The sequence below is a fragment of the Peromyscus leucopus genome, chromosome 2 (assembly GCF_004664715.2).
Source record: "Peromyscus leucopus breed LL Stock chromosome 2, UCI_PerLeu_2.1, whole genome shotgun sequence".
Taxonomy (NCBI): domain Eukaryota; kingdom Metazoa; phylum Chordata; class Mammalia; order Rodentia; family Cricetidae; genus Peromyscus; species Peromyscus leucopus.
Window position 1 is genome coordinate 25,485,044 of NC_051064.1, and position 72,089 is coordinate 25,557,132.

Here is a 72,089-nt window from a genome sequence, read left to right on the forward strand (position 1 = left end):
AAAAGTCCTTTTTGAAACCCTTAGTATTGACATGTTGTTTTTGATGAAATTCTGAAGCCTCCAGCACATTTCCTAACACTAGTTTATCAATCTTGTAATTACCTTGTGCTAGATAGCCTGGCACACCCATATAGGATCGAATATGAGTTATATATAAAAGATGATTCCTATTCCTGGTTATTTCTTGTAACTGAATAAATACCAAAGTTAATATGACTCAAAAGGAATAAATTCAGCAGTTTCAATGTGTAACACCACTCTCGGCATAATAAGAATCAGGAACTACAATGAGAGTTTGCAAAAAAAAAAAAAAAAAAAAATCCCTTAATACCACCAGAATGGCATATAATTCTGATTTTTGGACAAAATTATAAAGACTTTGAACTACTTTATTTAAATTTTAATTTAATTGTAATTTAATGAATTGTAGCCTGCCTTTGGTTGTTTGTACAAAATATAGGGGTTTCAGATATTGGTGTTTCACATACAATATGAGGCACGATCCAATCCACTCTCTTTATAAGTTGAATTCTATCACTTTTGAGATATTTGCTGTTAATCTCTCCAAAAAAAATTACCACAAGCTCTTTGGCCCATAATTTGTCAATTTCATCATTAGTTAAAGGTACTACAATTTCTTCTGTGTCTATGCCTACTAATTGATGAAGTCACAATTTTCCTTTTAAAATCAACTCAGAGATGTTTTCCACATAAGTTTTCAAATTTTCACTGTTTATTTGGTAGAAATATTCATTCCAATATAATATCTTCCCTCTGTGTTGAAATTAACCAAAATGCAATCAAGCTTTGGCTCCAAATGATCCACATGTGCATCTGTTTTTGTCTTTTTTGCATCTGTTTTGTCTTTTCCATCGAAGCTAATTTTTCCTTAGCTTCAGCTCATAATGCTCTTTGACTATTTAAATCCTTGTCACCCTCTAAGATTTTGTACAAAATACTTAGTTCATCATTTTTTACCCCAATCACTATATATATATTGGTCCATATATTGGAAATGTCTTCTAATAATCTTTGAAAATCATTAATAGTCCATAATTGATCTCTCCTAATTTGCACCTTTGGAGGTCTAATTTTTTGTAGACCTATTTTATATCCTAAATAATTAACAGAATCTCTTCTTTGTATCTTTTCAGGAGTAATTTGTAATCCCCAACAAGGCAAAATTTTATTTACATCTTCAAATATTCTTCCTAAAGTATCTACATTTGAATCATCTAGTAAAATGTCATCCATGTAATAGTAAACTATAGATTGAGGAAATTGTTTATGTATTACTTCCAATGGTTGTTGTAGAAAATATTGGTGCAGGGTTGGGCTATTTAATATTCCCTGTGGGAGAACGTCCCATTGATATCTCTTAGCAGGCTGAGAATTATTATAAATAGGCACCATGAAGGCAAATCTTTCTGTCTTTTTTTTTTGTAAGGGTATTGAGAGGAAACAATTTTTTTTGAGCTGAGGGCTCAAAAAACCCAGGGCCTTGCGCTTGCTAGGCAAGCGCTCTACCACTGAGCTAAATCCCCAATCCGAGAAGAAATAATTTTTTAGGTAACAGAGAATGCAAAGGAATTTCAGATTGTAGAGAGCCCATTGGGTGAATTACCTTGTTAACAGCTATTAGGTCTGCTACCATTCTCCACTTACCAGATATTTTTAATAACAAATACAGGAGAATTCCAAGGGCTGGTTGATTCTTCAATATTCTAAGCATTTAACTGCTCTTGTAGCAGCTATTCTAAAGCCTGTAGTTTCTCTGTTGTTAAAGACTATTGCTGAACCCATACAGGATTGTCTGTTAACTGTTTTAAAGGTAGGGCTATTAGTGTCTTTGAAAGATTAGCAGCTGTTGTGCCCTATTCTTGTACAATCTGGATGGTTGGTGACTATTCTTTATAATACCTTCTAATGGTTTTTCCAGAAACTTATGTTAGTTTATGATTTGTTTCTGGGATTGGAGGAATGTTAATCTGGGTATTCCATTGTTGTAATAAATCACATCGCAATAAATTCATAGCTATGTTAGTCACATATGGTTTTAATTTTCTTCTCTGTCCTTCTGGCCCTATACATTTGACCCATCTCATGCTCTGTTTCACTTGGGATAATGTTCCAGTCCCTAAAAGCTGAATATTTACTTCCTGAATTTGGATGCCTAGATTCTGGTGCAAATAGTTTTTACATCCACACCTGTGTCTATAAGACCTTAAATGAGAATATTATTTATTCATATTTTTAATTTTGGTCTTTGTTCATTTATGGAAGTTTGCCAAAAAATTCACTTTATGGTTTCTCCCAAATTTTTTCTTATTTCTTCTATAGCTGTTCTATCACCTGGAGCGATGTGTTTTTTTACAATAGGCATTAGGTTCTTTAATTGCTCTGGGAAGGAGTTTCTTCCATGGTGACAGGAAAGGACTGAACTGAATTTGACATGGAGGCCTACATTAAGCCCCTCAGGGAGTTTCCCAATGGCAAAGGCAAATGATTACCTTGTCTGTCCCTTCTTGATCTACATCCATTAGTCTAACTTCTGCCTTCACCGCACCTTCTGCATAATCCAGATGGGAGGGACATTCTGTTGGGATTATTCCTTGAAAAAACATTGTTTTGAGGAATGCCCTGATTATGGTCCCTTTTTAGGTGACCTTGTGTATCATAATTGAAACATGACTGTACATGAAATGCTAAATAGTGTTTAATTAAAAAAACTATAGCCAGAAATTGAGGCAAATATTGAAAGATCAGAGAGACAAAGGAACAAGCTACCTATTACCTCTAGGATTCCTCAGCCTGAAAAGCTTTCTTCAGCTGAAATATTTTTATTTCTGTCTCCTCATGCCTTATATAGCTTTCTCTGCCAACCCATATCATTTCCTGTCCAACTTTCCTAGTGCTAGGCATAAAGTCACATGACTCTCAAATATTGCGATTAAATGTGTGTGCTACCACTGCCTGGTTCTGTTTCTCTCCTAGACTGAGTCACTCTAATATAGTCAAGGGTGGCTTTGAACTCACAGAAATCCAGATGATCTCTGCCTCCCAAGTGCATGACTATTCTCTGGCATCTATGTTCAATTTTGTGGCATGTTCTGTTCTCTGATATTCAGGCAAATTTATTAGGGCACACAATATATCACCACATTTTCCCTTTTTTTTTGCCTAAAATAATAAAATAAGGTTATAACTAATATAAGAAAAAGTATATAAAGTACAATAAGCATATATAATAATTACATTAGCAATGTCCAGTACATAAACATTTGAAAAATTCAGAGAAAATACTCCATTATCTATCCTATTTTGGTGAGTCCAAAATGTTGTACCTAATTCACTTTCTGTCCTTACTTGTATTACCAACCCAAAGCTATCTTTTGATGTCTTTCAAACTTTTATACTTTACACCTCTTTAGTGAGTTTCTTTTCTGAATTTGTTAACAAGGAAAACTATAACTATCTTGTCTTCCACTCCCTCAGAGACCCAAAAAGGAAATAATATTAACTGAGTAAGCAGGAAGTACAAGCAAGTGACTTCCAAAAAAAAAAAAATGTGAGAAATGACAAAAACAGCTGGCTGCCTGGTCAGTTACCCAAGGTTCCTCTGCACTGTTGGGGCATTCCTTAGCAGTCAGATGCATAAATGACAGACTTATCTGTGAAGCAGGATTTTCTGAAGGGCTGTCCTACGTTGTCTTAGCAATGTTCAGCAGTCCTTTCTTTTGTGTCCTGTGTGTTCATTTTGGACCACATACTGTTAGCAGTCGAGGCAAGGGCATTTCATGCCCAGTTGCTAACTTTTGCTACAAAGAAAGTAAACTCCATATGGAGTTTCTTCAATGCCCATCATCTTCTCTGAATTATAATGATGCTGCCACGAGCACACATGCCTCATCATCATAAAAAAAAAATTTATATTATTAAAATATTTAACTTTGAAAACATACATAACCTGACAAATTCCATTGTAATAGGTGACTATCATCTAGACTACATTTCTTTATTAGGCTAAATAGTTGGAAATAATAACTTTCAAGGACTAGAAATTTGTATTACATTGTTAAATGAACTGTACAGGTACAATACCTTGAACAAGATTTGAAATATATATACAGTACTTTCTAACAAAATCAATCTCAAATTTGTATCAATATACATAATTTATATACAATATACAAAAATCCAATCCAATGTAAAATATTTAAAACTAGTAGTTGCTTTTTAAAAGTAGATTCAATAATCTACATTTTTATCTTATCATATACATATTCTCCCCTTTTTTTCTTTTCAGAGTAAATTCAATAATCTACCTTTTATTCTATTATTTCTATATCTCTTTTTTCATAGTAGATTTCAAAATCTACCCTTTTATTTTCTGTTTAATACATTCCTATATTATATCCCCCTTTTGCCTTTTAGAAAGAGATTGACTATGATCAATAACAATTTTTAACCAAATCCTAAACAAAGAAAAACATCCATAATCCATTTTGGGGGAATGTGGGTGGAGTTTTCTTGGATACTTCCTGCTTATTGAAGGCAGTGGTAGTCTTATGGGGATACAAAGAAAGTTTTGGATTATGGTCAAGTCTTGAATGGAGTACTCTGTGAGGCTGTATCATCTCAGCTAGCCATCTCCATATTGTCCTGAGCAGTTTGTAGTCTAAGGCCCATCTTTGGGTGGAGTTTGTCAGCTTTGTGGTGTTATTATACTCCTGATGGAATCATCATTGTGGGGTCCCATCATCTTGTTGGAGACTTCATAGTCTCTGTTTGGTGTGGTTATGGTTCACTGCAGAAAATTTTTTCCATGGGACACTTTTTCTGGATAATTTATCCCTTTTCTTCAGGTGTCTCATTTGTCCAGTGTTCTTCAGATTACTTAGCTGGATGCCTACATTCTCCTCAAAGACAAAAACAAAACCCTTCCCCAACCCTCACTTTGGGGAGTTTCCAAATACAATCTTTATCAATTATGATTTATGGTTTTTTCTCTCTTGTATAGCTGTTCTATCATCTAGAGCAGTATGTTTTTTTTTTACAATATGCATTAGGTTCTTTAATTGCTCTGAGAAGGAATTCCCTCCATGATGGCAGGAAAGGACTGAACAGAATTTGACATGGGTACCTGTGAGAGACCACTCAGTGTTTCTGGACACAAAAAGTAAGGGATTACCTTGTCTGTCCCTTGTTGATCTACATTCATTAGTCCAATGTCTGCCTTTGCCATCCCTTCTGCACAATCCAGAAGGGAGGGGCATTCTATTGGGATTATTCCTTGAGTAAACATTATTTCAAGGAATGCTTCTTGCAGTCGTTCTTTTGGTGACCTTGTTTACTGTAATTGAAAGATCTGACATTACTATATTTCTTAAAACTTATGGAAACCATCTTTCCTATCCAAACATCATAATGGTCATGAGATTCAATATTTATTGTATCTCAGATATATTCTTCCAAGGGTTCTGACCTTGCCTTTAACAGCCTAATTACCCTTTTGCATTGTGCATTAGCATTTCAAAAGCCAGAGATTCAATTATTATCTGTCTAGCTTCTGAATTTGGTTGCATTCTATTTAGTGCTGAAGTCAGTCTTTGTAAGAAATCAGTGAAGACTTCATTTGGGTCCTTTATAATTCTTGTAAATGACTCAATTTTCTTTCCTACTTCTTCAATTCTATCCCAAGAATTCAAGGCTGCCATGTGACATAAAGCCAGAGTGTGGTCATCATATAAAGATTGTCTTTGTGTATCAGCATAATCACCTTCTCTTAATGGTCTTAGCTTCATCTTTCTACCAGGTACTCCATTGTAATTGGAGACCAGCTTCTAAGATTGTCGTAAACAAATCTCTCCAGTCTTGAGGGATAATTCTATTACTAGTTGACCACTAGTTTAACATCTGCTTCAGAAAAGATGAATAGATGACATATGAGATTATTGCTTCTTTGAATCTCCTCAAACCTAACATTTTCACAAGGGTCTAGTTAGCACTTTCATAGCCTTGAGGATATCTATTAGTGGGTCATTTCTGTAAGGTTACTAGATAGATTAAGGCTGGCAATTTTCAAGCCTTAAGCTATTTCTCTGTAACCTTATACTGCAATGTTGTCATTGGTTCTCCTTTAAATTCTTCTGTCTGGGTCTGAATCCCTCTCTGATCTGTTTTAACAAGTTTTTCTAAACTTTTATCTCGACATTCATATTAACCAACATTTTAAATGATAAAACAAAAATGATCAATTAAATAATATTTAATATTGACATTGCATCTATCCTATGAACACTAATTATCCTCTCATTTAATTGCTCATTTTTAGACTATTTAATGTATAGTCAAACAGAGACCAAATGCCTTCCATTGTAAAAATGTTTCCCTTTTTTTAATGTGGGAAAAAAAACCTTTCTTTTAACTAATTCCTCCCTTTAGGAATTCCCAATTGACTCACCAAATCTGCTGACAGTGATGATCCAGATGATGGTGTGGCAGCAGCTGGAGGAGGGGGCCAAGAGAAAGCTAAAAGGAAGAAACTAATGAACCAATTGTCTGTACAGGGGAACATGTGTAAGTGTCTAATTCTGGCATTTTTGGAGTACAAAAACATATGGAGCTTGCTGCAGAGAGGCTGCAACAAAACATTAGCCAGCACATTAGGGACTCTGGCCTATGTGGGGTGGAGATTTCTGCTGTGTGTATCTCATGGGGAATTTTAGGGGAATTGCAAGGCCACGGGCAAGTGGCCTTTTTGTGAATTCATGCTCCAGAAGTTGGACACTAGATATAACATGAATTGCTAAGTGGTCTTATAATAAAAGCCCAGAACCAGATATCAGCATGAAAGCTGAAGGATCAGAGAAACGAAGGAATAAGACACTCTCTTCTCACCAACTCCATGAATCCTCTGACAGAATGTCTGAGTACTCAGCTGAAAAAGTATTAGTCCTGTCTCCTCACATCTCATATATCTTTCTCCACCCAGTGATATCATTTCCTTCCTTGTGATATATATTCCTGGTGAATCATAAACCAATAACTTGTATATACTTCATACAACTACCTTGAACTTCATAGAAAGAACTACTTTGCATTTTTAACAGAAGCAAAGTTTGGCCAATTTATAATCACACATCTCTGACTCAACTGCCTGCTGTTATTTATTGAAAGGTCTCTCAAAAGCACATCTGTTCACTCCAGTACCATGTGTTATTTGGCTCTCAGATTCCTGTCTCTTTTATGCTCACACAAATGCTGGTATTATGACAATTTATAAGATACTGTTAGGCAATAATAAATCTAAAGTGTTATACAAAACCTGCTTCACTCCATTGAAACAAATATTAAACATTTGCCCTATACTAATAAATATAGAGAGACATGTATGTATAACAAAATAAATAAACATTAGTGTAAACCTACTGTATATGCTCAATATGTGACATAGTTTGAAATCAGATAGAAAGCTGATGCAATCTCTTTGAGTAGGCAAAAAGTTGTTAGATATTAAGAATCTTCACCTCCTATAGTGAAATAAATTTATTGAATTTAGAACTGATTACTACAAAGCAGGAAATCCTATAAAGAAATAACACTCTTACTCTTTGCACTTCCTAACAGAAACCAAGTTACTTTTGTCTAAATTAAGCATAACTGCTAATTAACTAGTCACTTTGAGCTGCAGTTTGACATACACAAAGCTTGAAACCATCCCATAAACACAAATGCCCTTCTCCTTGATGTAACAGAGTTGAATAGTCTTGCTTGTCTTTCCCAAGGAACATAAAAGAAGTGCAATGGACTGAAAACAGGCTATCCATTTATCTTCTCGGTGGAAAATTTGTCTGTTTCCAAAGTTTAGAGGCGTGAAAAATAGCTAAGATTCAACTAAAAGTGATATTTGTCTTCAATGTGTGGGTCAATATTGTCAATAAGCTTCTAGTAATTCTCCAAAATTGCTTTTCCTTTAGATCCATCAGTAGTCTGCAATCAGGCTATCCTGTCACTTATAGATGTTAATAGGCATACTCTGATGGTCACTAGTGTTCCCTCAAAAATGAAAAGAGTCTTCTATAAGCATGAGATATTGGAATAATTGAGAGACTCTGTGGATGAAGCATCCCCCATGTATAATGACAGATGAACTTTTTCTTCTCTTCATGCTAATCAATATTCCCATCTAGACAGGAACAGGAGCACATGCCCATAATACCAGCACCATGAGTTAACAGCCAGGCTGTGCCCTGGTCTAACTGTGGCTACAGATATAGATCAGATACATACACTGTCACCAACAGAATAGATATTTGCTCTCTCTCAACTCATTAGGTATGAATTAAATCTTTCACAAAATCACTTGCCACTTAGTGTCATAGGAGCATAGTGCAGCTAGGCAATCATGAGAAAAGAATTTGAGCTCAAATGGAGTCACCATAAAACCATTTAGAATTACAAGTGGAGAACAGGAATGCAAAACTAAGTCAGGCAGTGAGCAACTTAGTTAAATGCACTCAAATATCAAAAGCATCTACAGAGGGTACCAAGACCTAGTGAGGAAAACAGGAGATATAATTTGACTTCAGCACCACCTTTCTCATCTCTGTTCCATTCTTATGAACACTGCATATTTTAAAACTTCACCCCATTGATTTGCCCCTCTTTGTGTTCAGACCCTCTGCAAATTATCATTTCTATCATTACCAACATTTAAATTCTAAACTGGATCTCAATTTTCCTTCTTGCAATCTACAGTGGTTTCTAGCTGCAATATTCTTCACAGAAATTCAGAGCCCTTCACTGGTCTCAAGCAATTGCAATGTCTCTGCTCATTTCAGCTTCTACTATCTCTGTTCAGGAAAGGATTTCTGCTGGAGTTTCCTGAAGGAAACCTTAGTGAGTGTTACCTGAGATGCTGTCTGCAGTAGCCATGCAGCCACACTGGCTGTAGTTCCCAGAGAAGAGTCCCTATGATCTACATTTATCAAACATTCTAGGTAAATTTTAGAGATGAACATGACAGTTACATTGGGTAATTCACTGGCAGCCACCCCAATCTCTGTTCTTTGGTTCTTCTGGATTGTGCTATTGTAATATGGGTGCTCTAAAAAATTGTAAAGTGGATGATTTCCCAATAAAGAATGCTTCTCCCATAGTACTGAAGATAATACTATCTCTCATAGTACTGCAGAGAATACTATCTTTCATAGTACTGGAGGTAGAGAAGTCATAGAACCTAACAGAATTATAATGTCCTAATTATCTCCTAAAGGTCCTTTGATATTTTTGTACTAAGATATGAAGTCTAGCACATGAGTTTTGAGGAGCTGCAAACAGACACTCCTTGCCTCCTTCCTGGAATGCCTTCTCATATCCCTATCTCACAATTAGTACATTTGTTCATTCGGCCCTTTCCTTGACTTTCACTTACAATTTCCACCTAGCTTGTTCATTGTTTTTGAACATTCCTTAAAGATAGGACTCATATCTTACTTGTATATGTATTCTCAAACCCCATCATGCTTTGTTTCAATGAACAGATCCTTGATCGCTGCTTGTACAATTGAATTCTTAAAGGCAGTACATTCATGAGTCACAGAAGAGCCTGGGAATAATTTCCTGCCAGGGTTTGTGGCTGGGTTTCACTGGCTGATGTTTACAGCACTTGTGCTACACGATGACAAAATGCCTCCAGCTGTGATGAACAGCATCCTTTCTTCAGGGTGAGAACAAGGAGTGGGTAGACTTTAAGACCCCAGAGAATGGAAAGCCTTAATTGGACATATTTTTTCATATTTTCTGTTTTATATATTTTGTATGTGGGTGTGCACATATATATACATATATACATACATACACACATATATATATGTATATATGTATATATATATATATATATGTATATATATTGCCTGGGCTTGTTCATGGTGATCAAAATCTAGTCAGATGTTCCATGTTGATGGTATCTTATCCAAAATACTGAAAATTAGGGCTTGCAGAGACTTGCAAAAGAAGCAAGGTAATTTTATTTAAAGTGAAGCAACAGTACAGATTAGAGATGGATAAACTCTAAAGGATGGCAGCAGATCACCTAAGTTTTGGGGGGCTGTGGTGATATTATATTTGTATGTAAAGAAATAAAGTTTGCCTGGAGATCAGAGGTAATAGCAAGCCATTAACACAAAAGTCAGGCAGTGGTAGCACATGCCCTTACTCCGATCACTTGGCAGTCAGGGTCTCTGTTTGTTCAAGGACACACTAGGGAACAGCCAAGCATGGTGACTCATGCCTTTAATCCCAGGACCAACCATAGAGACCTGGAGGTCTGTACAGACAGACAGTGACAAGGAAGTGAGGTAGCTGGGCTAAGAGCCAATGAGAGGGCAGAACAGCAAGGCAATAAAGGCCTGGGTGGACAGGAAGTAGCTCTCTTGGGAAGCTACAGCAGCATTGGTGAGTTAAGGTTAGTTGGTGGCTTTCACTATTTCCCTGATTTCTAAGGCTTTCACCCCTATTTGGCTCCGTGTTTCTTATTTAATAAGACCATTTTGAAATTCATCTACAGGGGGCTTCCTTTTATGAGGTTCAAGAGAAGGAAGACTTTGGTTACTTTCTTAGTCAGTGTTCTATTGTTGTGAAGAGACACCATGACCACAGCAACTTTTACAAAAGAAAGTACTTAATTGGAGCTTGCTTGCATTCAGAGCTTTAGTTCATTATTGTCATGACATGATGCATGATGGAAAGCACGGTATCATGAAGACAGACACGGTATTGTTCTACCTCTTGATCAACAGGCAGCAGGAGAAGAGAGACACTGGGCCTGGCTTGATCATTTGAAACCCAAAGCCCATCCCCAGTGACATATTTGCTTCAATAAGGCCACAACTACTCCAACAAGGCTACACTTCTTAATTCCTGCCAAGTTAGCAACACTCTCAAATGACTAAACATTCAAATAATTGAGCCTATGGGGAGTGCTATTCTTATTCAAACCACCACAATTATTTAGGGGGCATAGCATGAGCAGTTCTCTATTTTGATTGCTAGATAGCTCATATAGTCATTTTTTTTCTACTGCATGTTTCTTCCCATAATGCATCTAATTTTAATCAGATACATGCCTAATTATACATAGGCATAAGATGGTAAGTAGGGGTTTCTCTTTAGAAATTTACTTGTGAGCACATTTTTACCTTACTGTAAATGCTTCTAAACTTAGACCATTCTTTTTCATCCTCCTACACCAGGGTATATTGGGAATATAAATATAACAGGGATACTATATTAATTTGATTGTTGTTAGAAGTAGAGAAATTTACACTGTTGTTCAGAGAGTAGTGCTCCTATAGCCTGACACAGGTGAGGGGTCCAAGACTAGAGGAGTGGACACAAAACGTGTCTAGGTGTCTTACTTAGGGCTCCTGATGTGTGAAGAGACACCATGATGATGGCAACTCTTATAAAGGAAAACATCTAGTTGGGGCTGGCTTACAGCTTCAGAGTTTTAGTCCTAGAGAAGGAGCCCAGAGTTCTACATTTGGATTGATAGGAAGCAGGAAGAGAAAGCCACTGGGCATGGCTTGGGCATTTGAAACTGCAAAGCAAGCCCCCAGTGACACACTTCCTCCAACACAGCCACACCTCCTAATGCCACACCAAAGGCATTCAGATATGAGTCTATGGGGTCCACTCTTATTCAAACCACCACAGCAGGTGAAAGAGTTGGGCTGCCTGCCACATACTTTCTTAGAAGAGGGAAATGTACATCACCCAAATCCAACAGAGTCCCAGCTTACCAAACTATTTCCTATGCTTGCTAGACTCAGACTGGCTTGTTGGCAAATTCCAAGGCTCCTCCTATCTCTGTCCACAGCATCACTGAAGCCATGCCCAGATCTAGATTAAATTCCTGATTCTTGAGCAGAAGGCATTTGCTGACTCAGACATCTCCTCTGCCCCAATATCTTGATTTGCAATCCACATATTCTTTGATTAAAATTGTGTGTGTATGCAGATATATACTTTATAAACTTTCTAAAGATTATTCTTCTATAAATTTGTAGTAAATTGTCCTTTGAAGAAGGACCTTAAAAGACAGAAAACATAATTTTGCAGCCTAAATAAAGGAAACAATGCATAGAAACGATGGAGGAGGTAGCTCATGCATAAGGGAACAGGCTGATGGCCACTGTTTGTTAGCATGGGAGTTTGTGGCTTCTGTGGGCTTTGCCAGTGAGAGTAAAACTGTGATGTCTTAGAGATGAGACCTTCCTCAACCACACAGAGAACCAAGGTGGCCAGCATTCCAATTGGCCAGTTGTGGTCACACTTGGGGCTGCCTTTTTTGCTGGAATTGATTATAGATTTGGAAGAAACATCAAATCCCATCTCCAATTTAATCACATCCACAAGAGAAAAGAGAGGTTTTCCCCTTACAATTTCTGACATAGTTTTAAGAAGTCATTTTAGAAACTCTTATGGGGGAAAATGTTACCCCCACCCCCACAAAGATGCCTTCTCCTGAATTCCCTCTAATCACAACCATGACAACACAGCCTGGGCCTAGGTAGACTAAGCTGTCCGTGTTTATCTTTATTGTATAAGAAAGGAAAAAGCTAAAGTATGTGCTCCTAAGTGAGAGCTGAATGAACATTGTAGTGATGGTACCACCCCTTCAGTGAGTGTGCTTATAAGTCTTGGTCCATCAGCTGTCCTCCACACTCAGGGTGAATGCTTTCCTGGAATAGGTGAAATGTTTCTTTGAATTTATTTCACTATAATCAGATGTACTAAATGCAAGAGTGTGTATGTTGTCCCCAAATATGAGAAGTTTACTGGGGAAAAGGGCAATGTGCTTTTGCATGCTCCTCAGGGAGTGCTCCATGAGAGCCAGCCCAGGCCTGCCAAGACTGGCTTTTTTTTTTCTCTCAGAGCTCCATCTTCCTTCTTATCTTGTTAGGTGGGGTATCTCATACCTCAGCTTAACTCAAGTCCTCTTATTTACCCTCCCAATGTCCCCAACCACTCCATTTCAAACCTAGGAGCATTTGCCTTAATCCTAGCTAACTTGGCACATTCATTTTAAGGTGCAGTTTTCAAACATCTGTACTAGGAAAAATAAATCATGTTATAGTATAAAGAAACAGAATGAAAACAGTTATTCTTAAATGCTTCATTTTATTACTTAAGCTAGATTCATCTTGAAATGCAACCTATGAGGGCTTTCAGATGAAGAGCATATGCCTTTAATTCCCTTCAATTAAAATAGCCATGGTTTCTATGACAACTGTGTGCAAAAACATTCTCATTAAACACATGCCATATTTGTTTTCTAACAAAATACAGGTGCTATAAAAAGAAAGTAGGTACTAATTACCATCATATTTGAAATTGGTAAATGTTATAAAGAAAATTTCTACAGGCATAAATAAAATAATAATTGCTTTTAAGGATGTGTCTCCCTATGTATCTCAAGGTGGTCTAGAACTCACAATTCCCCTGCCGCTGCAACTTAGGTGTGAGATTACAGGCCTGTGGCCACATTCAGCTACTGAAAACTTCTATTGGTTGTTCCTCTAGGTCTGAGATGATCTCTCATTTTTATCCAACTTTTACAAACTCATGAACAATTAATGATAAAAAAATGATAAGATTAATTCATTTTAAAATTAGTTTGTTGTCACTGGCCACCTGCCAATGCTTTTGTGGTTGGTTGGTTCATTTTGAGAAGGGTCTAGTATGTATGCCTCACTGGTCTTTAATTTGTAGAAATCGTCCTGCATCAGTCTCCCAAGTTCTGGAATTACAGGTATGCGTTATTCCATCTAACTTACATGACTGATACAAAAGAACTAAAAGATATTTCTGAAAAAATATTGTTTTTTAAATAATTCTGTTTTGTTATGAATACCTAAAACCTTCTCCAACAACTACTTGATAGTTTTTGCCTATATCTTTCTCCTAAAAACTGTATCACTGCCTAAATTAAGCATTAATATATTTTGTTATTAAAAAAAACACTTAAAGAAACTTAGGACCAGGATGGATTCAGTTGGAATAATTTTGTTTCTTCAATGAAAGATGAGTTTGTTCAATTTTCTTTAAATTCTAAGTATTTGCTATAATTTCTTTAATGAATTGGTTAAAGTATAATTTGAATTTTCTAAGCATATATCTATGTTTTTGGAATACTCTCTTTTGTAATAGATATACACTGTTATATTTATAATACTGATTATGCTCAACATTTGTAAATTTATCATGTACATGAAGTCTCATCAACATGACTGCCTAGACATCAGCTAAACAAAATCAGGAACAATAGACATGCTAGAATGGATGCAGGAAAACCCATGAGGCCTCAGCCCTACACAAAGAACTCCAGGCAACTAAGAAAAGATGCGAGCAGGAGAAATAGTCTTCTCCAATGAAAATGTTTTCTAGCTCTTATTTTGTGCACAGTCATAATAGCAAACAGCACTGTGTCCACAGTCTATGTGTGTACGTTTCTGCTTGCTGCCTTCTTTTTGTGAAATCTTGTTATCTATTAGTTCTTATCTTGTCTAATTATGTAGCTTCATTTGTAGATTACTGATGATAAATTCTCTTGACTTTTGCCTACATAAAATTTTCAACAAATGGTGCTCTCATAACTGGATGTCAACATGTAAAAGACTACAAATAGATCCATATATGTCATCGTGCACAAAACTCAAGTCCAAGTAGATCAAAGACTTCAACATAAATCCAGTTACACTGAACTTGATAGAAGAGAAAGTAGGAAGTAGTCTTGAACGCATGGGAACAGGAGATCACTTCCTAAATATAGCACCAGTAGCACAGACACTGAGAGCAACAATTAATAAGTGGGACCTCTTGAAACTCAGAAGCTTTTGTAGGGCAAAAGACAAGGTCAATAAGACAAAAAGACAGCCTACAGAATGGGAAAAGATCCTCACCAACCCCACATCTGACAGAGGACTGATTTCCAAAGTATATAAAGAATTCAATAAACTAGACATCAAAATACTGAACAATCCAATTTAAAAAATGGGCTATAGAGCTAAACAGAGAATCATCCAAAATCTCAAAAGGCTGAAAGACATTTCAGGAAATGCTCAACATCCTTAGTCATCAGAGAAATGCAAATCAAAACAACTCTGAGATACCATCTTACTACACCTGTCAGAATGTCTAAGATCAAAAACACTAATGACAGTCTATGCTGGAGAGGATGTGCAAAGGGAACACTCCTACACTGTTGGTGGGAGTGCAAACTTGTATATCCACTGTGAAAATCAGTATGATGGTTTCTCAGAAAATTGGGAATCGATCTCCCTCAAGACCCAGCCATACCACCTTTGGGCATATACCCAAGGAATGCTCAATCATACCACAAGGACACATGCTCTACTATGTTCATAGCAGCATTATTTGTAATAGCCAGAACCTGGAAACAACCTAGATGCCATTCAACTGAAGAATGGATAAAGAAAATGTGGTACATATACACAATGGAGTATTACTCAGCAGAGAAAAACAATGACATCATGAAGTTTGCAGGCAAATGGGTGGAACTAGAAAATATCATCCTGAGTGAGGTAACCCAGACTCAGAAGGACAGACATGGTATGTACTCACCCATAAGTAGATACTAGATATAAAGCAAAGGACAATCAGACTGCAACCCACAGATCCAGGGAGGCTTCCTAGCATGGGGAACCCTAGGATGACTGTGGCTTATAATAAGTTTTGGTTCTACCCAATCACTGGGCAAGCTTTGGTAAAACATTTCACTATTAGGATAAGAATTTGTACTGTATCAAGCTGATGAAAGAAAATGCTGGCTGTACTTTCAGGAGGAGAGGCTAAGATCTTCTTAGAGTATGAATTAGCCTATAGAAAAATGCCTACCATAAATCAAACAGTGAAGGGGAAGATTATTAGGAATCTCACTTATACAACTTAAGTAAAGCATAGCTCTCTGAGCAGATGAAGACAGGTCTCTTCTGTATTCCAAAATCTAATCAATATTTATATGTATAATTCAGCTATCATTTGGCTTAAGGGGGCTTATTGGGAAATGTTATCATTTATACTATTTCTACAGAGAAAATATTTTACTCTTTAAAATAACCCTGGACTTGGGCTGGAGAGATGGCTCAGAGGTTAAGAGCACTGGCTGTTCTTCCAGAGGTTCTGAGTTCAATTCCCAGCAACCACATGGTGGCTCACAACCATCTGTAATGAGATCTGGCGCCCTCTTCTGACCATGCAGATATAGCACGGTATACATAGTAAATAAATAAATCTTTAAAAAAAAATAACCCTGGACTTTTACATTATAACCTGTTTTTATGTGAAAAAAAAAAACAAAATAAATTAAAAAAATTTTGAATTTCAAATTTTTATCTATGGGTTTTAGCTGTAGTTTTCTTTAAATTTATTAATTATTTAAGTTAGTTTGCAATGTAATGATTTCACCATGATGTGTGTGTATGTGTGTGTGTGTGTGTGTGTATATGTGTGTGTATAATACCTTTATGCTTGTTCCCATCCCCTATATAGTCTCTTCCCATAGAAATCACACCCTTCTGGATTTCTGCTTTTTTCCCATGTTTTAAACCATGACCATATATTTCATATCAGATAATAAGATAACAAAGAATACAATAATTGAATTATTATTTAAAGTATATTAGATAACTTCTTAGGGTTTCTCTAAGGACCAAAGATAGACTCAAAAGCTCCATTTTAAGTATTAACTTTATCCTGTGTGAACAGATATTTAAAGGAAATGATTGATGTTTTTCCTTCCAGGCAAAAAGTAGAATTATGTGTATTTGATTACTCTCTCTATTCCCCACTCCTGTTAAAATATGTTCCTCTATTCTTATTAGCCACTTTCTAGCTCATAACTTATAAACACACATATAAACAAGCACACACACATACAGAGGGAGAAGGAGAGACAGAGAGACAAAGAGTTTTAAATCTGGTTCCACATTTGCTAAAGAGCATGTAGTCCTTGTATAGATGTGGCTAATTTTAATACAATGACTATCAGTTGTATCAGTTTTCCCACAATTTTTATGATTTAACTTTCCTTCAGAGATACATGATGTTTCATTGCCTGCATGTTCCAGATTTTCTCTATCCATTCTGTTATTGATATACATCTATTATGAATAGTGAAGAAATGAACATGGGTGTTCATATATCTCTGTCATATGTTGATATAGGATCCTTTGGGTATAAACAAGCATGGTACATTTGGGACATGTGATATGTGGTTAATTTTGATTGTTAACTTGATGGAATTTAGAGTGACAATACTCCACCATCTGATCTGTTCAATAGCCTCAGGCTTGGTGTTATCAAGCTCCTAATGTTCAGGTGATTAGCCCATGAAGTAGGTCTATTATTCACTTTGCACATTCTGCCCTGATTCAACCAAAATGAAAATGGGGAAGTCTGAAGAAGACACCTAAGAGTGACTTCTCACTTCCACACACATGCACACCCAAGTGCACATGAACACACATACACTTGTGTACATATGAACAAGCAAAAAATAAAATAAAATAAAAATGAAATGATGTGATATTTCCACATAACTTATGCCTGCCCCTCTTACCTGTTCCATATATTCCAAGTACATGGCTCTCTGAGACTGTGTCTCTGTGCCTTTCTTACCCAAGAACTATGGCAAGACAAGCTATAGCTTCCTGCCTGTGGATGTTTCCTGATCCCAGGCCTCTAGGGCAGCTGTTTTATACACTAGGTCCTCTCTCAAAATGGTGCCTGGTATCTGGCCTTCAACCATGTAGAGAAACAAAAACAGGATTTCTGTCCACTGTTGATATGTCCACTGGATGAATCATCACCTCATCAAAACCTCAACTGGAATTTTTAATGCTCTGGATTTGAGGTTGCTGCTCAGCTCAGCAGGGACACTCACTCTGCACAACTTCCTTTTGTTGTACTATAGTCAAGAATTTCCAGAGAGACTTCCCATCTGGACAAGAGGTAAGTGCCTGGGCTCAGCATAGATCCCATCCCTGGGCACCAGCCATTCCAGGGAAGACCTGCCCAACTTGGCCCCAGGTTCTGGCCATCAGGCAGGATCCCATCCACCCCCACCCGGGAGGCTCCCCTTTTCCAAGACCCCCGGCAGACCCTGCAATCTCACCACCCCGCCCCCACGCACATCCACCCGAGATCCCAACCACTTCCTGAGACCTAGAGACCAGCCCGCAGCTTTCATCCTGCCCTGGACCTCCCATCTGGACAAGACAGAGAGACTTCCTGAATCTGTCAGGTCTGTCTGGACCAAGTTCGCTGATAAGACTAAGAACGAACCACAAGGAGATGGGCAGACATCAAGGCAGAAGTACATACAACAAAATGAAGAGCAGAACCTAGCCCTCCTCCAACATCTAGACCTGAACATCAAAAAATGGAAGAAGCAGAAGAAAACAGCCTTATGAATAACATCATGAAGAAGGTAGAGGCTTATATAGAAGGAATCACAAATGAAATTGAGGAAAAGACAAACAAAAAATGTGAAGAACGCTATAAAAAACTAGAGGAAAGGACAAATAAAGCAGAAGAAAACAATAAATGACTGAAAGAAAATCACGAAAAGCAATGAAACAGATGAAGGAAACAGTCCAAGACATGAAAAGGGAAATAGGAAAAAAATGAAGAAGACACAAACAGAGGGAATGCTGGAAATAGAAAATCTGAGTAAACAAACAGGAACTTCAGATGCAAGTATAACCAATAGTATGCAAGAGATGGAAGAGAGGATCTCTGGTGTTGAAGATACAGTAGAAGAAATAGATTCATCATAGAAAACACTAAAGCCAACAAAGTTATGACCCAAAATGTCCAAGAAATTTGGGACACCATGAATAGACCAAACCTACGAATAATAGGGATAGAGGAAGGAGAAGAATATCAACTCAAAGGCACAGAAAATATATTCAACAAGATCATAGAAGCAAACTTTCCCAACTTAAAGAAGGAAATGCCTATGAAGATACAAGAAGGCTATAGAACACCAAACAGACTAGACTCCCCAAAAAAGTACCCTCGGCACATAATAATTAAACAACTAAACATACAGAATAAAGAAAGAATATTAAGAGCAGCAAAGAAAAAGGCCAAGTGACTTATAAAGGTAAACCCATCAGAATAACACCCAATTTCTCAAAGGAGACTTTGAAAGCCAGAAGGACCTGGATAGATGTAATGCAAACACTAAGAGACCATGGATGCCAGCCTAGACTAATATACCCAGCAAAACTTTCAATCATCATAGACGGAGTGAACAAGACATTCCAAGACAAAGCCAGATTTAAACAATACTTATCCACAAACCCAGCCCTATAGAAAGCACTAGAAAGAAAATTTTACCTAAGGAAGTAAACCTAAGGAAGTCAACCTAGGAAATCAACCTAAGGAAGTCAGATACACCCTCGAAAACACAGGTAATAGATAGAGCTACAGCAGTAAACCACAAAGAAGAGAAGTACACACACACTACCACCAAAAAATAACAGGAATGAACAATCACTGGTCATTAATATCCCTTAATATCAAGGGACTTAATTCACCTATAAAAAGACATAGGCTTACAGAATGAATACAAAAGCAGGACCCATCATTCTGTGGCATACTAGAAACACAACTCAAATTCAAAGATAGACACTACCTAAGAATAAAAGGCTGGGAAAAGACTTTCCAATCAAATGGTCTTAAGAAACAAGCGGATGTAGTCATCCTGATATCCAGAAAACAGACTTCAAACTGAAATCAATCAAAAAAGATCAAGAAGGGTATTGCATACTCATCACAGGAAAGATCCACCAAGATGAAGTTTCAATTCTGAACATTTATGCCCCAAACACAAGGGCACCAACATATGTAAAAGAAATATTACTAAAGCTTAAACCACATATAAAACCTCACACATTAATAGTGAGAAGACTTCATCACCCCACTTTCACCACTGGACAGATCTCTCAAATCGAAACTTAACAGAGAAATAAAGGACTTAACTGATGTCATGACTCAAATGGACTTAATCCATATTTACAGAAAATTCCATCCTAACAAAAAAGAATACACCTTCTTCTCAGCACACCATGGAACCTTCTCTAAAATAAAGACCACACACTTGGCCACAAAGCAAATCTCAACAGATACAAAACAATTGGAATAACCTCCTGTGTTCTGTCACACCACCATGGTTTAAAGTTAGATTTCAACAACAAGAACTACAGAAAACCTACAATCTCATGGAAACTGAATAATGCTCAACTGAATCACCAATGGGTTAAGGAAGAAATAAAGAAATAAATTAAAAACTTCCTAGAGATCAACAAAAATGAAGACACCACATACCCAAACTTATGGGACACTATGAAAGCAGTGCTAAGAGGGAAATTCATAGCACTAAATGCCCACATAAAGAAGTTGGAGAAATCTCACACTAGTGATTTAACAGCACACCTGAAAGCTCTAGAACAAGAAGAAACAAAGTCTCCCAGGAAGAATAGACACCAGGAAATTATCAAATTGAGATCTGAAATCAATAAAATAGAAACAAAGAGAACAATACAAAAAATTAATGAAACAAAGAGTTGGTTCTTTGTGAAAATCAACAAGATAAACAAGCCCTTATTCAAACTAACCAAAAGTCAGAGAGAGAACATCCAAATTAGCAAAATCAGAAATGAAAAGGGGAACATAACAACAGATATTGAGGAAATCCAGAGAATCATCGGGTCATACTTCAAAAACTTCTACTCCACAAAACTAGAAAATCTAAAAGAAATGGATAGTTTTCTGGATAGGTACCACACATCTAAGTTAAATCAAGACCACATAAACTATTTAAATAGTCCAATAACCCCTAAGGAAATAGAAATAGTCACTAAAAGTTTCCCAACCAAAAAAAGCCCAGGACCAGATGGTTTCAGCACAGAATTCTACCAGATTTTCAAAGAAGAATTAATACCAATACTCTTTAAATTGTTACACACAATAGAAACAGAAGGAACATTACCAAATTCCTTCTACGAGGCTACAATTACCGATTCCTAAACCAAACAAGGATACAACAATGAAAGAGAACTACAGATCGATCTCCCTCATGAACATTGATTCAAAAATACTCAATAAAATATTGACAAACAGACTCCAAGAACACATCAAAACAATTATCTACCATGATCCAGTAGGCTTCACCCCAGGGATACAAGGGTGGTTCAATATACGAAAGTCCATCAATGTAATACACCATATAAACAAACTCAAAGAAAAAAAAACACATGATCATCTCACTAGATGCAGAAAAGGCATTTGACAAAATCCAACACCTCTTCATGATAAAGGTCTTGGAGTGACCAGGAATACAGGGAACATACCTAAACATAATAAAGGCAATTTACAACAAGCAAACAGCCAACATCAAATTAAATGGAGAGAAACTCAAAGTGATTCGACTAAAATCAGGAACGAGGCAAGGCTGTTTGCTCTCCCCATACTTACTCAATATAGTACTTGAAGTTCTGGCCAGAGCAATAAGACAACATAAGGAGATTAAGGGGGTACAAATTGGAAAGGAAGAAGTCAAGCTTTCCCTATTTGCAGTTGACATGATAGTATACTTGAGTGACCCCAAAGATTCAACCAAGGAACTCATACAGCTTATAAACACTTTCAGCAACATAGCATGATACAAGATCAACTAAAAAAAATCAGTAGCCCTCCTATATACAATTCACAAAGACGCTGAGAAGGAAATCAGAGATATATCACCCTTTACAATAGCCACAAATGATATAAAATACCTTGGGGTAACACTAACCAAGCAAGTGAAGGACCTATATGATAAGAACTTTAAGTCCCTGGAAAAAAAATTGAAGAAGATGTCAGCTATGTTCCTATCAGCATTGTTTGTAATAGCCAGAACCTGGAAACAACCTAGATGCCATTCAACTGAAGAATGGATAAATAAAATGTGGTACATATACACAATGGAATACTACTCAGCAGAGAAAAACAATCACATCATGAGGTTTGCAGGCAAATGGATGGATCTAGAAAAAATCATCCTGAGTGAGGTAACCCAGACTCAGAAAGACAAACATGGTATGTACTCACTCATAGGAGGATCCTCGATATAAAACAAAGATGACTAGACTGCTACTCACAATTCCGGGGAGGCTACCTAGAAAACAGGACCCTAAGAAAGACACAAGGATTGCCCAATGACAGAGAAATGGATGAGATCTTCATGAACAACATGGATGTGAGTGGGTAATGAAGGGCAAGGTTCAAGATAAAGAGAGCTTAGGGGAGCGGGAGATCCCAGCTGGATCAGGAACAGAGAGGGAGAACAAGGAATAAAAGACTATGATAAATGAATACCACATGAGAATAGGAAGAAGAAAAATACTACAGAGGCCCACAGAAATCCACACAGATACCCCCACAATAGACTACCGGCAATGGTTGAGAGATAGCCTGAACTGACCTACTCTGGCGATAGGATGGTCAAACACCCTAATTGTTGTGCTAGAAACCCTCTCCAATGACTGAGGGAACTGGATGCAGAGATCCACAGCCAGGCCCCAGCTGGAGCTCCATGAGTCCAGTTGGTGAGAAAGAGGAGGATTGAGAATTGTTGAGACTAAGGTTGGATTAAGCACAGGGACAAATAGCCAAACGAATGGAAACACATGAACTATGAACCAATAGCTGAGGAGCCCCAAACTGGATCAGTGGATAAGTGAGAGAGTTGATTAGCTTGATCTGTTTGGGAGACATCCAGACAGTGGGACTGGGTCCTGTCCTCAGTGCATGAGCTGGCTGTTTGGAACCTGGGACACTTGGCTCAGCCTGGGAGGAGGGGACTGGACCTTCCTGGACTGAACCTACTGCGTTGAACTCATTCCTCAGGGAATCTTTGCCCTGGAGGAGATGGGAATAGGGGTGCACTGGGGAGGTAGGGGGGCGGGAGGGGGAAAAATAAGGGAATCCGTGGCTGATATGTAAAATTAAATTAAATTATAAAATAAAAAAAAGAATTTCCAGAGATATTGCGGTGTCCCTGCCACTTGTATAGTAAGAAGATAGGTCTAGCATCAATCATAGTCATAGTGCCAACCATGCTTGAACTTTAACATCCTTAGGAGTGGGGATAATTTCTTTTGTAATATGCAGTTTTGCTCTGAAAATACTTTAGGCTAAGAAGAAAGAACTAAGAACTAAGAAATTTCTTTCAAGGATTTTTTTTTTTTTTGGCTATCCCTCTGAACCTTGTGTTGCAATACCACCCTCAATATAAACATACATTATTTACAAAAAAGTAGAGACAATGAGAGGAAGGAATAGAAGACAGGAATCAATCAATCTATCTATCTATCTATTACCTATCTATCTACACACACACACACACACACACACACACACACACACACGAGAATAAAGATGTTCTCAGGTGATATGGAATGGGGAATTTGAGGACTCAGTGGCCAATCATTAGGTGTCTCTGTGGGATTACAAGATGGAAGACTTTGAAAAGGCCAGTGAGAGTATGTTGATAGTATTCTTCTTATTCGACACCACCTGAGGAAAAGATGGACAGACATTCATTCATTTTTCTGAGAGTCTTTTTGCCTTACAGGCTTATACTCTAGGCCTACTGTATTGAAAAATTTTTTATATTTTAACTAAAATCCTTCCTTGTCATCTTCCTTGACACTTTGTAACACAGACGCAATGTTTGCTTGTTATTTAGTAGTTTTCAGTCCATGCTCTGTCATATTTCTGCAAACAGTAGGTTAAAACAGCACAAATACCATTATCCCTTAATAGCTATGGGGAATTGGTTCCAGAACCACACTGACATCAGTTCTTGTGGATTTGCAAACCCCTTATATGACACAGTGTCAGGACTGAGAAGATGGTTCAGTTGCCACACGTAAGGACACACATTCAATTATCAGCACTCACAGAGAAGGCCAACTATGGCAGCATGCACCTGTCATCCCAGCACTGGGGTTGCAGGTAAAGGATGATCCCTAGGTGTTTCTATTAGTCAGTCCATCTGAACTGATGTGATTCAGATAAAGGAGAGACCTGGCATGTCCTGTGTTAATGAGATCTTACCACACCTCTCGAATGGGCACCATACTGTTTGGTTGCTGATGGAACTGGTAGGCTCTACATCTTGAAGCTACACTTTTCTGAGAAGAGTTAACTGTTTCTGTGTGTATGTGTTCATCCCAGCCTTGGTGAAGGAGTCATGGGAGCCCATTAGATTTCTGGGCTCCCCCTATGTAAACACTGCTATCCATGTTTCCTCTTTGCAAACTCAGTATCACACATCCTTGTTCTGATCTCTGTAAAAAATAAAAATGGAAAGGGTGTGATATTTTTACATAACCTACGCATTGGTTCATCTGTAGGTGCCATGGCTAGTTTCATTTGTCAACTTGACATAAACCTAGAGTCACCTAGAAGGAGCAATCCTCTACTGAAGAATTGCCTGCATTTTATCACAGCAACAGATGCAAACTAGAACACCTTATATTTTACAGTGTAAGTACTAAGGTAGATAGGATAGTTGTTGTCTGGGAAATAATGTCATGAAAACCAATATGTACCTATCCAATATAGTTGTCTTATTTTGAATATTTTCAATCTCCAGTTCACCAAATCAAAGGATGTAGAGTCCACAGACATGGAGGGCCGACCATCTCCTATAGCTGAGAAAGCCTACCATCAAGGTTTACCAGGGCTGTGGTGTTTCTGGATGTTCCAGGGAGAATTTGCATCCTTGTCTCCTCTGATTGTGAACATTACATGCATTTTTCAACTCTTGAATTCTTCTCCCATCAATGCCTCTGATCATTTTATTCCATTTTTTTTTCTTGGCATTAATCTTCCTGCCTCTATTCTTTTAAGGACTCAAATGATTATCCTGAAAATGGTCAGGTAATCCTGAATCACTGTCCCACAGATAGGCCTTTTATTTAATTACATTTATACCCTTTGCCATCTATTAGGTTCCAAGGTATCATAGATACTTGGGAGTGGGGCACAGATTATCTGTGAGTTCATAACAATTAAAATATACCAGTTTTTAGGCTATTATTTTCATATATCTCATTCAAAAGAAATAAAATTTCCCATCACTTCTAATCTAGAATTGAAGTAATTACACATTGTGCAGTTCAAGAAGTGAAAGATTTCCAGATATTTGAGGAATGTTCCTTCCAAATGCCTCTTTATCCCTTATATATATTAACATAAAAATTTATGAGACAAAAGGATGGAAGAAAGTTTGGAAATGTAATGCAACATGACCTTTATGATATTTTTAAGGCTCTACCTCATCATTTTTTCCTGAGGCACATTAAGAAGTTTTAATATTTTAGAGTGAAAAGTATGGGATTATGCCAAGTTGATTATTCACATCTTTGCTGTCACAATAGAAGAAAAATGTTTGCAAAGATCATCATAAGAAAGTCTCTTTCAGCTTGTCACTTAACACTAAATTCCAAAGATTCTTTTTAGAATAAAAATAAAATGCCCACACATGGGGATAAGATGCAGTTAAAATGGAAGTCTAGACTATAATAGCTAGTTTGTTCTCAAACTAAGCCTAATATTGTAATTTCAGACTAGTTGATGACAAATCTTACATTTTATTTATCAACTTGGAATAAATTAAATGATTGGTAATTTATTATCATGGAAATTCAGTGTTTGCTACTGAAAAGTCTGAATTAAAGAATTCATTAATTGAATTTTTCAATGAAATCTTTGAGATTATACTGCTCAATATTTTAATCTAAAAACTTTTTTATTACATACCATGTATTCTCTAAGAAGGAACATAAAATCATAATTAAATGGTTATGAGTCAAAGAATTTTAGGAATGATGTGATAGGATTACTGCAGCTAAGAAGAGCAACTTTAGTTTAGCAGAGAAGACCAGATTAAGAATTATTTCCTGCATTGAGTCTGGAAGTAACTGAATTTATCCAGCAATGGGTGAATTGAGGGGAAGATACTGGGAGGCCATTTCAAGAAGAAATGACAGCATGAGAGAAATTAATACTGAGGTAATATTTCTAGATCATAAAGAACATTGAAGGGCATGAGCATGGGATTCAGCTGGTAGAGTGCTTATGTAGCATACGCAAACCTTCAGGTTGACCTCCAGCATAAATTCAAGGTCATTCTGCATAGTGAGTTCAAAGCCAGCCTGAGATACAGAAGAAACCAAAATTTAAACAAGTAAAGAATCTCACATGAGTTTAAATGAGACTGCAAGGTTTGGTAGGGAAAGAACATGTATGGTCTTACATGCCACTCTGAGCTTGACTTTGTTACTTTAGAGATGGTAGAATAAGACCATCACTATAGTTTTTGTCTCAATTATCTCCCAATGACATGTTTTAAAGGCTTGGTCTGCAGTTTAATAGTTAGATTAAGATGTGGTAAAACATGAAGAGGTAGAGACCAATGGAAGATTTTAAATGATTGGAAGTCTGTCCCTGAATAGGATTGTGAGACCACAGTCTCTCTCTTTCTCTGTCAACACACACACACACACACACACACACACACACACACACACACACACACACCTCCATCTACTTCTCTCTTACTGTTTCATCATCTTTATGTGATTAGCAACTCCCACTCTGCACTCCTCTTGTGATGTAATGTTTCAGTAGACCAAAGCTATTAATCACAGATTGAAACCTTCAAAACTCTGAGCCTAAACCAGCATTCTTCCTTTTAGGTTGATTTAGAATGAGTATTTGTTACAGTTACTGAATGGTGATCATGAAGCTATCAATCCAGAAAGGGATAAATGGGTTGTATGGTTTTGATGAGTCACTCTATATGTTTGAAAAGATTGTTAAGAATAGACATAAGAATGTCATCCCTACAGAGAGAAATCTAATGAGAAGAGAAATGCAGAGACTACAAACTCCAGGAGTGAATACTGATTTAGGTGAAGAAAAACCAAGGCATGTTGCCTAGGTTTTTAGGGGGTCTATAATAACTAGAAAAGCAAGTCAATGAGTTAGATGACTTACATTAACATATGCTAAGACTTAGGTTTTAGGACTTTCAGGTGCTAAGAAATGGAGGTCAAGAAGACCACTACCTTAGTTAGGGTTTCTATTGCTATAAAGAGACACCAAGACCATTGTAACTCTTATAAGAGAAAACATTTAATTGGGTGGCTGACAGTTCAGAGGTTCAATTCATTATCATCGTGGTGGAACATGGTAGTGGGGAGGCAGACATGGTGCTGCAGAGGTACCTGAGAGTTCTACATTTTACACAGGCAACAGGAAATAGTCTATCTCACTGGCAGTGGCTTAAGGATATATGATACCTCAATGCCCACATCTACAGTGACACACTTGCCTCACCAAGACCACACCTACTCCAACAAGGTCATGGCCATTTTTTTCAAACCATCAGAACTACATAGGAAAAAAAAATGAAACTTTTCTTTATCACTCCCTGAATATCAGACTAGACCATTAATCCATTAGTGAAAAAAAGGTTTGATACCTCAAATACCATTAATATGAGTTTAAGAATTAAGCTTTTGATGAATGAAATGGAAGGGGTCGCTTTTAAAGCCCCTAGGTTGGAAAATTAAATCACATCAGGCATCAAACATATCCTATACACTGTAGATGTTCATTCAAATGACACCTAAAATGTTCAAGAATTTTAAAAGACATAGTACTCTTATTTAAGAACACATTCCATTTCAAATATGATCATAGCTTCTTTTCCCATGGATAGATTTGACATATCTCTTGCATGAAAAAATTAAATTATAAATTGTTTTCATTTGGTTTTTATAAAATTTTCTATAAGAATTGGTACTATGAAAATATGTCCTATTTATTTTCAAATTGTAATATTTTTATCTCAAAGCAATTTCTCTGCTTTTATTGATCCCTGTGATAGCCTTATAGTAAATTTAAAATGTAACTTCAGTGGAATACATGTTTTTCTTCAAGAATTTAATGAATCCCCAAAAATATCACAATGCCTGACACATATTCAGCATCTTACAAACCAAGTGCTTATGATGACTGCATTTTGAGAGCTATCTTGTAAAGCCATTTGGAATTTCTATTCATCACAAATTTGCTTCTTGAAGCTCTGGTTTCACATGTAGATTCTTCAACCATTCCCCCAAAAGGGTCATGCCTTTCACTTCAGAGTAGGTATATTCTCTTCATTATATTAGTTTCTTTCCTCAGTAGGATCTTACGTAGCATGAATCTTAAAAGTTCTTATTAATAAAGTCAAACCTGTAGCCGAGTATTGGGGTGAAATGCTGGAAGATCAGAGAGACAGAACAAGTCACAGCTTCCTCACCTGGCCAGTTCCTCAGGTGGTCCTGTTTTCTCAGACTGGATGCCTCTCAGCTGAACTGTGCTGCTCAAAGTCTAAAAGCTTAACCAGCCAAATGCTTCTGGTTTCTTGTCTTCACACCTAATATATCTTTCCTCTCTACCATCACTTCCTGGGATTAAAGGCTCGCTTTCTGAGATTAAAGGCGTGAGTCACCATACTTGGCTGTATCCTTGAACAGATGGATTTCTGCCTCTGGAATGCTAGGATTAAAGGTGTGTGCTACCACTGCCTATCCTCTATGTTTAATATTGTGGCTGTTCTGTCTCTGATCCCAGATAAGTTTATTAGGGTGCACAATATTATAGGAACACAATACCACCACAACCTTATATCTTTTTTTCCTATATAATTTATAATTTTTTATTGGCTTCTCAGGTTTCAGAATGCTTGATACTTTGCCTTCTTCAAATAGGGAACAGGGTTTGAATTCATGTATTCCTTGTTGATAAGTAAACACACAATGACAATTTGTTTCTAAAAATATAAAACTAAGCCCCAGGAGAAAGAAAATGGTTAAATTTCTTCTATTAACCATATGCCGTGCTTATTTCCAGGGGAAAACAATGGAGAAAATCAGCATATTGTAGTTATGTAATAAAATACATAGGGTCACCGTGGAGGGTATCACTTCAGAAACCTCAATCCTCCCTATCCACATCCTCATTAGTACAGTGAAAGGTGGCACAGTAAAAAGCCATGCACATTCATGTTCAGCATGCACATGCAGACCTCGCTCCAGGGACCTACACGGGCTGGGTGCAGGATACTTATTTATTAAGGGGTGCTCTTGGGATGAACACAGCTAGAGAGGAGAGGAAAAAAAGTAGAATCAAGAAGAGGCAAAGTGTTACTTAGTCCTCTGTGCAGCAAAGCACCTCTGCACTCTAGGGGAGGTAGCAAGACAGGAAACTACCGAGTTGTTCTGAACAGCGACATCATGAGAAGTTCTCGGCTGAAGAGCTCACGCTGGGAATCTGACCACTGAGCATCTCAGAAACTGGGGTAAATTGTCTGTCCCTGATGGAAAATCTGAGTAGTGCACCACAGCATACATCAAGACATTAGACAGGAGGGTGAACAATAGAAACTCAAATTCTGGAGGCAGGGAGCCTACGTAGCAGGTGCCAGCACCTGCTTGGCATCCAAGGAGGGTCTTCCTGTCGCATCATAGCACAGCTGGTGGAGGTCAAAGCAGAGCAAATGGGACAGCTCAGGCAAGTCTCTCTGTTTTAAAGGCACTAATTCTATCAAAGGAGCTGATCTTTATGACCTCATTCAACCTAAATTACCCCCCAAAAGCCTAACCTCTGATTACCATTAACATGGGAATTTGGGGATTAAATGTTCAAAACATGAGCTTTTGAAAGGGCACTGTCAAACCTGAATCTGGGTATTGAAAGAAAGGCAGGCACCAAGAATCATGCCTGGGTCCTTGGTCCTACTGCAGCCTGTGTCTGTGTTGATATCCATGGCTTGTGTTATCATGAAGGCCATCCAAATACCTGTAATCTGTAGTGCCATCTGAAGTCATGTTGATGTCCTGGGCTGTGTGTACCAACTGAGGGCTATATTGATGCAGGTGGCCTGTGCTGCCCCCTGAGACCATGGTGATATCCTGGTCCTTACTGTGGCCAAGGGCCATGTCTGTGTCTTATGGTCCTACTGCTGCTGGAGGCTGTGCTCATCACAAGAAATTGTGTAAAGGCAGCTTTCACAGCCTGCCTTCTCATGCTGAGCATACTCACATACAACCCAGTAATTTATTTTGCACAGCATTGTGTTGCTGATCAAACAGTAAATTCCTGTCTCACACACATGTCTGAATCTTTCACAGGTCCACCCCAGGATTATTCCTTATCAGATTTTCATTTACTGGGCCCCTCCTGTAAACAGAACATGACCAGAACTGCCACAGGGAAGCATAAGATAATGTCCAGTTGAAGAAACCAGGATGCAGGCAGTGTTTGCAACTGACACACAGGGCTATCATTACTACCTTGTAGATGTCACATGCCGCAGTGTTACATTCACCCTGAAGGTGGCGAGGAAGGCTGGTGACATAGAGGCTGCACATGCAGGATGAACCTGAACCCAGTAGCTAGCGCAGGAGCAGTATTTGAAGTTCAAGTGCATAATCTGAGTGGACTTTTCTTAAGCTACCTACACTGTGATGATGCAGCTGTGTTACAAGACCCTAAGTAATTAAAGTGAACTCCAGATTCTGGCTGTCTTTTGAGTAGGGGATCTTAGAAATATTAACCTCCTTATGGAAATAGGAAAGAAGATCCACTCAGCCTGAATCACATCGGGTTTTTGTTTTTTTGGAGTAGCTTTGGGTACACACATGGTAATACTTTGAAATTGCTCTGTCCTAACTTTTTCTAGAATTTCTTAGAAAGTCAGGAATATGTTGTGATATTTTGAGAGATAACCAGACTTCAATGTATGTACACAGTATGCTAGCCTCTAAGTGGATATTTAATTTTTTTGTCTTTTTTGTTTGTGTTCACTTTTCTTCATTTAAAAAATATTTTAAGTATTATCTTATATATACGTGTGCTTCGCCTACATGTATGTCTGTGCATAATGTGCCTGCCTGAAGGCTTCAGGGACCAGAAGAGGACATCAGATTCCTTGGAAGTGAAGTTAAATCCAGTTTGTGGGCCTCCATGTGGGTTCTGGGAATGGAACTCAGGTCCTCTGGAAGAATAGCCAATCCTCTTAATCTCTGAGCCATCTCTCCAGAGCCCCTCCATTTACTTTTTAAAATATCTTTTTGTATCAATTGCCTTAGAGCCATTTCTGTTAAGGTTAGACAGAAAACCAAAAAGGGACCATAGATGACTCTTAAAACAGGGAGCCAGATTAAGATTGATGGGTTCTACATGGAATTGACTAATGACTTTCAGTTTCTATACATCTCACTTTGAAATATCACCACAGATCAAAGTATCAAAGATTTCAGTTGTAGATAAACTAAAGCATTTCCATGACCAAAGATATTACCAGAACTTTCTCAATTTAATAAGAAGTAAACTTTAAGTTGTGAGATATTTACACACTGTGAAGATGTATTGCTATGACTGGTGTAATAAAAAGCTGAATGGCCAATAGCTGGGCAGGAGAGACAAGCAGGACTTCTGGGCAAAGAGAAAATGCTGCAAAGAAGAAATGTAGAGCCACCAGCCAGACACAGAGAGAGAAAACAGGAGGAACAAGATGGAAGAGAGGTAACACAACATGGCAGAACATAGATTAATATAAATGAGGTAATTTAAGTCAGAAGAGCTTGTTAAAAACAAGCCTAAGCTAAGGAAAACCTTTCAAAATTAGTTAAGTCTCCATGTCATTATTTGTGAGCTGACAGCCCAAAGAAAAATCTGACTACAGTGTCATTTCATTGTTACTAAAGAAGGGAAATGAAGGAGAGGTAGTAAATGGAACTGTGATATATGGGAAGCCAACAAATTACTTCTATTCAGAGCCCATCAACTTGATACAAGCTGGTATCATCTGGAAACAGGGGAACCTCAACTGAGAAGTTGCATTCATTGGATTGGCCTTGTAGACAGTCTTTGGAGCATTTTCTTGAATAATGATTGACATGGAAAAGGCCAGGCCACTGAGGGCAGAGCCATGCTGGGCAAATGTTTCTGTGCTGTACAAGAAAGAAAGCTGAGCAAGCCAGAGAGAGCAAGCCAGAAAGTATCATTTTTCCATGGACTCTGCTTCAGTTCCTGCCTCTAGGTTCCTTAATTGAGTTCCTGAATGACTTTCCTACATGGTGGACTACAAGATAAAAACCCTTCCTTCCCAAGGAAGTTTTTTGGGTTTTTTTGTTTTTTGTTTTTTGTTTTTTGTTTTTTTGTTTTTTGGGGGTTTTTTGGGGGGCAGCGTTTTATGACAGCAATATAAAAAGAAGCAAACTAAGTCATAGCTTAAGGATTCAATCAGCGATTTATGTGTATTTGGTTTCTGGATAAATGTGTGAGTGCAGGGGTGCACATCTGCTATGTACGTTGGGTGTGTGTGATGGTAGGGTGTGCAAGCATGTGTGGACCAGCCAGCAGCTAGCTGTTTGGAGTCAGTTCTTTCCTTCCAGGGTATGAGGTGTTAGGATCTAACTCAGTTCAGCAAGGCTTACATGGCATTTACCTGCTAAGCCATCTTGCTGGCCTGAGATTCACAGTTTAATAGTGTTTGCTGAAGGGAGTCTGGCTTCCTATAGAAGTGTTCCAAATCAGCAGCAATTGAGAAGTACTGCGGCCTGGAAAGTCAAATCTCTCAATAACTACTTGCACTGGTTATGAGTAGCTTTTATGTAGGGATCCTTTCCTGTTTGATGGCAATGTTATTTCTACAAAAATTTTAACATTTGTTTTTGATAGGAATCTTGGAGTCTTGCCATCCTGGAAGAATTCGTGTTTTCAATTTGGAGTTTCTGGGTCGTAAAAGATCAAATAAAATAACAAGTTCACAGCCATAAATTACTATCTATGTTTTCTTTACCATACCCTAACTCTAAGGAAGGCTGTAACATTGTTCCTGTTCTACCCCTGTTCTGCTAACTTCTCCCTTAGAACACACTTTCACAGGCTGTGTTGCCCTTTGTAATGATAGTTAAGGGGGTGGTTTTAATGCCCTGCTCTTTTAGACCCAGTCTTTGTTGGTATGCCTCAGGGACAGTCAAATCTAATCTCCATCTTGTAGCAGGACTTGGGAAAACCTCCAGGGGTCAGCTTCCATCTTTAGTCTGATGATTCTCTTCTTCTTTTGGCTTATGGGAGATACTGTTTGCTCTCCTAGCAATGAGTTAGGATTTTTAAAAACTTGTTTTTTGACCTGGGACATTCATTCATAAGTGCTGAGGGAACAGGGGGATTTCAAATAATCAACTCTACTGTGTTTCTGAACATCTTCAGTGACACTATTAAAAGAATTTATAGTTGATCAATATATGATTGTGAAGTTCATTTGCAAAACCTATTATTTCTAGAACAGGAATAAATATTCCAGGAACAGCTTTGCTTACTTAATCCCCAATGGCATATATTAGCCTTGGGATTCATGAAATGTGTTCATTCTCCAAAATTCATGAAAACACCATGATATTCACCTCAGAGATCATACCACTGAAACACTCTGGACCAGACTGGGCCTGTCATTTTCATGTATAATCCAAATCTCATTATTAACAAAGTAAGAAATCTTCTGGGTTTATAACTATCTCCTTACTAATATAATCTGCAAATGATACAGTGCAAAGATTTTGACTAGATTTGTTTTCTCTTCCAATTAAATAATTAAAAGGCTAGAAAAATCTGAAGTTCAACTGGTAGTAGCAGAGATCACTTACACCACAGACAGAATTAGCAGTTAAGAAAGATGTTTGTTGGGTAGTAGCAGAGATCACTTACATACATCCAGCAGATGCACATAGAAAAACACCCTCTGCAAAGTGGGATGAGGGGGCATAACTGAAAAATACAGAGTTCTCCTCCCCTAATTTAGGATTGATCTGTTTGAAGACAGGTAGTTTGACTGAGTGTTCCACAACTGTTGTATGACATGTCTTGATCCAGCTTCAAAATTATTAAGGCAGTCTATCAGCATGTGGACAAAAGCTGACAGGCTTTTGTTTCAAGTCAGGAAGATGTGGAAGAAGCTGGGCATCTTGGGGATTCAATCTTTGTTACCTAGCCATGGCCTTCTCTCTGTATGCCTACCCAGAAGTATGCTTAACTCCTGGACTCTCATTACCATTGAGATAAATTCATTTTCATCTGTTAAGATTGTATGATTATGAAAAACTGGAGAATATGACAAAGTACAATTTAAAAGTGTCTCATGTAGGCAGAAGTTTCTGTCCCACCAACAGTTCCCAAGTAAACACAGTAAGGCTTATATTAGTTACAATGCTTGGCTGATAGCTTGGTCTTATTACTAACTAGCTCTTACAGCTTAAATTAACCCATTTCTATTAATCTATGTACTGCCATGTAGCTTGTGGCTTTGCCTGTCCTCTAGCATGTCTTGCTCCCTCTTTGTCTTCTGGCGACTCTTCTGACTCCATCCTTCTTCATCCCAGTATCCTTAGTTTGGTTTTCCCACCTATACTTCCTGCCTGGCTACCAGCCAATCAGCTTTTTATTAAGCCAATCCAAGTGACAAATACTCACCGTGTACAAAATGATTATTCTACAGCAGTCTCCATCCTGCAATAAGGGGAATGAAGCTCTGAAACATGTGGAGAATTCTAAGTGTGTGCATTTTGGTTGGGAAGTTATTAGAACAAGCCTCCTTCAGAGAAAATGGCCAGGTCGTAAACAGTTTCAACTGCATTAGGAACTCTTACAATCTTTCTGTAAAAATCAAGACTTTAGATTTCATCTAATCTCAGTCAGAATGGCTAGATTAAGAAAACACTTAAAAACAAATGCTGGTGTGAAGATAGAGGCAGGAATCTTTGTTAACTACTGAAGGGATTACAGCTGATGTGTGGTTACTATGGAAATCAGTGTGGATAATCCTAGAAGTAGATCTACTAGATGACCCAAATATAAATGTACCTATCACTGCTTGTCAGATGCCTAAAGGATTCCATATCCTCTTACCAAGATACTTCATCATCCATGTTTATTTCAGCTCTATTCACATTGACTAAAAAGTGGGAACAACCTAAGTTCACTTGAGCTGCTGAGTGAATAAAGTGGAACATTTACACAATGAAATTCTACAGAAAATGAAATTGGCACATTTTGGATCGTGGTGGTGGAGATGTGAACTGTCCCCCATAGTCTCACATGTCTGAATACTGAGTACCAAGTTGGTGGCACTTTGGGAAGGCTATGAGAGGTAGAATCCTTGGGTGTGGGCTTTGATAGTTCATAGCCTCAGCTCACTTCCTGCTTGTTCTCTATTTCCTGTTTTCAGTTGAAGATGTGATAGCTCAGCTTCTTGATCCTATCCACCACTATAATAGAATCTCCCCCTGCAACCATAATCCAAAATAAATTCTTTTTTCCATGAGTTACTTTGGACCATGGTGTTTATCATAACAACATTAAAGTAACTAACACATGGAGCTGGAAAATATAGTGAGAATTGTAACCCAGACCCAGAAAGACAATAGCAGATGTTCTCTCTTATTTTTGGATACTAACTTTGAATTTTTAGATTTAAGTACATATCCTAAAGCAATGAAAGAAGAAATGGATTGTAGGGGTGGCAGAAGGACAGGGGGATCTCTAGATAAGAGGCTAGTAGGATATGGGTATTATAAAGGGGGAGAAAAAAAAAACACTGGTGTGGAGATTTTAACAGATCAAGCAGGAGAGAAGGTAATACAGAGAAAGAGAGGACAGAGAGAAAAACTATGCTTAAGATGTCTGAAAAACACAGGGAAACCTACTATTTTATATGTATGTACACACACACACACACACACACACACACTCTTAAGGGAGTTACAATATACAGGATGATAATGCTCCCTGCAGAAACCATAAACTACCTAAGAAAAACCCAGACACAGCTATTTGAAGCTTCCCTTCAAGTTTTTGATCAAGATGGTCCTCACACTTTAGATGTAGGACTTGGAGGAATCCAGCTGAAACTAACCTGGAAGCCTCTTCCTTGAAGACCAGCTCTCACAGGACCATGCAAGCTGCCAAGGGAGAAAGGCAATCAATAGTCCTACCCAACTGTAAAGCCCAGGAACTATCACCATGATCAGCACGGAAAGATATCCCGAATGGTGAACTTTTATCTTGGGGTGAACAACAACTGTCTAAATGGACTTAAGGTCTGCTCAATAAGAAGGAATTCATGACTAATAATGTAAACCTAGTCAATGTAATTTCTGTTTTCTAAATAAATATTTATCCTTTTGACCACAGATAAGTAGGTCTTCCTCCTCATCAAAGAAGCATTTTTTTTTTCAGCAGATGGAGGCTATTATTGAAATCCTGGACTGGTCAACTGGAGAGAACACCTGACCATGGGCTGCCCAACCCCAGCTGATACATCTACAACATGACCTAAGGCTCAAGGAATGTTGTAAAAGAGGAAAGATTGTAAGAGCTGGAGGGCCAGGACACCTACTAGATATAGTATCCTCTAGACCTAACAGGGAAGCTACATCCATGACATCTCAACCACACAGCTGCCTAAGCAGGACCTACATAATGATAATACAAATCCATATGCCAACATGAATAGGGGAATTTCACAAGTCTCCATCTCTAGATAAAAAGAGACAAGTGATTAATAATTGCTGAAGAGGAAGAATCAATTTTTTGTCTAAGGATGAGCCATCTGAGAAGTATCCAATCCCAGGTAGTAAGCCCTAAGCACTTGTATATGTTTAAAACACTAAATATAACCTCAGTTGGTTACACAAGCACATACACACACACACACACACACACACACACACACACATACACACACATAATAATAATTAAAGAAGAGGCACTCATAAATAGAAAAGGGACGGAGGTAGCATGTGGGGAGTTGGAGGGAGGAAAGGTATGGATGAAGATGTTGTCAATGTAGTATTTACATAGAAAAGTGTTGAAAGAACTCAAATAAAAAACCCTCAAGATTTTAGGACTGTATATAAGTATAATTTCTTTAAACATGAACTACATTTCCTGTAGCCATTTTTGCTCACAGTTTATCAAGAATGAAAGGCAGTAAGCTGTAAATAAAAACTGCCTTTTTACATTTGAAAATGGAAATAGTATTTGAGATTTAGTATCTGAAGTAAAATGGTATGAGAAACAATTTATATAACATCTTAAAGACCGAAATTGCAGGAAGTAAAAAGTGATGCCTGCCCATGTTTCTCTGGCTGAGTGGTAATCCTCTTTGTGAGCTCCTTCAAAGCCAGAAGCCGATGAAAGGCTTATGATATCCTTCACCTTGTACCTCAGTTTTTCTGATTTATTCCTATTTATTAATTGATTGATTGATTGATTGATTGATTCACTTACTTTGAGTCAGGATTTTAATGTGTATCCTGGCCTGGCCTTGAACTCACTATGTATATATCCTATGCTGACCTGGAACTTGCAATGTTCCACCTGTCTCAGCCTCCTGGATGCTGAAATCACAGGTATACCACAACAAAACCAGCTCAATCTACTGGCATTGTTGTTCATATATAAGTGGGCCACTGAGATGAACACTTGGCAACAGATCAAAAACTGATGTCATTGGAATGGATCATATTGATTTTTTTGTCAGCAAGTTTTATCTGGCTATTCTTAAATGAGTTTTTCTTCTGAATTACTGCAGTGAAGTGAGCATATAGCTTGAACTTTTTGATGATCTCACAGACCCATTCAGTATACAAAAATCAATATACTTAACATTTGTTTAAAGCATTCATGATTAGAGTCAATATTTTTTTTTGTTTCTGAGGTAGCCTGTACATCTTAACATATGGAATGACAGGCAAAATTTTTATTATTAGACTATTAGGCAGTAAGTAGTTTCTATGCATTAGATATTACCCAAATAAATCAAGACAGATATCATTCTCAATTTATGGGAAGGGAAATTGACATCACATAATGAGTGAGTCTTGGAGCCTCAGAGTATCTTCATGTTGTTATCCTGTTTTCATTCAGTCATTAGAGAACTGAAGAAGAATCCCAACGACAATCACGCTTGGTTTTTAGATAAAAATTCCAGTTACATCAATAACTATTCATCAAATATAGGATGATCCTTAAGAATTGTGTCTAAGCCACTATCCTACTGATGTGAAGAGACACCATGACCAAGACAACTCATAAAAGAAAGCATTTACTTGGGGCTTGATTACAATTTCGGAGGGTGAGTCCATCAACATCATCATGCCTGGAAGTACTGTGGGAGCGCGGCAGCACACAGGGAAGAAGGGTGCAGGAGAAATAGCTGAGAGCTGCCTTTAGAGGGAGCAGCAATGAGAAGGCACAGCGGGAAGAGGTGAGTGCAGTATTAACCTGATGACCCAAATTCGAGCCCAGGAACCCACAAAACCCACAGAACCCACACTAGACAGAACCAACACCTAAAAGTTGTTTTCTGACCTCCACATGTACACCAAAGCTTCTGTGCACATATGCACACAAATAATAATAGTAATATTAAAAAAAAAAAGGACCCTTGGGGAGGAGAACTGGAAGAGATTGGAATTCTTCACTCAAACTTCATGTCCACAAAACTCTCATTTCTCCCAGAAATGGAGATATGACTTTTTCAAGCTCCCCATTCTTTCTAGCAGGAATCTTGACTCAATAATATCCAGAGAGCATCCTAGTCCTACATAAACTATCTGCCCCATCCCTGCCTTGGGTCTGGAACTATGAAGAAACCTGAAGCTCATCCTCTGGCTTTGAGGAATTGGCAACTGAGTTTCTTCTACCTTTGCTGACCTTTTTACCAAGCAAAGGAAGGGAGGAAATACATTGATTATTCATTAATGAATAATAATTGTATTTGGAAGCCTCAAACCCAGTCTTGCCCTGTTGCTAATGCGTGTCTGTTCTACAGCCCCCTAATTGTGCCCTGAGTGCAGCTTCCCACATTGTGCAGACATCCCACTCATCTGTCCATCTGCACTGGCTGGAGGAGTATGGGCTGCCCCACCTGCACTGAGCTGGGGAGTACTCTCTATATGAAGCATCTTCTCCCTTCAAGGAACCTGAGTGATCACTTCATTGGTTTATTTTTGATTAGCCTCCAATTTTATAGACTGTGTATTTCCTACTGGGAAGATGAATGTTAAGTAAATAATATAAATTAAAAAAAAACCATATTCCTATTTAAGGCTGTGATGTGGGAGTGCTTATAACATCTTTCCAAGTTTTTCTCTTTACTTTTGGTGATGATCTCTGTTCTAACAACAAACATGAATTCCATGTGTTATCTCTTTTCAGTGTTTTTGTTTGGGGGATGACTATTTATAAACTGGGAAGCTTCATCTTGTACTCTTAAGAAATGTGGGAATTAAAACTACTAAAATAATTTGACAATGTAAAAATAAATCAAAGTCAGTTATTTCGATAGAGAAAATTTTAGCAGTTCCATTTCTTGTGAATTCTGATGCTGTGGCAATGATGCTTTGCCCTGTATGTTCTCTTCTAATCACAGTGTCAGCATGGGGCAGGAGAACAGGTGAACAGACTTGTCTATTGTCATACAGCCCTGTAAGTGACAGAGATGAAGTGTGTTTAGGAGTCTTACATCAGAACACCACTCATAGCACTGTGATGTATTTACATTCCTGGTTTTAAATAATGATGAAATATTCTTCAGAGCATTTGGAACAACCTCAAAGGGTCATATGCTTATATCCTAAATCATTAATATTGAAACTGTTTATAATATACTCCCTAAGAAGGGTTTGGAAATTTACACACTACTGAATATTTTTAATTTGACATCTAAAATTCTTCATCATAAATTTGAATTTTCTGATGGTGTGATATCTTGAGTATGATAAATACTAATGATTTTAAATTAAACTTTATGTTACAAATTAAATGCATTCATCTGACTTAGTTAGCATATTTTACTATAATTCAAAATGTTTATTTCCTAATTTTTTTTGAAAATTCCATACATGAGTGCTATATTTACATCACTTCCACCCCTCCAACTCCTCATGTTACCCCAAACCCCTCTCAAATTTATAACCTTATCTTTAATTACTATTGTTACACACACACACACACACACACACACACACACACACACAACTTAGTCCATTGTTGTTCATATGTATAAGGGCTGACCATCCATCTTGTTCATATGTATAAGTCTTTAAGGCTGACCACATGGGACAAGATAACCAAACAGGGGTCTCATTCCTAGAGAAAACTTATTCTTCTTTCAGCAGCCATTAACTGTTCTTCATCTAGGGGTGGGTCTTGTGAGCATTCCCCATCCACACTGGTATATGTATATTGTGGGGGTATTGTGTTCCCCAAAATATTGTTCACCCTAATAAATTTATCTGGGATCAGAGAACAGACAGCCACTAGATACAAAGGCTAGAAAATGGTGGCACTCATACCTTTAATCCTAGCACTCCAGAGGTAGAAATCCCTCTGGATGTCTGTGAGTTCAAGGCCAGATTGGAAATGGCCAGGCATAGTGACACACGCCTTTAATCCCAGAAAGTGAGCCTTTAATCCCAGGGAGTGGTGATGGAAAGCAGAAAGGTATATAAGGCATGAGGACCAGGCACTAGAAGCATTAGGCTGGTTAAGCATTTGGTTGGTTAAGCTTTCAGGCTTCTAGCAGCACAGTTCAGCTGAGAGCCATTCGGATATGAGGATACAGAGGCTTCCAGTCTGAGGAAACAAGACCAGCTGAGAAGTTGGCCAGGTGAGGTTAGCTGTAGCTTGTTCTGTCTCTCTGATCTTCCAGTGTTCACCCCAATAACTGGCCTCAGGTTTGATTTTATTAATAAGAACTTTTAAGATTCATGCTACAGTATATCTTGTTTAGGGACCCATATTTTTGAGATTTCATGGGTTCAGCTTTATGACATGTCTAGAAGACACTATTTCACAGGAGGTTTCCTGGTCCTCTGGCTCTTACAATCTATTTGCCCCCTCTTCTGTGAAGTTCCCTGAGCCTTCGAGGTGGAACTGAATTGTAGATGTATTATGTGGGGTTGGACACTCCATGGTAAGCTGTTCTCTGTATTTTGAACAATTCTAGATCTCTGTAATAAATAGCCTCCATTTTCTGAAAGAAAAAAAAAAGGCTTCTTTGATAAAGGTAGAGACCTACTGTATGCATAAAAGACAAATGTGTATTTAGCTCACATCAGGAACCAATGACTGATCAAAATAATGATTACTCCAAGTCCGCCCTGACAAATCAGTGAGTCTATTGTGATTACTCACAGGGGTGTGGTAGAGGAGTTTCTTACAGGAGCATGGCTCAAAGGCATCACCAAAAAAGCCTACCCAGCTCTCATGGGTAACAACTCAGGAAAGCTGCATCTCTGGTGCTCTCTTTATGGTTTGCAGACAGCTTGTTTGTCTGCAGAGTATCTTGTAGCCAGCAAATACAGCTGCTTGTCAGATCTTGGGGAGGTGACTTGTGAATCTGGTAGGTTTCAACAACTTTTTGAAACTTATGAATTTTGTATGCTTCTTTAACCTTAGAACTTCCCTAATCCGATGAGCCTCCTCCAAGGTGTAATGTATCAACTTGGAAGAAATTGCTACACAAGCATATTGGGCTACTTTACCATAGTAACAATCTCAGGAGCTTGGCCTCTTAGTCTCTGTAGAATACCTCCCTTTGCTAGAAAGAAGTTACCTTCTGTGACCAATTGAGGGGGACAGGAACACTAATCTATAGGTGTAGCTGGAGGGCTTCTCTCCAGGTTCCCCAAGCCCCGCAGTCCCACAATCCACTTATAAAATAATCACTCAGACGCTTATATCACTTATAAACTGTATGGCCGTGGCAGGCTTCTTGCTAACTGCTCTTTTATCTTAAATTAACCCATTTCTATAAATCTATACCTTGCCACGTGGCTGGTGGCTTACCAGAGTCTCTACATGCTGCTTGTCCTGGCGGTGGCTGCAGTCTCTCTCCTCCTTCTTCCTCTTTCCCCAATTCTCCTCTCTCTTTGTCCCGCCTATACTTCCTGCCTGGTCACTGGCCATCAGTGTTTTATTTACATAGAGTGATATCCACAGCATATAGGCATAACCATAAATATTTAGAGGCAATTTAACAATAGGTCCATTTCATCCATTTAACAAAAGAATGGCAGCAGCCTCCCAAACAGCAGCATATCATCTCTTCAAGCACAGGGTGTTGTCCCATCTTACAGTGCCAGATGTGAGTTCCCTTTGTGTAGCAGCCCTAAATCCAACTTGAAAGCAATTGTTTGTATCACTAACAGTTGTGCCATCTTTTAAATGGCAGGCATGCCTTGCCTGGCATATTGGCAGTGTAGAATATTCAGGCCCATCAGAAATAACATTTCTTTGACACTGGAATCTTTGTTCAACAACTCTATCACTCCTGAGAATGACTTCCTACTCATGCAGGGTTCCTTCACCTAAGATCTTTAACTGCTGTCTTGAATGTGAAACATTCACGAGATAGCACTATATAACAGGTTTCTTCAGAGTGTGGAAAGAATCTCTAAAAGTTTATCATCATCCATTCTAAGTAAACAACGTTGGTCTTGAGCAGCCAGGAAGGTACTAGAAATGAAATGTTAGCGAGGTCCAATGTAGTATAGAACATTTCCATTTCTCCTATCAATTGTTTCATAAAACCAATATGTGATACAGTGAGGCACATGAGAGATGTTATCCTTGCTAACTCTCTATAGTCCACATATATTTCCTTCAGCTGACTGGCCTCCTAATTTGAGTTCTGCTTCAGTCACAGGATTGTTGCACATCTTTACCACCATGATGATCTCAGTAAGGCTGGTATGTGCTGCTCATCACAGTTTCAGCCCAAGTGCTGTGCTGTAACCGCCACACTTGAATTTGCAGCTAGCTTCTTGGTTCTGATAGACTTCAGGCTAACACTGTGGTTTTTGCCTTCTCCATTGGTCACAAATGGCTGCTGAAGAAACCCTAGGCTAAGGAGACAATATCCACTCCTGTTACACTATACACATCATACTCTGCGGATAATTGCCCATCCCTATGTCAAGCATAGTCCTTTTTGACTTGTACTACTTTATCACATGTCTTCTGAACAATTTTGTTCAGGATTTAAAGCCATCGAGATGCCCAATAGCATCGCATTTGGATTTCTATTATTTTTTTCCTAAGCACTCTGGCTTGACAGAAATCTTACCACACTTACTTTTAAGTAGTTGAAACATGTGACAGATCCCCTGTCTGCTTTGCCTGTCTCTTATCATCTCTTGATTGCCTTTGCATTTTACAAGTCAAATTGATATTTTAGTCTAAGTTACTCAGGTCTTTCAGAGCCTTTCCTGTCCCATTTATATCACGACCCAGCAAAGGGCTCAGAAAAAATCAGTGAAGTCCCATAGCAGTCCTAAGTCCTTACTGAGTCAGCCCCTTCTTACCTCTCATAATCCTATCAGGTCTGGTGAACATCAAACACTGCCTCTCTCCTGCCTCATTCCCTTGGTAATACAAGCCCTCCTTCCACTGTCTTCTAGTGCTTCATTGTAGTGGGTAGCTGTTCTAGCTATGACCTTGAAACACTGCCCTTAGTGAGGTAACAGGTAACTGTTACACCTGCCTATGACCTTGAAGTACACGCCCCTGGGGCATGACTGCTCGGGAAGCATGCACACATGCTGTCTTCTCTTCGCCTCCTCATGGTATTGGATGCAGAGATCTTGGACCAGGCAAATCAGTGTGGGACATAGCTCAGCTTTCCTAGACCCTATGATAAACCTCCCATGGTAGTGAGTTAACCCCAAAATAAATTCCTTTACTCATTAAATAGACCCCGTGGATCTCTCACATTACCTAATATTTACAATCTCAACTGGCAATAACCAAATGCCCATAATGGCTTTGATGGCACAGTCCATCAAGGAATGATTTCTTTTTATATTGTTCTGTGTTACACAACCTTTGTCTCAAGAGGGATAGGTAATTACATTATTCAGTTTCTCTCCTTCTGCAACACTCAGACTGATCACATCTGCCCCCATGTGCCACAGCCTTATAAGACAGTCTGTAACTGTGTTTAAAAATCTTTCCTAATTCAAGAATTTCATTCTCTGAGTATTTCTGATTATCATTGGCTTTTTTTTAAATATTGGGCTTTCATTAAGGTTTCCCATTCACATGTTGAATCATGAATTCCCCTTCATCTTTATTAAAATTCAGATTTGAGGGCTATCTTTTGTGACTTCTACCTTGTTTGCTTCTTTATTATCCAGTTTTGCACATGGGTTCAGTGTTTTTGGTTTTAGCATATATCTAGCCTGTATTCTCCCTTGCATTCTATGAGCTATGAGAAATGACCAGCCAATATCTATTTCATCTTCCCCCATCCTCGCTTTCACTGTCAAGTCAGAGGCGATGTCAAGGCTAGCAATGGCACATCCTCCTGTTGTGATTCTTCTCTTATTTATCAAGTTCTTTCTAGAAAGACACTAAGCTCTGTCATATGCCATATCACCCAGGGCCACACACCTTACATCGATTCCTGCTATGATCCAGTTCCTCATGTGCTGCTTTCGGGAACTGCTGTACATTCCTTAATCTATCAAGTCTTTGGAGGACAACACTACACTCACAAGATGGAGCCCATTCATCAAGGAGGGGTACCATTCCTACTTGGTGCTCCTGATATTTTGTTTTGTTTCTCTCTCTCTCTCTCTCTCTCTCTCTCTCTCTCTCTCTCTCTCTCTCTGAATTACTTGACACAGCTAGAATCTGAGAAGAGGGAGCCACAACTGAGAAAGTGCTTCCATAAGATTAGCGTGTGGAGAAGCCTTTATGGTATTTTCCTAATTAGTAATTAAGTAGGAGGGCACAGTCTATTGTAGGTGATGCCGTCCTTGGGCTGATGGTCCTGGATGCTATAAGAAAGCAAGCCATGAGGAACAAGGTAGTAAGTAGCACATGTCCATGGCCTCTGCTTCCCTTCCTGCCTCCAGGTTCTTGCCTTGAGTTCCTGCCCTGGCATCCTTTGATGATGAATTGTGATGTAGAACTGTAAGATGAAATAAACCCTTTTCTCCACAAGTTGGCTTTGCTCCTAGTGTTTTATCACAGCAACAGAAATCTAAGAAAGACAATACTACATAGAAAAAGACAGCCAGTTCAAGATTCCTCCAGTGAAATACCATTCTCACATAACTTTACACTGATTTCATGACCTATCACTCATCTTGTGAAACACGTAGCCATCACTGCAGTCAGGACCCATACCATCTCATACCAGAGGAGGAAATATGGCCATCTTGGGATTGCCCCATGATGTCCTCAGTTGCATGTCTCAGTACCTCTTATAGGGAACATGGGCCATTCTTTCACAATTCATTTTCAGTTCTGTCCTTTTCCTGGTGCTCCTTTTGCTATGTGACATTTCCTGGGGAAACCTGAACAAATGTCAACTCAGAAATGTCAATGCCAGATAGAAAACCAAAAAAATGATCACACCAAAGTCTGATTTGTAAACCAATGAATTCATTGTAGTTACTTAAAGGAGTATGTTAATGGAATTACTTGCAGGAGCACCGATAATAAAGGCAGCTGCATCACCAAAAAGCACAACCCAGAATTAGTGATGACTCATGAATGCTGCATCCATGGAGCTCTCTGAATAACTAGCTCAACTTGCTGGTCAGTGAGTCTCGCCTACTCAGCAATTAAGTGTTGCTACTTATATAACCTTGGAGAAGAAGTTTTGTGAATTGTACACATTTTGGCAACTCCCAAGACTTGTGAGTTGTTTACTTCCCAAGTCTTAGAGATATTTTTCTAGGAAGGAATGTTTCCATTTGGGTGAAATTCCTACACAAAAATTCCCATGATTATGCCCCTTACATGACTGAAGATTGTGAGTTCTCAGACAAGTACATGCCAAACAGACAGGCAGATATGGCACAACGTTGTGCCTGAAGCACATCCATTAGAGGTCAAGGCTGGAAGCTCTTTCTGCAGCTGACAGTTGTACTCACTGATGGATCTTCATGGCTTCTCCCTCACAGCAATGCAGTCTCCCCCAATGTGTGGTGGTATTGTGTTCCCCAAAATATTGTGTACTCTAATAAACTTATCTAAGGTCAGAGAACAGAACAGCCACTAGATATAGAAGCCAGAAAATGGTGGCACACTCGCCTTTAATCCTATCACTTGGGAGGCAGAGATCCATCCAGATCTCTGTAAGTTTAAAGCCACACTGGAAACAGCCAGGCATGGTGACTCACATCTTTAATCCCAAGAAGTGAGGGCAGAAAGCAGAAAGGTATATAAGGCAAGGACCAGGAACTAGGTTGGTTAAGTTTTTAGGCTTTTGAGCAGCAGTTCAGCTGAGACCCATTTGGATGAGGAAACAGGATCAGCTGAGGAACTGGCAAGGTGAGGAGGCTGTGGCTTATTCTGTTTCTCTGATCATTCAGCATTCACCCCAGTACCTGGCCTCAAATTTGTTTTTATTAATAAAACCTTTTAAGATTTGTGCAACAGTGATGCTGTGAAGCATGAAAGTCATCAGCTTCACCCCTCAGCCTGGAGTAAGTTAGTCTTTTTAAAACTCAGAATTATGCATAAACTATGAAATAGTCAATAACAATGGAATCCAATCTTATAGTCTCCAGGGTTTTTATATTCCAGACTATTCTTTTGTCCAGAGACTTTTGAACCCTTGGGACATTATGTCACATTGTCTCTAGGGAGACAAAAATTTCTTTGTCAAGTAAGTGAGAAAAAAGGTACTTTTCCTAGGAAGGTAGAAAAGATTAATGACCTCACTCCTTGATTGTAGGCATTTTAGGAAAGTACACTATGTATATTGAAGATTCTTTGTCCACAGAACTCTTTAACAAAATTTAATTTTAGACAGGATCACACTATATAGGCCCAAATAGCCTCTAGTTCATAACCCTCCTGCCTTGGCCTCCAGAATGCTGGGATTACTTGGGTATGCCACCAAGCCTAACTCCTACAACATTATTGGAAAGTGTTTGTATATCTCAAGTATAAACAAACTCCAGTTTACATATCATGGCAGTAGAGCACAAGGTAGGATATTCTGAGTGTGATCTAGGAACAAAGCATATTATTGTTTATTGAGTAGAATAATTGGGAACTTTTGAAGCCAAAAGAAAGTTTTGGGACATCGGAAAAACCTAAAATGGCCTATGTTAGACTTTCAAAAAGTTCTCTTGAGAGTTCTATATCAGTTCCTGGGCTTACTGAGAAATAAATTATGAAAGACACAAGTGCAGATTTACTAATCTCAGCCTTTCTTTGGATTTAGTTTAATTTCATTTAAACACTATGAAAGAAAAAGAAAAAAATCTGGAAAACTCACTTGCGTACAGCACTGTTGTTTGAGGGTGCCGCTATGGAGCTAAGCCTCTGAAGGATGGAGGCTGTCAAGGGTCCTTTGTGCAGATTTATTATTTAATTTCTCCTTGGTGAGACAGCTGGAGGTCGCATGGAAATTCTTGGTAGCATAAAGAATTGAAAAAAAAGTTGAGCTGTTGAGGTGGCCTCAACTCTCTCTTTTGTAACCTGTGAGAGTGGCTTTTTTTTTATTTTTTTATTTTTTTTTTTATTTTACAACACCATTCAGTTCAACGTAATAGCCACAGATTCCCCTGTTCTCCCCCTCTCGCCCCCCTCCCCCTCACCCCAGCCCACCCCCCATTCCCACCTCCTCCAGATCAAGGTCTCCCCTGAGGACCGGGATCGACCTGGAGACTCAGTCCAGGCAGGTCCAGTCCCCGCCTCCCAGACCGAGCCAAGCGTCCCTGCATAAGTCCCAGGATTCAAGAGAGTGGCTTTTAAGATGAGCTTTGAAGAGATTTATCTGAATAAAGCTATGTTTGCATTGTGTATCTCTATAAGGGAAAGAACAATTACAAGATTTGATTTCATCTCCAATTGATACTTTCATAACCAAAAGATGACAAAGTGTTTATTGTATTAAATTAACATAATATTGTTCACTGAAAAAATTACACACAAAAATTAATTTTGTTCACTGGAGTGAATTACATTAAAATCACACACACACAAAGGATTCAGATAAAATGTGGGTAACATTACAAGTTTCTACATATTGTTTAGATTTCTAGCCCACAAGAAGCACAGAATTAGAACAGCTTAATCAATTCAACACACTTTTTATGACCTTGTCCTAAGACACTGGTTTTATGTGTCACATGCTTTCATATTCAGAAGGATTTTTGAGACTTTCCCCAATATCTCTAAAAGACAAATCTACCATGTCCAATTAGCTACAGTAAACATGGTGTGCTCACTGACTCACGAGGCGCCTTGTTCAGCTCTTTCATTTCTAACCTATAATTCCCCTCTATGATGAAGTGCGTAGAATCAGCTCTCTCCCACGTTTGATCCCACCAACAGAAACTGCGGGGAGGCAATTAGTACTTTAAAAATAAAATACAGGCCGTATTTAGGCTACCTTTTCATCTCTTATTTAGTTTTCAACCTATGTATTTCAGTTTTTGTACCTAGCAATTTACCTGAAATTGTCATGTCAACAGTGACCTCCTAGAAGTCATGTGTTTGACAACTAATTAAAAATGGCTTTCCAGAGCTTAAACCATCCTCTCCCATGATGTTGGTCTGTGCACCATCTACTTTTACCCAATATATCTCTCCAGTGTAGAAGTTGAATGAGGGAAAATAATTTCAAGCTGTGTTTTTCAAATTCTGTATAGCTCAATCAAAAAGAAAAAGCCCAATTTAAAAGCAGAACCAGAATAAACCTTAGTCCAAAGAATATAAAGTATCAACAATACAAGAAAAATGGTTTTTCTTATTAGGCACTAGGGAGCTACAAATATAACCTACAGTGGAATACTACTACATGCTTCCAGGAGGATGGGTAGAAAAGAGAAAGAAGAGACCATGATTAGGATTTCCAGGAATATGGAGGAAGAAAAAAAATTCACTTATTTTTGATGTGAATGAAAACTGGTGGTCACATTGGAAAAAGCTAGAAATGAGTTGCTACACAGAATGATCACGAGATATGCTTTAAAATGCATGAATCCATGTATAATCAATCTAGTTACTGAAGCTGTGCTAGGAGGTGTTTGTCTGTAATCCTAGCACTCAGAATGCTGAGGAAGGAAGACTCCCATGAGTTCAAGACTAACTTGGGGTTTCATAGTGAATTCAGGGGTAAGGTGGACTATGTGGAAAGACTTTGTCTTAAAATATATATATATATATAGATGCTAAAAGAAACAAAGGCCCTCTCCTTTGCTCTACCTCTTTCATGACATTTTGACCTCTACTCTCCACTGTGAATCTTTAATTTTCTTCTTCATACAAATTACTTGGAAGGCTTACTTGACTTAAAAAATAAAAACATTAATCTTTCCCTGTTTTTAGGGCAGGAATTCAGGAACTAAGAAGCAAGGTGGTCCTGGTTCAATCTGTCTCCATGCACCAGCTGGAATTCAATTATCTGGAGACTGAACCATGGTTGGAGAGTTCAAAATAACTCATACATGTGCCTGTCAAACTAGAGGTGGAACATGGGCCTCTCCAAGGCTGCTTGCCTGTCTTTGTGACATGGTAACTGACTTGACCCAGAACAAATTGCTCTCTTATAAGGTTGTAATCTTTTAAAAAAAAGTCTAATTATCTTTATATCTGCTTGTTGGTTCATTATCTTTATACCTGCTTGTTAGTTCATGACCTTAGGAAACTTATAGTTCCATATATGGAATAATTCTAATATGAAACAAAGAAAAAGTACCCATGCAACGCTTAACTCATCTCAATGAACATAACTGAGATGAAAGTCACATGAACACAAATGACTGCCACACCTTCTGAGGTGAACAGTTTATGTTTCCTCTCCTCTTTGCATCACAGTGATATTAGTATGTTTTGTTTCACTCTGCTTTGTACAATTTAAATTTTTAAAAATTAGCTTAACTCCTAAGACTAACCTGCTCAACTTCAGGTCTTTGGATTGAGCTTAACCTTCTAACTTATCAAAAATCATTTTGAATCTGGATTCTTTTTCTATAGTAAAGAAATGTACTGTCTATGATGGAGCTCTTGCCTAAGTGTAATAGGGGCTTTTTTCCGTGGTAAAATTTCAGAGATGCTCATAATTGCAACTCTTAAAGGCTCTGCTCTTGAGGTTCCCATCTGCTCTGGGGATCTGTGAGTAGCTCATGTTCCCTGAGTAGTAACATGCTCAGTCTCGACCCCATTTCTGATTTACTTGTTGTGATAAGTGAGGGGTATGTGAAGTGTTTCTTCCATGCAATGAATTCTTGGCTATGGACTTAAAATGATGCTAAGCTAGTCATTAGAAACAAGGAACCAACAGCCAGGAGATGGAAGAGCATGTTGGTTAAAAGAATAAAGTAAGATGAAGGTAGAGTTGAAAAAATCATGGATATTGTGTCTGTCCATTTTACAAGGACATAAGCAGACGACTTCGCATTCTGACCCCCTGTTCCTTTTAGTTCTACACAATTTTACAACACTTTTGTTTTGTTTTGTCATTTACATCATCTACTTCATCCCAAGATCAAGCTTGTGATTACATGTTACTCAAACAGAGCAATTTCTACTTCCTTCTAGACTCAAAACCCATTTCTTGGCTATATTATCAAGTATTTTATTTTATTGGCTAATCCACTGCCTCAGAGCTCTTATGATACTTGGCACTAGCCAAATAAGTCCTCAGAACGAGCTGAACAATATATTGATTGTTGGATTACACCATGACAGGTGTCTGTTATGAAATAGGGTTTCACTATGTAGCTCAGGCTGGTCTTGAACTCATGACTTTCTTGCCCCATCATCCCAATTCTGGTATTATAGATATGCATCACCTTGTTGGCTTCACACCATAACTCCTTGCATCTTGCCTCTGTGCTCCTTTGCATTTTTGTTAGATTACTGTGGAGCTGTGGTGATAAGAAATCCATCATGTGTTTGTTACAGGTAGTTGTGTCTCATGTAGCTTATTATAATTTAGGAACAGAAGGAGCTACCATTTTTCAGGAAGAACGAAATTAAGTGTCAGAAGTTGATGGTTTTCTCCATATGCTCTAATGCGTTCTTTTTCCATCTTCTCTCAGGAAGTGAAGCTGTGATGATTTGAGTGCAATAAAAGGCACACTAGTTTCTAATCTCCCAACCAAGTTGAAGAAAATGTTTTCCATTGTTTCCCTAGAACATTTAGCTCTAAAAGGAGGTGATCACAATCTATTGCTCTTTCAGCTCTAGTAGCTTTGGAATGGCCTCCATCACCAGCAGCTATTGCAGGTTTAAATCAGCAGCATAAGCCTGTCTCTCTCAAAGCATTGTTGAATATAAAATTTAAAACAGAGGAGCACTGTGGTAACCACAATGATTTCAGATCACAATCCCAGAATAAATAACTGTCAGTCTATTCATATCCTATCAACAAACAGAGCATACTGAAGTATTGCAGGTTCCACAAGAAAATTCATTTAATATAGATTCCAGGGTTCCATAGTAACAGAACATTTAAAAAAAAAAAACTATGAAAATCCTCCAGTGATGTAATTAGACTACTGAGACACTGAACTGAGCAATTATCTCTGGAAACAGTAGAATTTGTGCTAAATTTTAATTGAGGGAGTTCATTTTTGACAGAGTAGTGAGAGAAGTACATTCTTGGTAAGGATGTTGAGAAGATACAAACAACAGAGAAAGAAAAATGTCCAAAAGCAGGATAGCTGCTTGACAGATGGGAAGAAATGTCCAGTCAAAACTAAGGTTGATCTTGGGAGTCTATTCAAGGAAGTTTGAATGACTAAGAGGTTTGGGGAAGACTGCTTTTTGGTTTTGAGCAGACAGGATGCTTATATCATTTAATCTGGCATTATAGGATGCCTTCACTGAGAGAATAGCCTACATGTGGAAGGTCCCTACTGTAAGCCAGGGTGATCAGGTATGGAATTTGACTGTGGCCTGAGTGTATCCCTGAAAGTTTGTGTGCTGGGTGTTCGGTCCTCACTATGCGACATTCCAAGATGGTAGGGCTTTTAGGAGGTGATTTAGCTGATTGAAGGCATTGTAGTCAGAAAAGTTTAATGCCATTGTTATGAAACCAAGTTAGTTCCCACAAGAGTAGGCTATTATTGAAAGAGTGAGCCTGACACCTGAATCCCTCTGATTAACCATTTTATGTTCTTTCTCGTTACTCTGCCACCATAAAACCATCCATTTTGTCAAACCACCAAAGATCTTCACCAGAATGACAAGTATTAGACCCTCAGGTACCAAAATAACTAACCAAGCAATTATTTATAAAGTATCTAGTCTCTAGTATTTTAATATTAGCAACAGCAAATGAATCAGTAATATACCAGGTAGCTTGAGAAATCAAAAACTAAGACAATGGGCATGTACAAGCACAACAATTGTTTGTTATTAGTAAACATGCTCAGTTCTTCTCACATCATTAAAGTCATTAATTTTATGTGTATAAAATTAGTTTATGGGTAGCTTCATAGACATATTCAAGAAGATGGAGACTCCATCTGAAGGTGGTTTTGATATGAGAACTAGCTACTCAGCATCCCGGAACCTGCCACATGGGACCTCCCCCTATTCTGTTTACCTACCGTTCTCCAGTTACCCTTCTTTGCAGGAAAGGATGGTTCATTTTCATGATGAAACCTCTGCTCAGGTACCACCACTCCAAAAGAGCACTGCCCTTAGCTACAAAAGTAGATATTTTCTTTTTAGCTCCAGTTTTTGTAATGTTACTTCTGTGTTATTGGTTTATTGGCTTGTCTCTTTCTCTTAAGAGTATAAGAGCCAAAGAAATTATGGGTCTTGCTCAAAACTCCATTTACAGCATTGATATCAAAGCCTGACATAGAATAAATGACCACTAAAGGCTGGTTAAATGAATGTAAATTTTACAGTCTATTCTTCCATGGCTTCTCTCTTATGTAATTACTGCAATTCTATCCTCCTTGACTGTACTGTTTAAAGAGAATAAGAAAGGAAAACATAAGGGGAAATTTCTATTTTAGAGACTATTGTCTACATACCCTGACACTAAATACAATGGTCTGTGATTTGTCAATTGAGTCAAGAAATGTCACAGTGGTTAAAATCCTGCCTCAAGTTTGACAAAGAAATTAACATGTATAGTCTCAGCTATGTTTGTCATCAATTCTCCTACTAGACAATAGTTAGATCACTAAGTGTATCATCATGCCAGGGATTCATTGTCTCATCCTTTGATCTCAGCTTCCTTAAATGTGAAAGTAGAATTTTGGCTTTTACCAAAATTTTACTTTTTTTAAAAACCTTTCCTTTAAATGTGGTCTCTTTTGTCCTACTTGGGTGCCTTTGCTGTTTCCTTGCAGTTGAACTTGGCAATCTACAGAGTAGAAAGAGAAGAGGATGGAGGTGTGAACCTTAGCAGGTCATCCCTCTGTTGCAGTCCAATGGGGGACATTAGCACAGCATGAACTTTGACCTCATGATGCAAGGAGTTTTAATTCAGCACTTTGCATGAGGTCTGAGCATGCCCAGAACAGGGTTCTAGCCTAGATTGTTAGGTAACTAACTACTTGCTGTTCATGTTTCTCATTTTCAGTATTTATGGGATTCTCTCATTTTTTTTCTCTCACTTTTAAATGGTAGAAATGTTGTCTTTTCCCATTCTTCTAAAGTAAAATTACCAATGGAGTGGAAGTTGTTTTAAAACGATGATAAAGATAGATTGCTCTTCGTGAGTTGCAATCCTCAGTATCTGAAAACCCAGTGATAGAGATTGCTTCTATCAGCAGGAAAGATTCTTAGACTATCCACTGAGTTTACAAAAACTAAAACGCTGGCAGTAGGATTTCTTAGGTAGGGTTTCTATTGCTGTGATGAAACACCATGACAAAAATCAACCTGGCAATGAGAGGGTTTATTTCATCTTACACCTCTAGGACATCATCCACCCAAGGAAGGATAGGAATTTAAGGCAGGAACCTGGAAGCAGAAACTGATACAGAGGCCGTGGAAGAATGTTGCTTACTGGCTTGCTCCTCATGGTCTGTTCAGCCTACTTTCCTCCGGCATCCAGGACTCAGTGATAGTACTGCCTACAGTGAGCTGGATCCTCCCACATCAATCACTATTCAAGAAAATGCCCCACAGATTTGCCCACAGACAAATCTGGCAAGGGCATTTTCTCAACTGAAATTTTCTCTTCCCAAAGGACTTAGTTTGTGTCAAGTTGAGATAAAACTAGCCAGCATATGGGATCTTGAAATAACTCATTGCATCTCTTACCTTATTTCTCAGCTAACCCAGAGTTCAATAATATTGAAAATCCAATCAGTAACCGAATATACCACAAAGAAATTTAAAAAAAAATTGAAGAAGTTACAGTAACACCTAAGAGTTTCTTTGAAGAGGGATATATTCACATGCCACATATTTTAGGAAATACAATTCCATAGTTTCTATGCTATTTTAAATTCTACATTACTAGAGGTCAGAGATTGTATATTCAAAGAAATGGAGAAGGGAAATGTGCATGACAAGGTTTGTTTTCAGTCACTGGGGCACGTTTCAAAACCGTGAGCTTGGATTTATTTTTCCTCCGTGACAATCTGGGAAGGTCTGTCTGTTCTCTTCTCCTTGGACAAAAGTGGTTTTCAAGGTCATTACTTATGCAGTATACAAGGGGGATGTTTTAAGAAAGGGCAATAGGAAGAATCACTGGCAACATTCTTTAGAAATAGCTAAACTGAATTTCTATCCAGAAATTTATATCCTCTTTTTGTGGATTGTGAAACTCTCCCAAAGCTATGGAAACAATTTCAGAACACAATGGGAAATCTAAATTTTTTTTTTTTTAATTACATGGAGCAGCACAGGCCCCTCTCGGTGCAGAGGGTGGCTGACAGCTTGCCCTGGCTGTGCTATTGCTGCTCAGCATGATATAAAGTCAAGGTTCAGAAGGGAGGGGCTTAAGAAATCTCATTGCCATACATTTCTAATTTCTCTCAAGTTAAGAGAAAAGAAGTTCCGCTTCTGAATATTTTTGCTGCTTTCCAGAGCTCTACTGAGGGTTGCCTGTGCACAAGCCAGAACAGACCACACATAGGTCAGGGCGAGGCAGGAATTTCATTTGTTCTCTCTCAAGGGACTACTCTGAATAGTTCAAATCTGGATCCCAGGCTACTAATGCCCAGGTAGTAAAGTAAGTACCAAGTCCTGCTGTGGCTCCAGAAGGATTATACAAACCTAATAATGGCGAATGCTAGCAACTCCAGCTAAAGCAAGCATTTAATAATTTTGCAATTACAAATGCATGGAATAACTCAAATTCCCTGGAAACCAGCTAGAGAACAGCTCACTTTTAAGATTCCCAATGAATCATCTAATGCTACAGAGAAGCAGCTTTGCCTCAGATTTACAGCCTAGATACCCCCTGTATTTAAAGGAAAGATAATATTTATGCATGCTTCATAATGATTTTATACTGAGAAAGTAATTGCTTTCACTTAATAGTATGTATCAATGAATAAAATGAGGTCACTTTCAATTAAATGGATGCTGACATAGGAATGCTCCAACAAGCATGCACAGATTGAGAAAGATAATGTTTTTTAACAAGCAATATTTTCAAAGCTAAGATTTTTCTGCTCATGAAATCTAAATGTGGGTATCTTGGTACTGTCTATTTGTCCTAACTGGGAGGTTACAAACCTAGTAAGATAACGTATAGCTCACATTTAAAAGATTAATAACCTTATCCTTCTGCTGAACGTGCTCTCTTTTCATCAGTCTACAACATATTCCAGAGGAGACTTGATTGTCCAGCAAGTATGTGAGAACTAAATTAACTTCAAATTGCTGTTTGAGCAGGTACATTTCTACCTATGTGATGTTTGTGAACGCTTGTACCTCTCAAGGCAGCCAGCTTTGTTTGTATCTTTAAAGACAGCTCAGAACAGTTATGTATAAAGAAGGAAAATATCTGAGGAGGTGAGATGGCTCTGTAGACAAACCCACTTAAACCAATTCCAGCGTGCTAAATTCTACCCCAGAATACACATGGCAGGAGGGAGATCCATTTCCTCTGATCTACACACGAACACAGTAGTGTAAATATCCACCCTCCACCATGCATACTAACATAATACATACATGCAAATAAACATGAAAAGGCTATATATTTGGTATAGAATATTTTTTGAAAACCCAAATCTGTGTGAGGATAAATCGTTGTAAGAACTTTAAATAATCACACTTGACTTTGTGCCTAAGTAGGAAATCACTTTCTGAACGAGATCACCAGGGAGAGTGCCTGCAGCCTGAGAATCTATAAGGTGGGCAATAGCAGAAGGATGTGAAGTCACTTTCTGAAGACACTATAAGAATCTGAGAGTTACATTGATTGTAATATTAAAATGCTCATGTACCTCAAGGAACAGAGCCTGAACTATAGCTTAATTAAATTAATTGAGCAGTAAAGGAGTCTTTCCATGAACCTGAATTTATGCTTGCTATGTTTATATTGTGGTTCATCATATTCTCAGAAAACGTAAGTGAAGGGGCCTGAATAGGGTAAAGAAATTCCAATCACTGTAGTGTGGGAGAAGGATGCCAATAAGATAGCAGAGTGAGTTTATGGAGGAAATCCTAGTGCTGACCTTCAGATCTTTTGTGAGAGGCTGAACAATGTGAGTGATGCAGAGACCTGAGGATCAGCCATCTCAGGACTCACACCATTGGAACTTAGTAAGGGAGGAAGCACTGGGAAACAGTTTTTTGTGGGACTAGGGGGAAGGCAGCTATGGCAGAAAGACAAGGAGTAAGCAAGGTAAAGGGGCTTCTTTCTGGAGATATAAAATATCTAAAATAGTTTTAAGTGTTAGTTTCAAACAGGATATGGGTATATAGACAGTGGCAAAGCACATATTTACCTTTTGCAAAGCCCCAAGTTCAATTTCCAAAGTCAAAAAAAGAGAAACTATTATGTATAAACTAAAAATGACATAATAGTAGCATTAAAGTTGCATTTAAATTTGGGATTCACCTGCTATAATATTCTCCAACAAAACCTCAATAAAAAGTCATTTTCTTTTCTGAATTTATAATGTAAGTCTGCATGATGCATGTTTGTTATTGAGATATTAATTATTTTCTTCTGAAGAGGAATAATAAGGGAAATCAGAGCCTTGACTGCCCATAATAGGACACATTAGGTCACAAATTTAGTGGCTAGCGATGCCATGTTTACACTGCAGAAAGGGATTTCATTTTCAGTTCCCTAAGTTAAGCAATTCTGCTAAACATCTAAGTTTGTATGATGCAGAGCCCCACATTAAATGATCATTTTACACGCAAAATCACAAAATGCTGCAAGTGGTAGCTGTTATTTCTTCTAACTCATATTTAGCATAGCTGCCACCTAGCCAGAAAGCACTAGCATGAATGTAAGACCAAATGGGAGTGGGGAAGGAGCAGGATGTTCTTCCCAATCATGGTGTGTCTCTATGTCATTCTTCCACTTTAAACCAATGAAAGCAAACAATAGAAACTCAGCATCCCATGCCAGTGGAGAGAACTTTCTCCTAAAACGCAGGGATTCTAGTGTGGCTGTATTTCCTTTTTTTCATTATTTTGACTTATTTTTCATTTTTTATTGACATGCAACAATGATGGGGTAGGAGCTATACTTCATGGACAATGGGGAAGGGACTGTGCTTTTTGTTTCCCCTAATGTAGACTAGTAACGAATGTTAATAAATCAGTACCTAATGGTTCCATGTAGGAAGGACCATGAAACTGAGTCAGAATCTTGTGCAGTTCAGCATGTGATACAGTTGGTTGCCCTCTGGTGTTTCACCATCTTCAACTTGAGTCTCTCCAGGGTGAGAGGGAGCCAGAGTCCTTCACATCATCTGTTCTTTATTCAGCAGCTGCTTGTGCCTGCTGAAGAGATACCCCAAGGTTTCTAATTTATAAGGTGTGTGCTGTGGGACGGTCTATATGTCAAATTTCTCTGATTGGTCAATAAATAAAACACTGGTTGGCCAGTGGCCAGGCAGGAAGTAGGTGGGACAAGGAGAGAGGAGAATTCTGGGAAGCAGAAGGCTGAGGCAGAGAGACACTGCAGCCGCCGCCATGACCAGCAGCATGTGAAGATGCTGGTAAGCCACCAGCCACATGGCAAGGTATAGATTTATGGAAATGGATTAATTTAAGATATAAGAACAGTTAGCAAGAAGCCTGCCACGGCCATACAGTTTGTAAGCTATATAAGTCTCTGTGTTTACTTGGTTGGGTCTGAGTGGCTGTGTGACTGGCGGGTGACAAAGATTTGCCTTGACTGTGGGCAAGGCAGGAAAACTCTAGCAACAAATGGCGCCCAACGTGTTGGCAAAAGTTTCTACCTAAAACCTGAGAAAAGATTCTAAAATGGAGCAAAAAACAGCTTCCTAATTGTCTCTCTCAAATGAGTGACAGCCTGCTGGTTTGAGCTACTGGCGGGTTCCTAGCGTGCGAGCTCGATCTCCAGTATGGCGGGAATGAGGCCTCTGCAAGTGGCACATTAAGCTGCGTGGTGGATTTAGCCTTTGCTAGTACAAAACAAAAAGAGGTTTCTGGGCTACACGCTGCTTGGATAAAAGCACAGACCCACGATGGCTCCCAGAGCTGGCGGAAAACATACCACCGCCATGTTGGGAAGCTGAAGTGGGAGGAGCCAGCAGCCACAGCGCCGTTTCAGGCTTAGAAGGTTGCAGTTTAAAACAATAGGCTCAAGGTAATATAAAACATAAGCCACATAAAGATGGCTACCACACAGAGAATCTGGATTATGTTCTATTTGATATTCGTAACTGAAGAGAAACATTTGATTGCAAAAGCTGTTGAGTTATGCCAAAATGTGTATTTTAAAGGTACCTTAACTTCAAAATTTGGATGTAAGGATATGTTGCTTTGGAAAGGAGGCTCTGCTTTTGTTTCCACAGTAAGCCAGAGGCTATGGATTTGTTCCAGATTAAGATACATCAGGTTTGACCAGCCAAGACCACCTGAAAGGTCTCCGATGGCACCATGACCCAGATGATCCAACATCCAGAACAGTTTCAAGGCAACTGGCTTAGACGATACAGTCTCACGGACTACTCCATGATCCTAAAATTTTCTTTGTGTCCCCAGAAGATACAGCGCCCCCCTCCAGCAGGAAGTAGTAAGAGAAGCTACGCCCAAATTCCCAAATATACCAAGCTGACTTTGGAGATATGTAAAAGTTAAAACCTTCCTTTTAAAAAAAAGAAAGGGGAAGTGCTGTGGGACGGTCTATATGTCAAATTTCTCTGATTGGTCAATAAATAAAACACTGGCTGGCCAGTGGCCAGGCAGGAAGTAGGTGGGACAAGGAGAGAGGAGAATTCTGGGAAGCAGAAGGCTGAGGCAGAGAGACACTGCAGCTGCCACCATGACCAGCAGCATGTGAAGACGCTGGTAAGCCACCAGCCACATGGCAAGGTATAGATTTATGGAAATGGATTAATTTAAGATATAAGAACAGTTAGCAAGAAGCCTGCCACGGCCATACAGTTTGTAAGCAATATAAGTCTCTGTGTTTACTTGGTTGGGTCTGAGCGGCTGTGGGACTGGCGGGTGACAAAGATTTGCCTTGACTGTGGGCAAGGCAGGACAACTCTAGCAACAGGTGTGTGCATATTTGGCTTTAAAGTTTGCTATGGGTGAGGCTCACTCAATAGTCTTCCATTTTTCTTTGGCATAGAAAGAATGAAAAGCATGATTATATTCATTTAAAAAAATTTAAGTATTCTTGCACTTATCATTTTAAATGCAAAAGCAACTTCCACAGTAACCTCTCAGAGAAGTGCAATAATAGAAATATACATGGTATATTTTTGTCAGATCATATATCACACATTTTTTATAAGCACATGCAATAAAAATGTTTATGCCATCAGCCTGTGGTTCACAGCTACAAATCAGAGACCTCCTAGCTCCCTGCACTACAGATACCTTCAACTTTGCACTCTGCCAGAGGAAAGAGACCCACCACATGGTTCCTAACAACACACTAGGAATGGAACTTTCCTCTAAGGTTTCTCAAACCAACTCAGCCTGTGACTTGCCAACTATCCCTTTTAAGCCCTCAGATTGCAGCTGTGGCTGATTTGATGGGAACATAGCTGAAGAAAGATATATGTTTGGGGTGGCCTTCTGTTGAGATCTCCAAGCAAGCTGAGTTCAGAATACACACACCTTTTTCACATTAAGAAAATTAGCTTGGCAGAAGTATAGGACACATCTTGAAAATCCAGGAAGATAGAACTGGCATTTTTAATGAACCACAGGCTGTGAATCAGCAGTTGACTCTGGCTATCTGTCAGCTCCAAAGAGCAAAACTCTAATTGCTGCAGCAGCTAGAGGCAGAATTTCAAAGCTGTCTCCCAGCTGCAGAGTGCATGGAGCTCTCAGAGCAGTCACCTTTGGCATTCCATAATTGTGACCCTTGTGGTTTGGGTTACAAGAAGGCCAGTGAGCAACAGCCATTCAGCTCCCTGGGGTCCTTTGCAACGACTGGATCCTAATCGGCTGAACAGACTTTAGCAAATATTGAGTGGCAGTGTAAATGCACTAAAATATACACTGGGCTTGTTAAAACCTATTGCTAATTAATTGGATGTGTGACTTTAAAATTCCCAGGCTTCCCATTCTCCAAAACAAGCATTGATGTTGTTTTCCTGGTGGAGCGATGGGGAGACATGAACTGCATATAACAGAAAGAACCACTCTACGTTAAGTTGAACACTGTGGTTTATGCTCTCAGCCATGTGACATCTCAGGGTGTTGTACTTTAATTCCTTTTCTTTCCTTTTCTTTTTTCCTTTCCTTTCCTTTCTTTACTTTTCTTTTTTCCTTCTGTCTTTCCTCCCTTCCTTCCTTCTTTCTTTTATTCTTTCTTTCTATGGCAGGCTATTCTCAAACTAGCAATTCTCCTGTCTCAGCCTCCTGAGTGCTGGGATCTCAAACATCTCTATCTATTTTGTAATTGCTATTTAAAAAATATCTTCACTTTTTTATGTGCATCAGTGTTTTGCCTGCATATATGTATATTGCACTAAGTACCTGCATGATGCCCATGGAGACCAGAAGAGGGCATCAGATCCCTTGGAACTGGGAGTGGAAGAGGGTCCTTGGCAAGAGCATCAAGTGCTCTAAACTGTTGAGGCATTGCTCCAGCCCCACTTTGTAATTGCTTTTTGTCCCTTACTTCCACCACAAGAGGTGTTACTACTCCAAAAAGGTATTGGTGTACTGTTTTATAATAACATTTATTGAGTACAAGAATTTTTAAAATGTCACTTGACTCTCAAAATGGTACCCCTATTTTGTAGCTGAATAAATTGAGATTTGGAGAAATTGACTTGTAAAGTAACACAGAACATAGAAGCACACTTTTCAGCTTGATTGTCCTTGACTGTCCCACAGAGGGGCTTGTAGCCACTCAGCTGCTGTCAGTTTTCATACTTGTCAGTCTTCATAGACATTCAGGGCCAGTAAATGTCTGCACTTAGCAAATCCCCAGGTAAGGTTCACACTTGTCCAGAATCCCATTTTAAGGACACTGGCCCACATAATCAGTGGTAGAAAGCACCTCTGATCTGACTCTGGATGGCCCTTTTCATAGCCTTGTATTCTATGGATGTGGGATGATGGAGTGGGGATGATGGAGGAGGACTTGGAGAAGAGCTGGTTGACCACTTTCCCTTCTGTACCACATTTGTTGTCTGATTAACTCATCTACCCTTCAGGCTTGGATGTCCCATCATCAGAGAGGTCTTCAATACAACAATTTATTGTTGAATATTTGGTTAATGTGTGTCTGCCTTCCAAAACCCCAGAGGCCTCCAGGCTTTGGTCCCTCCTGTTTTCCTTGGAACAGAACCAATATCTCAGCATCTAGCAAGTCCTTGGGACTTAGAAGCAACTCAAGGAATGAGTATATTAGTTTTTCCATCTATCACTGGTGGGATTTTGGACCAAGGCTGTGATATGTTTTATAATTCTAAAACTCTCATTTGTGTATGCAATACACCATGCACACTATACACACAGTTTAGTTGTGCTGAGGACAACAAAAAGCTCTCACACATGGAAGAGATGCTGTAGAAAGGCACCATCAGCTTTCAAAACCACATAGAGCTCACAGATAACAGTCAACAATTGCTTGAAGCAAATTAGACTTTACTCATTTGGAAAGAGTGATTTTTTTTTTTTTACTCTCTTCAATGAAGTTAACTTTAATAGTTATTTACTTGGTCATTGAAATACTTATATTATTAAGGAAGGAGGAAAAATGCTCCCACACTGTCTTTTCACTTCATTTTGATTATGAAATCAATGAGAGTCAGTTTAAATGTAGTAGAAATACATGTCACATGCCTTATAAAATGATCCTTTATCACTTCATTTTTCAGCTGAATTGTTCCTTACAAAGCTCTGTAGTCTATTGAATTAAGGTGGTAGGGTGCCTATCTTTGGCTTTCCAGAAATGAGAACAGGCATGCCATCTTTAAAGCCCATCTGAAAGATCCATAGGTACAGGAGAAACAGTCACACAATGGAATGATTAATTAAAGTGCATGACATTTTTTCTATCAGGCAATTAACCATTTGCTGTTTTGAGTTTATAAACACCCACTCTGAATAGCTAGCTGATATCTACTTACACATTGGTGGTGCATAATTTTAAACAATTCATTTTCAGTTTCACCATGGTTATAATCAACACAACCCCTATCCCCACATTTCCCAAGTCAAGGTCTCCTATAAGTTGTCAGCAGAGCCTGGCACACTCAACTGAGACAGGTCCAAGCCCCTCTCCCCTGCACCAAGGCTGTGCAAGGTGTCATACCCTAGGCACTAGGCTCCAAAAAGTCTACCCATGCACCAGGGATGGATCCCAATCCCCCTGCCTAGGGACCCCCAAACAGTTCAAGCTAAACAACTGTCTCCCATATCCACAGGGTCTAGTCTAGTCCTATGGGGACTCCACACCTATTAGTCCACAGTTCATGGGTTTCTACTAGTGTGGCTGGTCATCTCTGCACATTTCTCCATCATGATCTCGACATCACCAAGGCAGGTGAAATTTAAACAGGCCTACTACACAGTAGATAACAGGTTGAGTACATCATCTTAAATGAACTCAAGGTGTGTTATTCCCTTGGCTGCAAGGCCCAGCAAAGTTCATTTTCTTTGGAGTCAAGAAATACTTTCAGAAAAATGTACCATCATAAGAGTCTATGTCTCAGACTTTGCTTTGCATAGAGGAGAAACTTCACAGGTCTGCCTACATTGCAATGGACCTGTTTGGCTCAAGTCTATGGAAGTAAGGTACTTGCTCAACTCTTTGAACTTTGGAGAAGGGGAATATTGAGTAATTGATCCACTGGATGTGTGTATCATATGCTCTCCAAGGATGTCCAAATTAGAAAGTTAGGTGTCAAGAAATTAAGCAGAGAATGCTGCCTTGCAAGCTGGGGTGGCTGTCATATCTCTTTGAATCTAAAGATGCAGAATTTGTCAACTAAAATTTAATGTTGTTGATTCTTGACTCAAGAAAGCATGGAGAACATGTTTGTGAAGAAAGACTCTTGCTCAGAAGCAATGTTCAAAACTGTGCCTCAATATGTCAAGATGACAAGAAATGGAATTTCTGAATCACTCATGGATGAACTGTTCTGTCCATTGAGTAGATATCTTGAAAAGTCCCTCAGCATCTTTAAACTGAACTGTGTCTCCTATTGTCTCAAGGAATACATGGGAAACCAGCAAGTTGGGGCCTTGACCAAGATTCCAGAGGAGTCAAACATATTCCTCAAATTTCTTATTTAGAGGAAGTTCTAATAAAGCCATGTCATTCTGATAAGTAAGGTCAGGAGCTAGAAACTGTTCAGTAGGAAAAGCTGCCTTTAGAGCAGGGAAGTCAGCCCAGAGCTCCAGTATTGAGTCTTTAGGAAAGATGGAGCTAAATTTAGCTCTTCACTGTTGCTGATGCAGGAAGAGAGCAGATATTCCAATAGCACCCACTAGACTTTCAGTAACATCATTACTTCCATTATCATATTCACCTAGGAGTTCTTGAATGCTGTCAAATATTCAGCCTATGAACAATAATGATAATAACCATTATCCTCAGCATTATCAACACCTTAATTGATGCTCATTGGACATGTAGGTGGCTGATGTTCTCATGGAAGGTGCATTTATCTACAGTTATATATACATTGGCCAGATATTGCCAAGTCTAAGCTAATTTGAAGGGGTTCTACACAAGTAAGTCTTTGGTCTCTAGGTCTCTAGTATGTACATGGTCTTTTCCTCTGTCATTTATAACCTCTCCTCTCCTCTTCTAATATTCCTCTCATCCTATGCCTCCCAGACTTTGTGCCCAGGGAGTACCTTCCATTACCTACCTTCTGAGTTTAGCCTATACCAGCCTTCTTTGCTGAATATCTACTATTCAAACATGGCCCAGTGCACTCAAAGCTATTTAACTGTTGTGAAAGATGCTCTTTATCAATATAGTCCTTTGGTTAGGGTTAATATATTTAAAATTTCACCCACAATGTTTATGTTGACTTCTACTATAACCTAGTGCTACTCATGGAACACTTTTGACACTGTAGCGGGAGGATTTTCCTCTGACAAATAACTGCCCCGGCCAGCAGGACTTCAACAGGAACTCGACCACCCTAAGGACAGAATAATAGGGACAGGAGACATAAAGGATTACACCAAGACAAGATTCTGATCAAGGTGCAACTTTATTTTTCTCCAGGAGGGTTTATATAGTTCCTGCAGGGGGGGGGGAGCAGGAAGCTGTTATCTGCATAGGATGGGGCAAGCTAACAGGATGTTTGCGTAGGATGTTTATGCAGGATGTTGACAGGGTGAAAAGGTCAAGGGCTCTGACTCAATGTCCTGTCCCTAGGCAACCTGACCGTAAGATGTTCTAGTTCCCTGTCTTATCGGGGGTCTGTATTTTTCCATTAACTAGAGATTCTGTCCTTGTCCCTGACAAATAACTATATCCCCAGCTCCTCTAGTTTGGTGTCCTACAATTTAAATAAATCCTGATGCTATCTGGATTCAACATCATATTCCAAAACATAAGAGGTTTAGTCCCACAAGACTGCCTATACTTCAAGGGCAGCCACAAACTCCTGACCACAACAACTTCAGACAGGGCAGCTATAATCACATAAAGTTCCTCCAACCTCTCTTTAGTTTCAAAAATGTGCTAGAATGGCCAATGGGGTCAGGAAAGTCCTTTGCTTACAACAGATGCTTTATGATACAGAATATTATTATTGTAAGAAGTAAATGAAACAGTATATGCAGAGGTATAGAATAAGATACACAGGCACCCTGGATAACAGCCTCCATCTTGTAGAGCTGCTATCTCTCAGCACATGACTATCTAGCCTTTTTACTATAGGGCTTTTGGGGAGTTTTCTTTGTGTGGAAAAAAAAGGTTAATTGTTCAATCAATCTGAAGCCTTATCATCTCCTGAAGGTTATAGGAAATGTGACTGGATACTCTAGATTTCTAACAAAGGTTTGATCTCTCTAGATGCCACCTCTCATCTCAAACTATCCAGGAGTGAATCCAGAATCACCTTATTAGAAGCATACTTCCTGTTACTCAGAAACTTCCAAAGACTTAGGAGTCCTTTATCGGAAACTAGGCACAATAGTCAGATGTACATTTCAAAGTTCTGAAAAGACTCCGGATAACAAACAGAAGGTATTCTGGAATCACGAGTAAATATTAGCACCTGGCACACCAGAACTAGCTCTTGACTAGTCTAGTTCCCTCTTTGCACAGTTGAATCAACTGAGGCTGGGTCATGGAGTGACTGGACAAGGGCCCACAGGGCTTCTCCTCCATGCCTTTATCAGTTGAAACACTTACTTCAGTGCCCAAGCCACAAATAACTCATACATGCTAACACTGACTCTACATGGCTATAAGGCAGATTACACATTTTTAGTTTTTCTAGTACTCTAGGCTGCAAGTTGGTGTTTCACTTTAACCCATTCTGGATTCTCAAGCCTCCATATGGCTTGAATTTTTTTAATGCCATAGAAATGGTTTTCTTTCGTCCTATATAACGGTATTGTGAGAAAACATTCTCCCACACACATTTAAGTGGAAAGGTTCAGAGCTTTTCCCAAAAGGGACTAGATTTCTTCTCAGTTAAATCTCACAGAGAGTAGCCTATCTTTTCAAACACACAGTGACTTAACTTCCCCCCAAAGCACAGGCAATTCTATGAACTCTCTGTGGTGGTATTGTGCTCCTGAAAATATTGTGCACTCTAATAAATTTATCTGGGGTCAGAGACAGAACAGCCACAATATTAAACATAAAGGTTAGACAGTGGTAGCACACGCCTTTAATCCTAGCATTCCAGAGGTAGAAATCCCTCTGGATCTCTGTGAGTTCAAGGCCACATTGAAAATGGCCAGGCATGGTGACACATACCTTTAATCCCAGAAAGCGAGCCTTTAATCCCAGGGAGTGGTGGTAGAAAGCAGAAAGGTATATAAGGCGTGAGGACCAGAAACTAGAAGCATTTGGCTGGTTAAGCATTTGGCTAGTTAAGCTTTCAGGCTTTGGAGCAACACAGTTCAGCTGAGATTCATTCTGGATGAGGACTCAGAGGCTTTCAGTCTGAGGAAACAGGACCAGCTGAGGAATTGGCAAGGTGAAATAGGTGTGGCTTGTTCTGCATCTGATCTACCAGCATTGACCCCAATAACTGGCCTCAGGTTTGCTTTTATTAATATGAACTTTTAAGATTCATGCTACAACTCTCTCTCTCTCTCTCTCTCTCTCTCTCTCTCTCTCTCTCTCTCTCTCTCTTTCTTTCTGTTTTCTATTTCACTCTTTTAGCCTAAACTTAAAATGCTTTCATGTGTAATAGCCTAAGAATATCTGTGCTTAAAATAAACCAGCAAGACACCTCACAGCCTGGTGTGTGTGGCAGTGAGGAGAATGCAAGGATCACATCAGTCCCACACTTGCTGTCATTATGAGCTTGTTTTAGTTTGGGGTTTTATCACTGTGAAGAGACACTATTGCCATGGCAACTCTTATAAGGAAATCATTTAGTTGAGGGGGTTTTCTTACAGTTTCAGAGGTTTAGTCCATTATCATCATGATGGGGATCATGGCAGCGTGCAGGCAGACATGGTGCTGTAGGAATAGCTGAGAGTCCTACATCTTGCATGCAAAGGGAAATTGACTGACAGTCACACTGAGAGAAGCTTGAGCAAGAAAGACCTCAAAGCCCAACCCTACAGTGACTCACTTCCTCCAACAAGGCCACACCTCCTAATAGTGCCACTCCCTTTGGGAACCATTTTCTTTCAAACCACCACAGAGCTCTGTGAGTAGCCAAGTGCCCATGGATTAAAGGTTCCCACCACATCCCTGTACATGATTAGCATCAAGCCATGAGCAACTTGGCAACAGTCTGAGTTATGAAATGTATTTTTATTTTCTAACCTGTGATTGACAATATGAACATGTAATTCCAAAACAATCTAAATCTCTGTGCCTACTTATTTTAGGAAAGAGCATGCCAGGCCACAGCACAAAGTTAGCTGTAGCCAAGGACAGACTTTTTCAGAGAGGGCTGCACACCAGGAACAAGTGGGACTGAAGTCTATGTGGCTCTCAGTTGAGTCGTATGTGTCCCTTAAATTGTCTCCCACTGTTTGTTTTCCCACAGACGCTGCTCCACAAGCACTCCTGGCAGATTTTACAAGGCAAATGTAGCTCAGCGACAGGAGCTTTTAGGTCAGAACCTTCAGGGTTTCAATGCCTGTGCCATCAAGTCTCCATTCTAACCAGAACCAGTTTCTCTATCTAAATGTGTTTTCTTATCTATCCCACAATATCATGTATCTCATAAACTGCTGTAGTCATAAAGTAAGATATGGAAAGCCCTAAACTCCAGGCCCGGCACAACACAAGCCTCAAACAGTTTTGATACTTCAGAACTCCACTTTGCAGCACCTATAATATCTATTGGCAGAGTATGGTGGTGTGTAACTTTACCAGTTCTCCACTTTGGGCAATTAAAGGATTGAGCCATTGAGTCTGGGGGCACGACTCAGTGTATGAAGATACTTGGTGCCAAGCCTGATGACCTGAGTTCAATCTCTGGGACTCAATGATGGGAGGAGCAAACAGACTCTGTATGTCATTCTGTGACCCCCAACACACAGACTGTGGCATGTACACATGCATACACACACAGTATTAAAACATTCAAAAGGACAGAGCCATTGAATCATTAAATCATTTATATTTTAGTGGGTGAAATTATTTATGAAATGACTTCAAGAATAGAACTATCATCAGGAATGGATGTTTTTTAAGACAAATAAACAATTTTTTGGTGGATTCAAAGTTCTTTGACCAATGGCATTTTTCTTTTATTGAAAACAGGTTTATAGAGGAATTTGGTATTATATTCCATAATTTCAAATGGGCAGCATAGTTCGGGGTTTTGCTAGGTCACTCAGTGGTAAAATTGTCCACAATTTTCTGAAGACAATAGTTTGAAATTGACTCCAATTGGTGTGCTTTTCCAGACATCCTGGCAAACCCAAACTTTCTCTAGAGATTTGACTGGAATAAAATATGAAAAGCACTTCAACTGTAAAGAGCAATAGAGCTCCAGAATTTATTAAGGCAGACACAGCAATGTGAATATGAGAAAATGTACTGGGCAAATTTACTAGCTAATTGCCAGTGGTATCCTAGAATGGCATTTTCAGGTCTGAATTTCTTCGCGGTAAAAGTAGAGGCAAAACAAATCATGGAGAAAGAATGTGGAAAATATCTGTTCTACAAAGCAAAACCTTAGGCACACGTGGTGTGTGGCTAGGGTGGGCTAGAGGTGCCTATACACAAGGTCAAGGGAGGTGTTAGAATACCCTTCCCCACCCCTGTTCCTCTCCTGTTCTCCACTCTCAGTGGTCAGTACTGGGAGGTTCTTGTAGAATATTCATCTCAAAAACGAGTTACCTGCTACACAATCCGTTGCTCTCACCTCACTATTGCCAAATTCCAGGGCATCATATTCTAGACTGTGTTTGCTTGTTAGTCTTTACCAAGGTGGTAAAGCATGGCAGATGAGAAGCAAATGCTTTTATGTTCAGATGGCACAGATGGAGACAAAGGTTAGAAGTCAGGGGAGGAAGGAATAAAAGGAAGGAAAGACTGCAGTAAGTGATGACTGTTGTCCACAATAAGCCACGATCTGAAAGGGTACCACTCCTTAATGTTTCCATGACAGAGGAACACAGGCAAGTGAGGAAAGAAAAATGTCATACTTGCAGTGACATTGCAGCTTGAGTAAAGGAAGCACATAGCCCATCCACAAGGTGAAATCCTGTCATTTGTCTGTCTTTTTAGGGTCTCTATTGTTGTCAGCAGACACCATGACCATGGTGTCTTATAAAGGAAAAAATTTAATTGAAGTGGTAGCTTATAGTTTCAGAGATTTAGTCCATTATCATCATGGTAGGAAGCATGGCAGCTGGGAATATGGCAGCATTATGCAGGTAGACATGGTGCTGGAGGAACTGAGAATTCTACATCTTGATCCAAAGGCAACAGGAAGTAAACTGAGACACTGGGAGTGACTTTAGCATATATGTATATATGAGACCTCAAAGCCTGCATCCACAATGACACACTTCCTCCAACAAAGCCACACCTCCTAATAGCCACTCCCTATGAGCTTATGGGGGCCAATTACATTCAAACTACCACACTGTCTGAATGAATTTGATCTGATGACAATCTTCAGGTGAACAGAAGGTTTGAAATCAAGACAATGTTTCAAGTCCATCAATGTAAACAGCCAAGGCCCCTGATGATAGACATAGAGCTTCTTTTTTAAGTAAAGTATTTCTCTAATTCACCTGTCATTCCTTCAAATACAGTAACATTCCATATCATGTGTATGAATATTACTACATGAAGATATTCTAATTCTCATTCATCTTTTAAACATTGCATTTGTAAATACAATATATTTTTCTCTCCTATTTCTTCAGCAGCACCCACTCACTCCTTTTGTGTGTCTGTCCAATCATCCATTCAATCAAAATGGTCCCATACAGTACAGACCTAATGGCTCCTCAAGTCTGGACTCTGTCCGTGTTGGTTTTGCCTATGCCCAACACTCTTACCTCAACATTTGTTAGTACTTTTCCTCTAATATCAGAGTTAGGAATGGGTGAATAAATCAATATTTTGTTTTTCAAAGAAATCACATAGTTTAATGTTCTAAAAAGAAACCAATAGGCTATTCCTTGCTAAGTCACCTAATTGTTTCTTCAGTTAATTAATCTGTTTTCCCTATTGTCCTTTCAATGTTTAGCTTCAACTATTTACTTGTTATGTGGTCTCCTCTCTATAGAGATAACATTTCAGTTAATACCCACTGAACATAAATATCCTGTCGCTTCTAGGGGTCATTCAAGGAATTTCTGGAAGTCATTTGAAAATAGAGAGTATGTAGTGTCACATCAGGAAATCAAATGGCCTTAGGACTACTTTTCTTATGGAAGGAGAGCTAGTAGTCCACATGTCAGAATAGAAAGAACAAAGGGGGCTGGGAGGACCTTCTAAAAAAGTCAACAATGACATCACTTTGACCAATACTTTTTCCTTATATTGCAACTGACAGCTAAGACTGCCCCACCCCATAAGCTGGTGGTTCTTTTTTGCTATTTCCCATCCCATCTGCTATCCTGTATCAGCTCATCTCCAGCAAGCTCAACACTTGCACAGTGCTTCATATTCATCCCTAGCTTCTGCATGCTGACATTCTCCTCAGCCTCCCAGGTGCACACCAAAGCAATTCTCTGCATGGGTCTTCTCAACACCCAGGTCTGGCAGCTGGTCCTTCTGTTCTGCAGTTGTTAGCATGGACTGACTCAGCCGCAGCAGCATGAAGGAGACTGAAAATTTCTCAAGAAAGGGTTAGCACAACTCCAGACAAACTAGACAGTTGGAAATAGCCCACACATATTGCATTACTGACCGCATCCTATGGCTTGAATGACTATCATGAACTTCCTCTAATGTTCTAATAAAACTTGTTTGTATCTTCTAGGAAAACACTTTTCCATTTGTTCATAGTCATTTTAAAAGTTTAGTTTTCATAATAATATACAAAAATATAAATAAAGTATAAAGGAATTGCCTACACATCCATCACATAAACACAGTCACTATAGAGTTTTTCTTCAGCCATTCTCAAGACAACTCTTTCTGTTCCTTGGACTCCTACCATAAGCCCCAGGCTACCCACAGCTTTCACTGTTTGTCACCCTATAACACTTAGGACTTATCATCTGTTAGACAAGTGAAATAAATTTTAAAGAGTAACATTTTGTAGATTACCTTTTCATTGCTTTCTAGAGTTTAATAGAGAAACATAGAAATAAAACATTTACTATATCCTGGACTTTGTGACTAAATGAAATATGTCACCTCAAATGGAGCCTAGAAGGAGATGTGTATGTAACTCCCAGTTTTGTTACACCACTATTCACTTTCAGGGTCCTTGCCTGAGCTATCTCAGATAACCATCCATTTTTCTAGCCAATGACAATATACTTGGAAGCCTTACTCTGGCCACATCTTACTCTGGAACTTTCCAGTGGGATTTCAAGGTCTAACTTACATCTGCTTCTAGAAGGCCAGGAAACTCAAGCAGTGCAGATGGTTATGTGTAATGACAAGTGTGCTGTAATAGAGCAGTGCCTGTGAGAAACCTGAGGACATAAGGTGCAGGCAGTGTCATAAC